This window comes from Elephas maximus, chromosome 6 (assembly GCF_024166365.1).
Source record: "Elephas maximus indicus isolate mEleMax1 chromosome 6, mEleMax1 primary haplotype, whole genome shotgun sequence".
Classification (NCBI taxonomy): domain Eukaryota; kingdom Metazoa; phylum Chordata; class Mammalia; order Proboscidea; family Elephantidae; genus Elephas; species Elephas maximus.
In genome coordinates, this window is record NC_064824.1 from 123,237,373 (window position 1) to 123,309,461 (window position 72,089).

The following is a 72,089-nucleotide window of genomic DNA, read 5'->3' on the forward strand; positions in this document are numbered from 1 at the left end:
CACACAGGCTACACACCCTCTGGAATCTCAGATAAAACAGTCCTCACCAAACAAGATAGGTGATTTTGTCTATTTTACCATGATACTCTCCTATCTATCTGATCCCTCCCTCCCTGCCGCAGGCGGCTTCATTAACATTGGAATTCCCTGGGCCAGAGAGTGAAGTGCTCTGAGGGGATTTTTTTTTTTTTCCTCTAACCCATTCTCCTGGCCTGGGAAAAGCAGCAATTAACAATCAGGAGAAAAATCCTTTCCTGACTTCTCTAAACTGGAATAACAGTACACAGCCAGCTCCATCCAGGCATAAGAGATCCACAGTCTTTCGCCTTCACCCTTACATGAAACCAGGTGGCTATTATAATGCAAAGGCAATTCTTTTAGAGATCTGACTGTAATTGTTGTAGCTGAGCAGTGGAAAGGTAAGTTCTGGAGGTCTGATGCTGCTCTACCTATTAAACAGAGCCCTCACTGATCCACAGCAGGGAACTGAGGGCTGAGGCTCCATCCACACCACCTAGCTACCTGCTATTTTTTTTTCACTGATCCACAGCAGGGAACTGAGGGCTGAGGCTCCATCCACACCACCTAGCTACCTGCTAAAGGGGTCTGAGGATAGTGACGCCTACCAATCTTTAGAGGTACAAGCGTTGGGTACCTAAGGTACCACTACAGACCCCACCCACCAGAGTGCTCTAGAGAACATAGACACTCCTTCCTCACTGGCACTTGGGGGAAGGCTGTCAGCACCCGGCCCTCCTCGGAGTGTGACCCCCTGTTGCTACTAGAAACCAGTGCGTACAACCATCACCACTACTCCTCTAAGATAGTAGGTGAGAGCCTACACCACACAGTGGGTGACCCACTATCAGGAAACCTGAACTGATCCTATTCAAGAGTAGTGAATGGACTCATAGGCTCATATACCAGGTAACAGCCCAAACCAACTTGTAACAGGACATAAATGATTCAAAGACTCCAACAATCAAGTTAGCTCACTCTAGTAGCCCATCTGGGTGTATTGAAACAAAATGAAACAAGAAGGCTCAGTGAGCAAATATAAAATAAATCATTACAATAACTTATAGATGGCTCAGAGACAGCAGTCGATATTAAATCACATAAAGAAGCAGACCATGATTGCTTCTACAAACCCCCAAATCAGAGAATCAAAACCTTTCCCAGATGAAGATACGTTCCTGGAATTGCCAGATGTAGAATACAAAAAACTAATATACAAAATGCTTCAAGACATCAGGGATACCTCAGAAATGAAATAAGGCAATCTACAGAAAAAGCCAAGGAACACACAGATAAAGCAATTGAAGAAATCAAAAGATAATTCAAGAACTTAATGAAAAATTTAATAAGCTGCCAGAATCCATAGAGAGATAGCATTCAGAAAATCAAAAGATTAACAATAAAATTACAGAATTAGACAACTCAATAGGAAGTCAGAGGAGCAGAACTGAGGAATTGGAATGCAGAATTGGGCAGATGGAGGATAAGGCAATTGGCACCAATATATTTGAAGAAACATCAGATAAAAGAATTTAAAAAAATGAAGAAACCCTAAGAATCATGTGGGGCTCTATCAAGAAGAATAACTTGCATGTGATTGGAGTTCTGAAATAAGAAGGGACAACAGAAAATACAGAGGGAATAGTTGAAGATCTGTTGGCAGAAAACTTCCCTGGCATCATGAAAGATGAAAGGATATCTACCCAAGATGCTCATTGAACCCCATACAAGATAGATCCCAAAAGAAAATCGCCAAGACATGTTATCATCAAACTTGCCAAAACCAAAGATAAAGAGAAAATTTTAAAAGCAACCAGGGATAAACGAAAAGTCACCTATAAAAGAAAATCAATAAGAATAAGTTCGGACTAATAGGCAGAAACCATGCAGGAAAGAAGGCAATGGGATGACATATATAGAACACTGAAGGTAAAAACTGCCAGCCAAGAATCATATATCCAGCAAAACTCTCTCTCAAATATGAAGGTGAAATTAAGTCATTTACAGATAAACACAAGCTTAGAGAATTTTCTGAAACCAAACCAAAGCTACAGGAATTACTAAAGGGAATTTTCTGGTTAGGGAATCAATAATATCAGGTATCAACACAACACAAGGTCACAGGACAGAACATCCTGATAGCATTCCAGGCAGGAAAATCAAAAAAACAAAATAAGATTAATTTTAAAAAATGCTCAAAACAGGGACTCAATGATGTCATTATGTAAAAGATTACAATAATCAATAAAGAGGGACTAAATACAGGAGGCATAAATCTTCCATATGGAGAGGAAACCTTGGCAATATGGGGTGATACAAGTTAGGTTTTTACTTAGAAAAATAGGGGTAAATATTAAGGTAACCACAAAGAGGTCTAACAATTCCATACTTCAAAATAAAAACCAAAATAAACATAACAACTCAGAAAAAATAAATTCAACTACAATGAAAATGAGGAACACAAAATCTGCAAAGAAAAACTCAGCACAAAAAGTAAGTTGAAAAATGAAATTGTCAACAACACACAAAAAAAGGCATCAAAATGACAGCACTAAACTCATACTTATCTGTAATTATGCTGAATGTAAATGGACTAAATGCACCAATAAAGAGACAGAGAGTTGCAGATAGGGAAAAAAAACATAATCCAGCTATTTGCTGCCTACAAGAGTCGCACCTTAGAAATAGAGACACAAACAAACTAAAACTCAAAGGATGGAAAAAATATATCAAGCAAACAACAATCTAAAAGAGCAGGAGTGGCAATATTAATTTCTGACAAAATAGACTTTAAAGTTAAATCCACCACAAAGGATAAAGAAGGACAGTACATAATGATTAAAGAGACAATTTACCAGGAAGATATTACCGTATTAAATATTTATGCACCCAATGACAAGGCTACAAGATACATAAAACAAACTCTAACATCACTGAAAAGCGAGATAGACACCTCTACAATTATATTAGGAGACTTCAACACACCACTTTTGGTGAAGGACAGGACGTCCAGGAAGAAGCTCAATAAAGACTCAGAAGATCTAATTGTTGCAATCAACCTACTTGACCTCATAGACTTATACAGAACACTCCACCTAACAGATGCAAAGTATCTTTCTTTTGTAGTGCACAGGGAACATTATCTTCAATAGACCACATTAGGTCATAAAGCAAGCCTTAGCAGAATCCAAAACATCAAATATTACAAAACATCTTCTCAGACCATAAGGCCATAAAAGTAGAAATTAATGACAGAAAAATCAGGGAAAAGAAATCAAATACTTGGAAACTGAACAATACCCTTCTCAAAAAAGACTGTATTACAGAAAACACTAAGGAGGGAATAAAGAAATTCATAGAATCCACCGAGAATGAAAATACTTCCTATCAGAACCTTTGGATGCAGCGAAAGCAGTGCTCAGAGGTCAATTTAATCAATAAATGCATACGTACAAAAAGAACAAAGAACCAAAATCAAAGAACTGTCCCTACAGCTTGAACAAATAGAAAGAGAGCAACAAACGAAACCATCAGGCACCAGAAGAAAACAAATAAAAAAAATTAGAGCAGAATTAAATGAATTAGAGAACAGAAAAACAATTGAAAGTTTTAACAACACTGAAGCTGGTTCTTTGAGAAAATTAACAAAATTGATAAACCATTGGCCAGACTGATTAAAGAAATACAGGAAAGGAAACAAATAACCCGAATAAGAAATGAGATGGGCCATATCACAACAGACCCAACTGAAATTAAAAGAATCATATCAGATTACTATGAACAACTGTACTCTGACACATTTGAAAACCTAGAAGAAGGATGAATTCCTAGAAACACACTACCTACCTAAACTAACACAAACAGAAGTAGAACAACTAAAAAGACCCGTAGCAAAAAAAAGAGATTGAAAAGGTAATCAAAAAACTCCCAACAATAAAAAGCCCTGGCCCTGAAGGCTTCAGTGCAGCGTTCTACCAAACTTTCAGAGAAGAGTTAACACCACTACTACTGAAGGTTATTTCAAAGCATAGAAAAGGATGGAATAATCCCTAACTCATTATATGAAGCCAGCCTATCCCTGATACTAAAACCAGGTAAAGACAGCACAAAAAAAGAAAATTACAGACCTATATCCCTCATGAACATAGATGCAAAAACAATCAACAAAATTCTAGGCAACAGAATTAAAAAACATGTCAAAAAACAATTCACCACATCCAAGTGGGATTTAAAGCAGGTGTACAAGGATGGTTCAATATTAGAAAAACAATTAATGCATATAAATAAAAAAAAAAGACAAGAACTGCATGATTTTATCAACTGATGCAGAAAAGGCATTTGACAAAGTCCAACACCATTCTTGATAAAAACTCTCAGCAAAATAGGAATAGAAGGAAAATTCCCCAACATAATAAAGGGCATCTATACAAAACCAACAGCCAACATCATCCTTAATGGAGAGATTCTGAAAGGATTCCCCTTGAGAATGGGAACCAGACAAGTATGCCTCTTAACACCACTCTTATTCAACATTGTGTTGGAGGTCCTAGCCAGAGCAATTAGGCTAGATAAAGAAATAAAGGGCATCCAGATTGGTATGGAAGAAGTAAAAATATCTCTATTTGGAGATGGCATGATCTTATACACAGAAAACCCTAAGGAACCCTCAAAAAACTACTGAAACTAATAGAAGAGTTCGGCAGAGTATCGGGTTACAAGATAAACATACAAAAATCAGTTGGATTCCTCTACACCAACAGAAAGATCATCGAAGAGGAAGTTACCAAATCAATACCATTCACAGTAGCCCCCAAGAAGATAAAATACCTAAGAATAAATCTAACCAGAGACGTAAAAGATCTATAAAAAGAACATTACAAGTCACTACTGTAAGAAACCAAAAGAGACCTACATAAGTGGAAAAACATACCTTGCTCATGGATAGGAAGACTTAACATTGTAAAAATGGCTATTCTACCAAAACCCATCTATGTATACAATGCAATTTCAATCCAAATTCCAATGACATTTTTTAATGAGATGGAGAAACAAATCACCAGTTTCATATTGAACGGAAAGAAGCCCCGGATAAGTAAAGAATTACTGAAAAAGAAGAACAAAGTGGGAGACCTCACTCTACCTAATTTTTGAACCTATTTTACCAACACAGTAGTCAAACAGCCTGGTACTGGTACAACTACTGACACATAGACCAATGGAACAGAATTCAGAATCCAGACATAAATCCATCCATGTATGAGCAGCTGCTATTTGACAAAGGCCTAGTGTCAGTTAATTGGAGAAAAGATAGTCTTTTTAACAAATGGTGCTGGCATAACTGGATATCCATTTGCAAAAAAATGAAACAGGACCCATACCTCACACCATGCACAAAAACTAACTCTAAATAGATCAAAGATCTAAACATAAAGTCTAAAACGATAAAAATCGTGAAAAAAAAAAGGGAGAACATTAGGAATCCTAATACATGGCATAAAAAGAAACCAGATAACTGGGAGCTCCTAAAAATCAAACACCTATGCTCATTCAAAAATTTCACCAAATTGGTAAAATGGCTACCTACAGACTGGAAAAAAGTTTTCAGCTGTGACATCTCCGACCAGCGCCTGATCTCTAAAATCGACATGATTCTGCTGAAACTCAACCACAAAAAGACAAATAACCCAATTAAAAAGTGGACAAAGGATATGAACAGGCACTTCACTAAAGAAGACATTCAGGCTGCCCACAGATAAATGAGAAAATGTTCTCAATCATTAGCCATTAAAAAAAAAGCCATTAGAGAAATGCAAATCAAAACTACAATGAGGGAGGCGGGGCCAAGATGGCGGACTAGGTGTACGCTACCGCGGATCCCTCTTGCAACAAAGACTCGGAAAAACAAGTGAATCGATCAGATACATAACAATCTACGAACTCTGAACAACAAACACAGATTTAGAGACGGAGAACGAACAAATACGGGGAGACAGCAATTGTTTTCAGAGCCAGGAGCCAGCGTACCAGTCAGGTGACCTTCCGAGCCCGGTTTGGGGCAGAGCCCAGGGGGGCAGACGGCACAGACAAGGGGCCCAGCCCTAGTCCCCGAACTCATCCCGGGAGGGAGCCCAGCTGGTTGGCGTGGGCAGCGTGGCGGCGCAGCAGGTGGGAGAAGTCCCCGGGAGGCAGTGACTGGTCTTGGAGCGGGGAGAGCAGCGTCCCAGCCGGGGAGCTGTCCCGCCGGGATTTTGGCGGGCGCGGACGCGGCGTGATCGCGAGGTGCAGCTCCATCCCCCTGAATTGACCCCGGGGCGGTCCCATCCGGTTCGCGCCGGCGGCGTGGTGGCGCAACTGGTGGGAGAAGTCCCCGGGAGGCAGTGGCTGGTCTTGGAGCGGGGAGAGTGACGTCCCAGTCGGGACGCGCAGTCGCGGCGTAGGCGCGGGGAGCTGCTCCGCTCTCCTGAGCTGACCCCGGGGGGGGGACCCCACACAGTTCGCGGGGGCGGCGCATGACACGGCTGGCGGGACGGGGAGTCCCCGGGAGGCAGCGACTGATTTTGGAGTCGGGAGTGCACCATCCCAGTAGGGGAGCCTTAACCTTGGGGGTGGGGCTGACAGCGGAGGATCTGACCGTGACGCCAGCGGGCCAGACCCCCCGGGGGCAATCTCCACACAGCCAGTACATATAGGCGACGCGCCCCGTGGAAATCTCAGATATAATAGTCATTCCAAGTAAGACAAGCAACTCTGGCTATATTCTGAGGTGCTACTCTCCTAGCTCTCTGATCCCTCCCCCACCCTCCCCAGGTGGCTCCATTAACATCCGAATAGCCTGAGCCAGAGGAAGAACTCTGATAGGGACCTGACTGCATTTTTTTTTTTAGCGGATTTTCTGGAAAAACTAGTTTCCCAGTGATGGCTCGGAGACAGCAGTCCATATCAAACCACATAAAGAAGCAGACCATGACAGCTTCTCCAACCCCCCAAACAAAAGAATCAAAATCTTTCCCAAATGAAGATACAATCCTGGAATTAACAGATACAGAATATAAAAAACTAATTTACAGAATGCTTAAAGACATCACAAATGAAATAAGGCAAACTGCAGAAAAAGCCAAGGAACACACTGATAAAACTGTTGAAGAACTCAAAAAGATTATTCAAGAACATACTGGAAAAATTAATAAGTTGCAAGAATCCATAGAGAGACAGCATGTAGAAATCCAAAAGATCAACAATAAAATTACAGAATTAGACAACACAATAGGAAGACAGAGGAGCAGACTTGAGCAATTAGAATGTAGACTGGGACATCTGGAGGACCAGGGAATCAACACCAACATAGCTGAAAAAAAATCAGATAAAAGAATTTAAAAAAATGAAGAAACCCTAAGAATCATGTGGCACTCTATCAAGAAGGATAATTTGCGAGTGATTGGAGTCCCAGAACAGGGAGGGGGGACAGAAAACACAGAGAAAATAGCTGAAGAACTCCTGACACAAAACTTCTCTGACATCATGAAAGACGAAAGGATAACTATCCAAGATGCTGATCGAACCCCACTTAAGATTGATCCAAAAAGAAAAACACCAAGACATATTATCATCAAGCTTGCCAAAACCAAAGATAAACAGAAAATTTTAAAAGTAGCCAGGGAGAAAAGAAAGGTTTCCTTCAAGGGAGAATCAATAAGAATAAGTTCAGACTACTCAGCAGAAACCATGCAGCCAAGAAGGGAATGGGACGACATATACAGAGCACTGAAGGAGAAAAACTGCCAACCAAGGATCATATATCCAGCAAAACTCTCTCTGAAATATGAAGGCGAAATTAAGATATTTACAGATAAACACAAGTTTAGAGAATTTGCAAAAACTAAACCAAGGCTACAAGAAATGCTAAAGGAGATTGTTTGGTCAGATGACCAATAATATCAGGTACCAGCACAATACAAAGTCACAGAACAGAACGTCCTGATATCAACTCAAATAGGGAAATCACAAAAACAAACAAATTAAGATTAATTCTAAAAAATAAATAAATAAATAAAATAATACACATAACAGGGAATCATGGAAGTCAATAGGTAAAAGATCACAATAATCAAAAAGAGGGACTAAATACAGGAGGCATTGAACTGCCAGATGGAGAGTGATACAAGGCAATATAGAACGATACAAATTAGGTTTTTACTTAGAAAAATAGGGGTAAATAATAAGGTAACCACAAAAAGGACTATCAACTCCATAACTCAAGAAAAAAGCCAAGAAAAATGTAACGACTCAACTAACATAAAGTTAAACATTATGAAAATGAGGATCTCACAATTTACTAAGAAAAACGTCTCAGCACAAAAAAGTATGTGGAAAAATGAAATGGCCAACAACACACATGAAAAGGCATCAAAATGACAGCACTAAAAACTTATTTATCTATAATTACACTGAATGTAAATAGACTAAATGCACCAATAAAGAGACAGAGAGTCATGGACTGGATAAAGAAACACGATCCATCTATATGCTGCCTACAAGAGACACACCTTACACTTAGAGACACAAACAAACTAAACTCAAAGGATGGAAAAAAATATATCAAGCAAACAATAAGCAAAAAAGAAGAGGAGTAGCAATATTAATTTCTGACAAAATAGACTTTAGACTTAAATCCACCACAAAGGATAAAGAAGGACACTATATAATGATAAAAGGGACAATTGATCAGGAAGACATAACCATATTAAATATTTATGCACCCAATGACAGGGCTGCAAGATACATAAATCAAATTTTAACAGAATTGAAAAGTGAGATAGACACCTCCACAATTATAGTAGGAGACTTCAACACACCACTTTCGGAGAAGGACAGGACATCCAGTAAGAAGCTCAATAGAGACACGGAAGACCTACTTACAACAATCAACCAACTTGACCTCATCGACTTATACAGAACTCTACACCCAACTGCTGCAAAATATACTTTTTTTTCTAGTGCACATGGAACATTCTCTAGAATAGACCACATATTAGGTCATAAAACAAACCTTTGCAGAGTCCAAAACATCGAAATGTTACAAAGCATCTTCTCAGACCACAAGGCAATGAAACTAGAAATCAATAACAGAAAAACTAGGGAAAAGAAATCAAATACTTGGAAAATGAACAATACCCTCCTGAAAAAAGACTGGGTTATAGAAGACATCAAGGAGGGAATAAGGAAATTCATAGAATGCAACGAGAATGAAAATACTTCCTATCAAAACCTCTGGGACACAGCAAAAGCAGTGCTCAGAGGCCAATTTATATCGATAAATGCACACATACAAAAAGAAGAAAGAGCCAAAATCAGAGAACAGTCCCGACAACTTGAACAAATAGAAAGTGAGCAACAAAAGAACCCATCAGGCACCAGAAGAAAACAAATAATAAAAATTAGAGCTGAACTAAATGAATTAGAGAACAGAAAAACAATTGAAAGAATTAACAAAGCCAAAAGCTGGTTCTTTGAAAAAATTAACAAAATTGATAAACCATTGGCTAGACTGACTAAAGAAATACAGGAAAGGAAACAAATAACCCGAATAAGAAACGAGAAGGACCACATCACAACAGAACCAAATGAAATTAAAAGAATCATTTCAGATTACTATGAAAAATTGTACTCTAACAAATTTGAAAACCTAGAAGAAATGGATGAATTCTTGGAAAAACACTACCTACCTAAACTAACACATTCAGAAGTAGAACAACTAAATAGACCCATAACAAAAAAAAGAGATTGAAATGGTAATTAAAAAACTTCCACCAAAAAAAAGTCCTGGCCCGGACAGCTTCACTGCAGAGTTCTACCAAACCTTCAGAGAAGACTTAACACCACTACTACTGAAGGTATTTCAAAGCATAGAAAAAGACGGAATACTACCCAACTCATTCTATGAAGCTGCCATCTCCCTGATACCAAAACCAGGTAAAGACATTACAAAAAAAGAAAATTATAGACCTATATCCCTCATGAACATAGATGCAAAAATCCTCAACAAAATTCTAGCCAATAGAATCCAACAACACATCAAAAAAATAATTCACCCTGATCAAGTGGGATTTATACCAGGTAAGCAAGGCTGGTTTAATATCAGAAAAACCATTAATGTAATCCATCACATAAATAAATCAAAAGATAAAAACCACATGATCTTATCAATTGATGCAGAAAAGGCATTTGACAAAGTTCAACACCCATTTATGATAAAAACTCCTACCAAAATAGGAATTGAAGGAAAATTCCTCAACATAATAAAGGGCATCTATGCAAAGCCAACAGCCAATATCACTCTAAATGGAGAGAACCTGAAAGCATTTCCCTTGAGAACGGGAACCAGACAAGGCCAACAGCCAATATCACTCTAAATGGAGAGAACCTGAAAGCATTTCCCTTGAGAACGGGAACCAGACAAGGATGCCCTTTATCACTGCTCTTATTCAACATCGTACTTGAAGTCCTAGCCAGGGCAATTAGGCTAGACAAAGAAATAAAGGGTATCTGGATTGGCAAGGAGGAAGTAAAGCTGTCACTATTTGTAGATGACATGATTGTATACACAGAAGACCCTAAGGAATCCTCCAGAAAACTACTGAAACTAATAGAAGAGTTTGGCAGAGTCTCAGGTTATAAAATAAACATACAAAAATCACTTGGATTCCTCTACATCAACAAAAAGAACACCGAAGAGGAAATAACCAAATCAATACCATTCACAGTAGCCCCCTAGAAGATAAAATACTTAGGAATAAATCTTACCAAGGATGTAAAAGACCTATACAAAGAAAACTACAAAGCTCTACTACAAGAAATTCAAAAGGACATACTTAAGTGGAAAAACATACCTTGCTCATGGATAGGAAGACTTAACATAGTAAAAATGTCTATTCTACCAAAAGCCGTCTATACATATAATGCACTTCCGATCCAAATTTCAATGTCATATTTTAAGGGGATAGAGAAACAAATCACCAATTTCATATGGAAGGGAAAGAAGCCTCGGATAAGCAAAGCATTACTGAAAAAGAAGAAGAAAGTGGGAGGCCTCACTCTACCTGATTTCAGAAGCTCTTATACAGCCACAGTAGTCAAAACAGCCTGGTACTGGTACAACAACAGACACATAGACCAGTGGAACAGAATTGAGAACCCAGATATAAATCCATCCACATATGAGCAGCTGATATTTGACAAAGGACCAGTGTCAGTTAATTGGGGAAAAGATAGTCTTTTTAACAAATGGTGCTGGCATAACTGGATATCCATTTGCAAAAAAATGAAACAGGACCCATACCTCACACCATGCACAAAAACTAACTCCAAGTGAATCAAAGACCTAAACATAAAGACTAAAACGATAAAGATCATGGAAGAAAAAATAGGGACAACCCTAGGAGCCCTAATACAGGGCATAAACAGAATACAAAACATTACTAAAAATGATGAAGAGAAATCAGATAACTGGGAGCTCCTAAAAATCAAACACCTATGCTCATCTAAAGACTTCACCAAAAGAGTAAAAACACCACCTACAGACTGGGAAAGAATTTTCAGCTATGACATCTCAGACCAGTGCCTGATCTCTAAAATCTACATGATTCTGTCAAAATTCAACCACAAAAAGACAAACAACCCAATCAAGAAGTGGGCAAAGGATATGAACACACATTTCACTAAAGAAGATATTCAGGCAGCCAACAGATACATGAGAAAATGCTCCCGATCATTAGCCATCAGAGAAATGCAAATTAAAACTACGATGAGATTCTATCTCACTCCAACAAGGCTGGCATTAATCCAAAAAACACAAAATAATAAATGTTGGAGAGGCTGCAGAGAGATTGGAACTCTCATACACTGCTGGTGGGAATGTAAAATGGTACAACCACTTTGGAAATCTATCTGGCGTTATCTTAAACAGTTAGAAATAGAACTACCGTACAACCCAGAAATCCCACTCCTCGGAATATACCCTAGAGAAACAAGAGCCTTCACACAAACAGATATATGCACACCCATGTTTATTGCAGCTCTGTTTACAATAGCAAAAAGCTGGAAGCAACTAAGGTGTCCGTCAACGGATGAATGGCTAAATAAATTGTGGTATATTCACGCAATGGAATACTACGCATCGATAAAGAACAGTGACGAATCTCTGAAACATTGCATAACATGGAGGAATCTGGAAGGCATTATGCTGAGCGAAATAAGTCAGAGGCAAAAGGACAAATATTGTATAAGACCACTATTATAAGATCTTGAGAAATAGTAAAAACTGAGAAGAACACATACTTTTCTGGTTACGAAGGGAGGAGGGAGGGAGGGAGGGAGGGAGAGGGTTTTTTATTGATCAATCAGTACATAAGAACTGCTTTGGGTGAAGGGAAAGACAACACTCAATACATGGAAGGTCAGCCCAATTGGACTGGACTAAAAGCAAAGAGGTTTCCGGGATATAATGAATGCTTCAAAGGTCAGCAGAGCAGGGGTGGGGGTCTGGGGAACATGGTTTGAGGGGACTTCTAAGTCAATTGGGAAAATAATTCTATTATGAAAACATTCTGCATCCCACTTTGAAATGTGGCATCTGGGGTCTTAAATGCTAACAAGCGGCCATCTAAGATGCATCAATTGGTCTCAACCCACCTGGAGCAAAGGAAAATGAAGAACACCAAGGTCCCACGACAACTAAGAACCCAAGAGACAGAAAGGGCCACATGAACCAGAGACCTACATCATCCTGAGACCAGAAGAACCAGTTGGTGCCCGGCCACAATCGATGTCTGCCCTGTCAGGGAGCACAGCGGAGAACTCCTGAGGGAGCAGGAGATCAGTGGGATGCAGACCCCAAATTCTCATAAAAAGACCATACTTAGGACTGTGACTAGAGGAATCCCGGCGGCAATGCTCCCCAGACCTTCTGTTGGCACAGGACAGGAACCATCCCCGAAGACAACTCATCAGACATGAAAGGGACTGGTCAGCGGGGGGGAGAGAGATGCTGATGAAGAGTGAGCTAATTAAATCAGGTGGACACTTGAGAGTGTGTTGGCAACTCTTGACTGGAGGGGGGATGGGAAGATAGAGAGAGAGGGAAGCTGGCAAAATTGTCACGAAAGGTGAGACTGAAAGGGCTGACTCAATAGGGGGAGAGCAAGTAGGAGAAGGGAGTAAGATGTATGTAAACTTACATGTGACAGACTGATTGGATTTGTAAATGTTCACTTGAAGCTTAATAAAAGTTAATTAAAAAAAAAAAACTACAATGAGATTCCATCTCCAACAAGGCTGGCATTAATCAAAAAAACACAAAATAATCAATGTTGGAGAGGTTGTGGAGAGATTGGAACACTTACACACTGCTGGTGGGAATGTAAAATGGTACAACCACTTTGGAAATCGATTTGGCGCTTCCTTAAAAAACTAGAAATAGAATTACCACACGATCCAGCAATCCCACTCCTTGGAACATATCGTAGAGAAATAAGAGCCTTTACATGAACAGATATATGCACACCCATGTTCATGGCAGCACTGTTTACAGTAACAAAAAGTTGGAAGCAACCAAGGTGCCCATCAACGGATGAATGGGTAAATAAACTATGGTATAGTCACACAATGGAATACTACGCATAGATTAAGAACAATGTTGAATCCATGAAACATTTCATAACATGGAACAATTTGGCAGACATTATGCTGAGGGAAATCAGTCAATTGCAAAAGGACAAATTTTGTAGGAGACCACTATTATAAGCACTGCAGAAACAGTTTAAGCAGGAAAGAAAATACTCTTTGATGGTTAGGAGACAGGGGAGGGTGGGAGGGAGGGAGAGGGGTATTCACTAATTAGTAGATAAGTTGCATTTCAGGTGAAGGGAAAGATGATACACAATACAGGAGAATTCAACACAAATGGACTAAACCAAAAACAAAGAAGTATCCTTAAAAACCTGAACACTTCAAAGGCCAGCATAGCAGGGATGGGGATTTGAGGACCATGGTTTCAGGGAACATCTAAATCAATTGGCATAATAAAATCTATTAAGAAAACATTCTGCAACCCACTTTGGAGAGTGGCATCTGTAGTCTTAAGTGCTAACAAGCAGCCATCTAAGATGCATCAATGGGTCTCAACCCACCTGAAACAAGGAAGAATGAAGAACAGCACAGGCACAAAATAATTATGAGCATAAGAGACAAGAAGGACCTCATAAACCAGACACTACAACAGCCTGAGACCAATAGAGCTAGATGGTACCTGGCCACAAACGATGACTGCCCTGACAGGGAACTCAACAGAGAAACCCTGAGGGAGCAGGAGAGCAGTGGGATGCAGACCCCAAATTCTTGTAAAAAGACCATACTTAATGGTAGGACTGGGACTGGAGGTTCCCCGAAGGCCATGGGCCCCAGACTTTCTGTTACCCCAGGGCAGGAACCATTCCCAACGCCAACTCTTCAGACAGGGATTGGACTGGAATAGGGGATGGAAAATGAGAGTGGTGAAGAACAAGCTTCTTGGATCAAGTCGACACATGAGACTATGTTGGCATCTCCTGTCTGGAGGGGAAATGAGAGGGCAGAGGTGACCAGAAGCTACCCGAATGTACACAAGGAGAGAGAGTAGAGGGAAGTACTGTGCTACCTCATCAGAGGAAGAGCAATTAGGAGTGTATAGCAAGGTGTATGTAAATTTTTGTATGAGACTGACCTGATTTGTAAACTTTCACTTAAAGCACAATAAAAATTAATTTAAAAACAAACAAAAAAAGCCATTGCAGCAGTGCATCAACAAAGAACAGAATTTCAACCTGAATTTTGAAAAGAAAGTGAAACAAGGGATGTCATTGCTAGTGTCACATGGATCATGGATGAAAGTTGAGAATACCAGAAAGATGTTTACTTGTGTTTTATTGGGTATGCAAAGGTATTCAACTATGTGGACCATAAAAAATTATGGATGACATTCTGAAGAACGAAAATTGTAGAGCACTTAATTTTGCTCAGGAGGAATCTGTAAAAAGATCAAGAGGCAGTAGTTTAAACAGAACAAAGAGGTATTCTGTGGTTTAAAAACAGAAAAGGTGTGTGTCAAGGTTGTATCATTTTACCATACTTCCTCAATCTATATGTTAAGCAAATAATCAGAGAAGCTGGACTATATTAAGAAGAATGGAGTATCAGGATTGGAGGAAGGCTCATTAACACTCTGCCATATGCAGATGACACAACCTTGAAGGACTTGAAGCACTTAGTGATGAGGATCAAAGACCACAGCCTTCAGTATAGATTACACCTCCACATAAAGAAAACAAAAATCCTCACAATTGGACAAATAAGCAGCGTCATGATAAACAGAGAAAATATTGAAGTTGTGAAGAATTTCATTTTACTTAGATCCGCAATCAACACACATGAAAGCAGCAATCGAGAAATCAAATGACACATTGTATTGAGCAAATCTGTTGCAAAAGACCTCTTTAAAATTTAAAAAGTGAAGATGTCACTATATGGACTAAGGTACACCTGACCCAAGCCATGGTGTTTTCAGTCATATCATATGCATTAAAAAAACTGGACAATGAATAAGGAAGACCAGAGAAGAAATAACGTCTTTGAATTACGGTGTTGGTGAAGAACATTGAATATACCATGGGCTGCCAAAAAAGGGAGCAAATCTGTCTTGGAAGAAGCACAACCAGAATGCTTCTTAGAAGAAAGGATGGCATGATTATATCTCACATACTTTGGACATGTTATCAGGAGGGATCAGTCCCTGGAGAAGTAGACGGTCAGCAAAAGAGTAGAGGACCGTCAACGAGATGGATTGATAGTGTGGTTGCAACAATGGGCTCAAGCATCACAACGACTGTGAGGATGGTGCAGGTCCAGGTAGTGTTTCCTGTTGTTGTATATAGGGTCTCCATAAGTCGAAACAGGCTTGATGGCATCTAACAATAATGACAGCCAGAAGAAGGAACAAATCTGTCTTGGAAGAAGTACAGCCAGAATGATCCTTAGAAACAAGGATGGCAAAATTTTGTTTCATGTATTTTGGACATGTTATCAGAAGAGACCAGTCCCCAGAGAAAGACATCATGCTTGGTAAAGTAGAGGGTCAGTGAAAAAGAGGAAGACCCTGAATAAAGTGGATTGACACAGTAGCTGCAAAAATAAGCTCAAACAAAGTAACGATTGTGTGGATGGCACAAGACCCAGGAGTATTTTGCTCTCGTGTACATAAATAAGGTCGCTATGAGTTGGAACCAACTCGACAGCATTTACTAACAACATGAGTTGGAACTGACTTGACAACATGCAACAAAAACAAGAATTTTATTTTATCTTTTTACTAATTCACTCATGTTGCACCTGTTCTTAATTTTTCTTAACAAAAACAAGAAGTCATTATTTGGCAAAGCATTTTTCCTATTTATTTATTAATGCATACATAATCAAAACCCATTTATATTCATGTTTTATAAATGGCACTTATTGAAAAGAATAAGAGTTCATGAAATAGACAATGTTCTGGAAAACTGGGATGTAAAGCTTCTGTCCCCATATCAACAAACTATCGGGTTGCACTTTATCCTCCAGGGTAATTAATTTCTTGTGATTGGGGATAGTCTGCTCCTTCTCAAGGCCAGCAAGGAATGTAGAACAAGGCTACCTTCCGTGAAAACAAAACATGCTTAAATCTTATATAGAAGAATTACACTTTTGAGTCTGCTCTAATTTCACCCTTTCACGTGGTTTTACATTTGAGCAATGAAATGTGAGGCCAGATTTTGTATTCTGTTGCATTGATATTTCAGAGAGATTTATTTCCTCAGCCATTTTTTTAGGGTCTGAAAGATCTTTTCTCGTGCTTGCTTTAGCTCAGCTGAATCAGTATCCTGTGGTTCTGCCATATCTTCACAGAATGCTTCACCTAAAAAGAGAAAAGGGAAATGTCAAAGTATTTACACACCAAGTATCCAAAGACCAGATGTGCTTAACCACTGGCTGCACATTAGAACCACCTGAAACACTGCTCAAACAAAGTAATATCTGAGCCCCATTTGCAGAGATTCTGATTCAGTTCATCTAGAGTAGGACTGGGTATATGTAATTTTCAAAAGCTGGAAAAAAGGTGATTAAAATATGCAGCCATAATTAGTGTGAGAATTAGTTTCCTAATACATTGGGCTTTGAATCAAATAAGCACACTTCTTTGTATATTGAATTTGGGTAAACAAGATATTTATTAAAACGAGTTATTGTTTGCTCCTTAGCAATCCTTCTGTGCTACAGACTAATGGACATTTCAAAGAAAGACCAAGCTGGTAGATTTAGGGAATAATGTTTTTAGTTTCCTTTTTACTCAACCCAAGTGTGAGGTTACTTGTTTCATCAGAGGAGGTTACAATATCTGAATCTCAGTGAGTCCATTTTAGAAAGCTTTCCCAGTGGTCTACTTGGGTCTCACTGTAATATCTTCAAAAGCTGACCATTCAATTTTCAGAAATTCTGCAAGCTGGCTGTTGAACTGTGAGCTGAAATTTGCCTTGATTGGAGTATTTACATCGTGGATACCAGCAGATACTATAAATAATGACTTTTTTTTCCTTATGGAGAGTGAATTGATAAACATATAACATGAGAATAAGATCAAATGAATGAAATTTGATGAGGACTTAAATATTTGTCAACCCCTTAACTTTACAGATGTGGAACTGATCCCCAAAGAGTTTAAATGACTTATTAAGAAATTTGCTGGTTGAGATTGAGTCAATTCTGATTCATAGCTACACTTTAGGACAGAGTAGAATTGCCCCATAGGGTTTCCAAAGCTATAATCTTTGCAGAAGCAGACTGCCACATCTTTGTTCATAGAGTTCTTGGTGGGTTTGAATATTGACCTTTAGGTTACCAGCCAAGCACTTAACCATTGGACCACCAGGGCTCCTTATTTGCTGTTAAGAAGCTAAAATTATGTAATGACTATGGCACATCCAGACAATGGAGTGCTATTAACCCATTAAAAAAAAATGAAAAGGACTTCAATGTATTGAAATGGAAAGATTTCTAGTGTTTACTGGAAGAGGAACAAGAAAAGTGTAGGACAATGTACATAATATGCTACCTTTTGTTTGCAAAGAAAGAAATAAGAATATACAAGATCGTATTTGCAAAAAAGAAATACTGAAAAAATGACCAAGAAAGTAATAAAGATAGCTCCCTAAAAGGCTAAGAAGGAACAAGAGTAGGAAGGGTAAGATTTCCCTCTGTGAGAAAGACCTTGACAACTAACAGCTGGTAACAAACCACAGCGTTCCCTATAAACATAAACAGTTTCACAGAATTTCAACTTCAGATGAGGTCACACTATGACTGTGATGAGACCAGGCACAAATAAGCCCACCTGTAATCATATCTGAACATAGAAAAAAAAAAAAGTACACCCTTCAACCGCAAGGAGTCACTAGGTGATGCAAACCATTAAGTGCTCAGCTACTAACCAAAAGGCTGGTGGTTGGAATCTATCCAGAGATGCCTTGGAAGAAGGACTTGATGACCTACTTCCAGAAGATCACAGAAACTGAAAACCATAGGGAGCACAACTGTACTCTGAAACACATGGGGTCTCCATTAATCAGAATAGAACTTGTCATTATTATGCAACCACAAACATATTAAAATATTCTTCTCTCCTGGCTAAGGTGAGTAACTGCTGCTTTTCAACCATGACAACTCCAGGCCTACTTTGTTCCTCCCACCTCCTAAATAAAAACTATTAAGATTCTTAATCACTGAATTGTCCCCACTTTCTCACAGCATTTAATTTTGGCCAATGGCCAAATCTGAACATGCCACAGTGTAAAATGATAGTTCTGAGACATACTGAAATTATAAATATTAAAGAATACAAAATGAAATTCATAAAAGAAAAAGCAGGTATTATACCAGCTTGATTTTATTACTATGTAATACAATGAGTTATAAAACTGTATTTTCAATGGGCACAAAAAACTAATTGAATGCAAGACCAATTAGATATGGGATAAGAAAGAGATGTGCAAATAGAGGCTAAGTAGAAAAGGCATATTTATTTACAAAATTTAATTCAGGGCTTGAAATTATTCTCTAGTTAGAGATGACTGGTCTTTTTTTCAGTCAATATGAACAATCTGAAGATATGACTTTGACCTCTTCACCAGGTTCTATTAACTTCATATTTATAATGAGATGAGTCACATTTTTCTTTAGCACATAGTCTCTGAACATCAACCATGTACTAGGCACTGCGGATTCAAAGATGAATATGATCCTGGCCCAGCTACTAAGGAGTTTGCTTCCTGGAGGATGAATACTAAACTTTTCCTTCTCTTTCTCAATTCTGTTTAGACATCTCTGATCCAGGAAAGCTTTCTGTGCAGTTATTTGATGAATGTCTGTCTCCCAGGTATGACTAGCAGCTCCTGGGGGGAGGGGTTACACGCGCCCTTACAGCCCTAGTATCCGGCATAACATCTGACATAGGTAGACTTTCCATAAATATTTTTAACGGAATGAATTTGAGCACTCCTTCTCTCTAATTCCCATGAAAAAGAAGGATTTGCAAAGGTTTTCTCAGGTTTTGAAGGTCTTTTTGAAAACGTAAGAACTTATATCTCCATATAACTTGGGAGGCATGTGGAACACTGGTTAAGGACCATGACTTCCAGTGAGACTCCTTAGCCTTGTGTTCTGGTTCTATTACTTATTACCCTGTGAGTCTTAGGCCAGTTGACTTAAACTCTGTATGAGTCCCTGGGTGGTACAAATGGTTAACACACTCAGCTGCCATTTGAAAGGCTGGCGGTTTCAGTCCACCAAAAGGCACCTAAGAAGAAACACCTGACAATCTACTTAAGAAAAAATAAATTAGCCATGAAAACTCTATGGAGCATAGTTGTACTCTGACATGCATGCGGTCACGATGAGTTGGAGCAACTCGATGGCAACTGGTTTACTGGTTTTATGTTTAATTTCCTCATTTGTAACAGGAGAAATGTGATAGCAACTTCCCTCTATTGTTGAGTATTTAATGAGATTGTACGTATAAAGAGTGAAGCTAGACTAGTCAAAATGGTAGCCACCAGGAGCACCATTAAGCACTTGAAATGTGGTTTGTCCAAACTGAGGTGCATTTAAAGTATAAAACACAGTGGATTTTGAATACTTAGTAAAAAAAAAAAAAAAAGAATGTAAACATCACATTAACCAGCTTCTTTTATTAATTACATGTTGAAATGAGGGTATTTTGAACTTAATGAGTCATATGAAATATATTCTTAAAGTTAACTTCATTTGAGTGTATATGTACTAGAAAATTTCAGTTTATATATGTGATTCAAATATACAGCTCCCATTATGCTTATATTTGGTAATAATGGAATGAATTGTACCTAGGCACAAATAAAATCACATCCATTTATGAAAATTAGAATCACTGTAAAATTTAGTGTTAGACACTCAGAAGTAGGATATAAAAGATTGGTGTTTGAGTAACAAAATAATTTTATGCATAATAAATGTTGCATAGTGTTCTTAGTCCACTATGGATTCCTATCCCAAGTCATTTGACTCTTCTTCCTCTGGGTTACCATTCAGTGAACAACTGCTATGTGTCAGGCCCTAGGCTAGCTATTTTACACTTACCATCTAATTGAATAATTTAATCCTATGAGTTGGATTCAACTCACCAGTAACACTTTTTTAAAAAATAGTTTGTGAATCTACTACTTGTCTGTCAGCTTGTTATACTGAAGTGGCTTCCAGGTTGCTCTGATTCTGGAAGCAATGACAGCAATATATCAAACAACCACAGGGTCACCCCTGTTGGACAGGTTTCAATGGAGCTTCCAGTCTAAGACTAGGAAAAAAGGACTGGTGATCTACTTCTAAAAAGTAGGCAATGAAAACCCAATGGATCAAAACAGAATATACTCTGATATAGTGCTGGAAGATGAGCTTCCTAGAATGGAAGGCAAAAATAGGCTCAAGCATGCCAGCGAGCATGAGCATGACATGGGACTCAGCAGCCTTTTGTTCTGTTTTACATGGGGTTGCCATGACTTGGAGCCTTCTGGATGGTAACTAGCAACAGCATAGATGAACATTATCTGATCCATCATGGTGGGAAAATGACAAGAATCCCTTCTCTAAGCGTGATATTTCCTGGAAGCACCACTGACCCTTGAAATAACTTACTTAAATCATATTTCTTTTGTTTGTTAACATGTTGAATAAATATCCCCATCAAGTCCTTTGACATTTCAATTAAGTTAATCCCTGAAAAAATTGTAATTTTCCATCAAGAGATGACCTAATCCTTTACATCTACACAGAGGCAAGACAAGGGGAAGGACAAAGTGTTAGTATTGTTTCTGTTGGGATCACATTTTATGTGACGAGGCACGAGGTTGTCTTGGCACTGAATTTGTAGTCAGAGCAAAAGAGGTCAAAACCATTATGGTCTTTGGATAAGACATTACCCTTCCTCATCACAAATTTATGTTAGGGCCTCACTTCTGGAAGATACCATAGTGATAGTGCCTTCTTCCGTTTTCATTACAAAACCAAAATGACCTCTTTTCCTTCTTGTAAGATAGGCCTTGGGGAACAAATTGATTTCTATTATCACATACACTCTCACGTATACACACACTCGTATACAATAAAACTGAGATAACTTAGTAGGTTAGCTTGAGTGAGAGTGGATGAGGGATACTTGTTAGTCGTCTTTTGAATTAATCCAGGAGAAGATACAGAAAAAAATTAAGGGCTAGGTACCAGGAATTTGAACGTGTTCTTGATGTGGGTTGGAAATTGGAAAAATATATTTCCAACCCCAGGAACTTTCTCAAACTCCTGCCAACAAGACTGTAAACCTTCTGTGTTTTCCCTCATGTTTAACTTTGCTCCTTTTACAGTGGAGCCACCTGTGAAGTCCAGCCTTCCATGTACCAGCTGGACATTTTCCCTTCCTGCCTTCCTTAAATAGTGGGGCTCTCACCTTAACCCTTTTCCCTTCTCTAGCAGCTGTTCTTTTTCTCTTCTACTCCTCACACTTAAGGTGTCTATGCTTGCTGTTTCTGTTTCTTCATCTCCTCTATCTCAGTGTACTTTATCCTTACTTATCCTGAGTCAGCCAGAATCACATTCGGTGAGAGAGGCCCTCATCACAAAATCAAATGGCTGTTTTGCTATTCCTTACATGACTTGAAATCTCAGTAATATTCCCCCAACTGACTCCCACCATCTTGAACTATTCTCTTCCCTGTTGACGCGATGCTCTTTTATATCTCCAGCAACATCCCTGCTCACTTCAGTCCCTCTTGGTGGACTTTTAATGTTGGAATAACTCAAGCCTCAGTCTTAGACCCCACTGTTTTCTTCTTTGATAGTATTTTACAAGGTTATCTCACTAGTCCAGTGCCTGTCTGTCAGTTTGGAATATCATGGTGTCTGGTGTGTTTCTATGATGCTGGAAACTATGCCAGTTATGATTTAAGCAAGCTTATATTTCATATCTGCAGGGAAGGGAACTTTAATGTTTAAGAAGTCAGTGGTGCTTCCGGTAAATGTTAGCTGTCCAAGTATGTGCCTCAAATTTTTCCATAGATCAGATCTCTCTTCTACATCTAAACAAGTGGTATATCTAAATGCCTACTAAGCTTTCCCACATTCAACCAACCTGTTGCCATCGAGTTGATTCCAACTCAGAGCGACCCTATATTAAGTAAGTTAATTTGAACTAATGTTATCATAGCAGGACAGGGGGAGTAGAGCTAGCAGAATAGGGACTGAAAAAGAATTAAACACAGTCAATAGAAGTAAAGGTTGAAGTGCTAAAACAACTTTGCAACTATGGTTATCTTCCTGAGAAGTACAAATATAGATACTTAATTAAACATGTTTCCATACAAGTAGAGCAGAGTTCCTCAATTTTTTTTTACTATTGTCGCCTTAAGGAGCCATGTTAGATATTTTTCCTACTTACTCCGCCCCATGAAATTTTAATAGCCAGGATACACTTTATATCTGTGTATTGTTTGTATACACTGTATTACTGCACACTCATCTGTGAGTTACACATAAAAAATAGAATCTTTCATAACCAAGAACCAATGATTGACCTCTTGGTGATGGCACTGTCCCTGTTAAGAATGTATGAACTAGAGTGATTCTTTTAAGAAAACAATGCATAATGAACAAGTTAATAAACACCTAAAAAATAAGTGTAATAGGACTGAGAGATACAGATCATGTTTGCGCTACCTTCCCAATTCTATAGAGTTGATTCTTAACTGGTCCAATACAGAGAGCAAATTATTTCTAGGTATGGTAACCCCACTGCTCCATATGGGCATAATGGTACAAATATTGCTGCCTTCAGGGATGGAAGTGTATTTTGTTCTGAACCAATTGCTCTATATTTGTCGGTGTTTTTAGTTGCTGTCAAGTCTGACTTGCGGCAACCACACGTTTGACAGAATGAAATGTTACATGATCTGCACTGTTCTCACAATCATCACCATGTTTGTTTCCATTGTTTTGAGTATTGTGCCAATCATCTAAGCTGAGGGTTTCACACACTCTCATTGGCCCTATGCTTCACCAGACATGATGTCCTCATCCAGCAACTGATCCCTTCTGGTAATGTATCCAAATCAAGCAAGTCAGAAAATGTAGTGGTGGGATCCATAGGGTTTTCACTGGCTAATTCTTGGGAGTAGATGACCAGGCTTTTTTTCCTATTCTGTCTTAATCTGGAAGCTCTGCTGAAACCTGTCCCCCATGAGTGACTGCTGGTATTTGAACTTCTGGTGGCATACTTCCACTCTGCAGCATTACAAGCCAGCACAATAAGACAAACTGACCATGGGTGGTGCAACCGCTGTATCAGAATCTCTGACTTACTGTCAAAAAAATTTTTTTAGACAGCCTGAAATATTATAAAAAAAATTTAACAAAAGCAACCTTGAGGATGTAATACATAATTTTGCAAAGGAAAGAATTTTGGGGTAGAAAACAGAAAAGTTTTGCTCAATTTAATGTTGGTTATTATAAAATGTAAAACTATGGAGAAAATATGAAGTAGAATATTTTTAAGCAAATATAGTTTTCTTTATAAAAGAACCTAGCTAAACATTTAGAATTCGACCACAGTTATCAATTGAATGTCTCTCTGCATTCAATACACTTGCTACATTTCCACTGTTAAGAAAGCTGCTCCTTGTGCCTTTTTCTATTATTTAATGAAGTTTTTAAAATACTAAGAACTGAATATTTAAGATTCTGACTTTTTAATGACCAATTCTTAAGACTTCTAGAGGCTTTGAGCTGGAAACCATGGTGACAGCTTTTATAAATATGCCATTATCATACTAAGCAGTAGGTTTTTATTTTGCCGTGGGGATACACATTTTATGCAGTACTAAAAATTGATTCCTGAGATTATTGTGCAAATAATTTCAGTAACTGCAACACGAAAAATGAATCACGTGGAAAGATCATGTATTCTAATTGAGATTACTGTCATTGTGCTGTTGGGCACTCATTTATGTAATATTCAGAGCCCTTAGAGAAAAATAACTTATTTTTAATGGGAAATTACATTAACAAAATGGCCTCATCTCACTTGATTATCTGAAACCACATAAACTTATTATTAAGAAAAAAACAAAAATGACAAGAAACAAATGGGAACGAATCACCACCACCACCACCAACAACAAAAAACACAATAAGGACAACACTAGAGAAACGGTTCATTTTATATGCACCTATCTTGTTTTTGATGATTAGTGCTTTTTAAACCAAAAAAACCTGTTGATATTGAGCCAATTCTGACTCATAATGACCTTATTGTTGTTAGGTGCTGCCGAGTGGGCTCAGACTCATAACGACCCTATGCACAAGAGAATGAAACACTGCCCTGCGTTTTGCCATCCTCACAATCCTTGTCATACTTGAGCCTGTTGTTGCAGCCACCGTATCAGTCCATCTCGCTGAGGGTCTTCCTTTTTTTCGCTGACCCTCTACTTTATAAAACATGATCTCCTTTTCCAGGGACTGATCACTGCTGATATGTCCAAAGTATATGAGTCATAGTCTTGCCATTCTTGCTTCTAAGAAACATTCTTATTGTACTTCTTCCAAGGCAAATTTGCTTGTTCCTTTAGCAATCCATGGTATATTCAATATTCTTCCCCAATACAACGATTCAAAGGCATCAATTCTTCTTTTGTCTTCCTTATTCATCCATCCAACTTTCCATGCATCTGAGGCGATTGAAAACACCATGGCTTGGTTCAGGTGCACCTTAGCCTTCAAGGTGACATCTTTGCTTTTTATCACATTAATGAGGTCTTTTGCAGCATATTTGCTCAACGCAATGAGCTCTTTGATTTCTTGACTGCTGCTTCTTTGGGTGTTGATTGTGGACCCCAGTAAAATGAAATCCTTGACAAATTCAATTTTTTTCTCCGTTTATCATGATGTTGCTTATTGGTCCAGTTGTGAGGATTTTTGTTTCCTTTATGTTGAGGTATAATCCATAATGAAGGCTGTGGTCTTTGATCTTCATCAATAAGTTCTTCAAGTCTTCTTCATTTTCACCAAACAAGGTTGTGTCATCAGCACAACACACATTGGTAATGAGTCTTCCTCCAATCTTGATGCCCCATTCTTATCCATAGAGTCCAGCTTCTGGGATTATTTGCTCAGCATACAGATTGAATATGTATGGTCAAAAGATACATCCATTCCTGACTTTAAACCATGCAGTATTCCCTTATTCTGTTCCAACGACTGCCTCTTGATCTATGTAGAAGTTCCTCATGAGCACAAATAAGTGTTTTGAATTCCCATTCTTCTCAATGTTATCCATAATTTGTTATGATCCACAGAGTTGATTGCCTTTGCACGATCAATAAAACACAAGTAAACATCTTTCTAGTATTCTCTGCTTTGATCCAAGGTCCATCTGACATCAGCAATGATATCCTTGGTTCCATGTAATCTTCTGAAACCAGCTTGAATTTCTGGCAGTTCTCTGTTGATACGCCGCTGCAGCTGCTTTTGAATGATCTTCAGCAAAATTTTACTTGCCTGTGATATTAATGATATTGTTTGATAATTTCCACATTCAGTTGGATCACTTTCTTTAGGATCTCTTCCAGTCAGTTGGCCAGGTAGCTGTCTTCCAAATTTCTAGGCATAGATAAGTGAGCACTTCCAGTGCTGCATCTCTTTGTTGAAATGTCTCAGTTGGCATTCCATCAATGCCCAGTGCCTTGTTTTTTGCCAATACCTTCAGTGCAGCTTAGACTTCTTGCTTCAGTACCATCGGTTCCTGATCATATGCTACCTCCTGAAATGGTTGACTGTCAGCCAATTCTTTTTGGTATAGTGACTTTGTGTATTTCTTTCATCTTCTTTTGACGCTTCCTGCATCGTTTAATATTTTCCCTGTAGAATCCTTCCATATTGCAACTCAAGGCTTGAATTTTTTCTTCAGTTCTTTCAAGCTTGAGAAATGCCGAGCATATTCTTCCCTTTTGGTTTTCTATCTTCAGCTCTTTGCACATGTCATTATGATAATTTACTTTTCATTTTTCAGCCACCCTTTGAAATCTTCTGTTCAGATCTTTTACTTCATCGTTTCTTCCTTTTGCTTTAGCTACTGGGAGTTTAAGAGCAAGACTCAGAGTTTCTTCCAATATCAAGTCTGGTTTTTTCTTTCTTCCCTGTCTTTTTAATGACCTGTTGCTTTTTTCATATATAACAACCTTGACGTCAATCCACAACTCATTTGGTCTTCAGACATTAGCGTTTAATGCCTCAAATCTATTCTTGAGATGGTTTATAAATTCAGGTGAAATATACAGAATCGATACTTTGGCTCTCATTGACTTGTTCTAATTTTCTTCAGTTTCAACTTGAACTTGCATGTGATTGATGGTCTGATCCCTGGCCTGTTGTGACTGATGATATTGAGCTTTTCTATCATCTCTTTCCACAGATGTAGTAGATTTGATTACTGTTATTCCATCTGGCAAGGTCCATGTGTACCGTCCCGGTTTATGTTGTTGAAAAAAGGTATTTGCAATGAAGAAGTTGTTGGTCTTACAGAATTCAATCATGTGAGTTCTGGTATCATTTCTTTCACCAAACACATAAAGATTCATATTCTAGGCATTAATGAACTGAAATGGACTGGCATTGGTCATTTTGAATCAGACAGTTATATGGTCTACCATGCCAGGAATGACAACTTGAAGAGGAATGGTGTCACATTCACTGTCAAAAAGAATATTTCAAGATCTATCCTGAAGTACAGTGCTGTCAGTGGAAGGACAATATCCATACACCTACAAGGAAGATCAGTTAATATGACCATTATTAAAATTGATGTGCCAACAGTTAAGGCCAAAGAAGCTGAAGATTTTTGTCAACTTCTGCAGCCTGAAATTGACCAAACATGCAATCAGGATGCACTTGATAATTAATGTTGATTGGAACACAAAAGTTGGAAGCAAAGAAGAAGGATCTGTAGTTGGAAAACATGGTCTTCCTTGTAGGCGTAGGGATATTATCCTATCACTGACAGTGTTGTACTTCAGGATAGGTCTTGAAATGTTCTTTTTGATAATAAATGCAATGCCACTCCTCTTCAAATTGTCATTCTTGGCACAGTACATCATATGATTGTCTGATTTAAAATGGCCAATACTAATCCATTTCAGCTCATTAATTCCCAGGACGATTGATATTTATGCACTCCTTTTCCTTTCTGATGATTTCCAATTTTCCTAGGTTCATACTTCATGCATTCCATATTTTGATTCTTAATGGATCTTTGCAGCTGTATCTTCTCATTTTGAGTTGTGCCACTTCAGCAAATGAAGGTTCCGAAAGCTTAACTCCATCCACGTCATTAAGTGCAACTGTACTTTGAGGAGGGAGCTTTTCCCCAGTCATCTTTTGGGTCCTTTCAACCTGGGAAGCTCATCTTCTGGCACTATATCAGACAACGTTCCGCTGTTATTCATAACGTTTTCACTGGCTAATTCTTTTCAGAAGTAGATCATTGGGTCCTTCTTGCTATTCTGTCTTAGTCTGGAAGCTCTGCTGAAACCTGTCTGCCATAGCTTCTAGCATCACAGCAACATGCAAGCCCCCACAGTACAAGAAACTGACAGACATGTGGGGCAATGACCTTATACAGCAGAATAAAACTTCTCCATGGAGTTTCCAAGGAGCAGATGATAGATTCAAACTGCCGGCATTTTCGTTAGCAGCTAAGCTCTTACCCACTGCACCACCAGGGCTCCACTTTTTAAAGGTGCTCTATTTTAGATGCCAGAGAGATGAAATACTAGGGAAAACTAAATAATCTACCTATCACCTGCTTAGAAGTATTTTGTATTTCTTGTCAATAATAATATCAAAAGCAATTTTTTAACTGTCAAATTAGCCTCCAACTCATGGCGTTCCCAGGCACAACAAAAGTAAATGCTGCCTTGTTCTGTCCTATCCACATGATTGCTTGCAAACTGGACTATTAAGATCCACAGGGTTTTCAATGACCGATTTCTGGAAATAGATCACCACATCTTTATACCTAGTTCTTCTTAGTCTGGAAGCTCCACTGAGACCTGTTTAGTATCATAGACACACAACAGCCTCCACTGACATGGAGTGGTAGATGCACCCGAGGTGCATTGACTGGTAATCGAACCAGGGTCTCCTTCATGTAAGGCAAGAATTCAAGCATGTAAGGCAAGAATTCAAGCACTCAATCAACATTGTCCCCTTAATTCATTGTTATATGCTGATATACTTCATCCTACTTGTGGGTCTTTGACCATTCACAACTAAGTTACCTTTAATGAAGACAGCTGGCAAATCTGCACTGATATCCTTTGTGATTCCCAAACGGTGCCAAGGATCATTGGAACCATTGGAAAAGATGATTTTGCTTCCCCTCACATTCAAGCCACCATAGTACTTGTTGGTGGACATAACACCCTGAAACACTGAATGGTTATTGAACTTAGGGCCAAAGACGTCTGAACACCTCTTAACAAAATACCTGCAAAGAAAATGAGACAAAATTGTAGGTGCCAGATGGTTGTCTTGAGGAACTGTTGCGAAGGCAATGGGTTTGATTTAGGTTTTCTCTATCTAATAGCCACCTACTTACTTCTCCTATGATCTCCTCTAGGGGTCTTTTAGTAGTTAAGCATGGAAGAATGTGGCCACCAAAGTATTTATCTATTTGGACCCTTGGTCAATACATGTAGGGTCTCAGTGAGGAGACTGTAGACCTCACAGGCTTATATTTCCTGGATGCCACCTAGGGCTTAAGAACAAGAAAAGTAGAAAAATCCATTCTTTGCCTTACCACTGAATCCGCACTTTTAACTAGACTAGTAACTACTGTGGGAAGAAAAAAGCTCAATGCATATACTGCCTGCCTGTTGAGGAAGAGAGCACAGAGACAGTAAGAGCCAGAGTGGGACTTCAATTTAACCTTCTCTCTAAATATGGAGGAAAAAATCCTGGTTATCATGGTTTCTACTTACAAACAGAAGTTAAGTCAGAGCCTTTATTTACCTGGTAGGCAATCCACTGAACGAGGAGTTCTTTAAATCTGGGGTATAAAACCAGCCAAATTCACTGCAAGTTTGATATAACCATTGCCTGCCTGGAAAGCAAAACATCAATTAACTTAACCAGAAATGATATTTTTGTTGACGACTAAATAAAAAGCTTTAAAAATTTTAAGTACTCTAAATTACATGCTTCTCATGACCTTCTAAAAGGAATTCGATCTTATTATTATTAATGCTATTTTTATTTATGCCCAACATCACCACACCAAGAATGGAATCTATGTGCAATGATCAGGAGATGCTGGTGAAGACCCCACATGCTCCTGAAGTAACCTTTTCTCATTCTCTCCAGGGCCATCTCTATGAGCACCACAGGGCTGTCCCACTATCTGTCCTTTATTCCCAGCCTCTGCTGGGAAGACGCTCCATTGTCTCTATATCCCCCTCTATTTATCTTCTCCTTTTTTCTTTAAGGATCTCCCAAGCCCTTCTCCATGAAGCTTTTTGAAAGAGGGATGCACACTTCATGCTTTTGTCCCTCACCATCTCTGCACCCTCACTCACACTGTGCCTGCAACTTCTCCCCCAGGTCAACAATATTGGTTGCTGTTGTTGTTCTTGTTTGGTGCCGTCGAGTCGGTTCCGACTCATAGTAACCCTATGCACAACAGAATGAAACACTGCTCAGTCCTACGCCGTCCTTACAATCATTGTTATGCTTGAGCTCATTATTGCAGCCACTGTATCAATCCACCTTGTTGAGGGTCTCCCTCTTTTCCACTGACCCTGTACTCTGCGAAGCATGATCTCCTTCTCCAGGGACTGATCCCTCCTGACAACATGTACAAAGTATGTAAGACACAGTCTCGCCATCCTTGCCTCTAAGGAGCATTCTGGCCACAATTCTTCCAAGACAGATTCTTTTGTTCTTTTGGCAGTCCATGGTATATTCAATATTCTTCACCAGCACCACAATTCAAAGGTGTCAACTCTTCTTCAGTCTTCCTTATTCATTGTCCAGCTTTCACATGCATATTGGCTTGGGTCAGGCACACCTTGGTCTTCAGGGTGAAATCTTTGCTCTTCAACACTTTGAAGAGGTCCTTTGCAGCAGATTTACCCAATGCAATGCATCTTTTGATTTCTTGATGGCTGTTGATTGTGGATCCAAGGAAAATGAAATCCTTGACGAGTTCCATCTTTTCTCCGTTTATCACGATGTTGCTTATTGGTCCAGTTGTGAGGATTTTTGTTTTCTTTATGTTGAGGTGTAATCCATACTGAAGGCTGTGGTCTTTGATCTTCATTAGTAAGTGCTTCAGGCCCTCTTCACTTTCAGCAAGCAAGGTTGTGTCATCTGCATAACACAGGTAATGAGTCTTCCTCCAATCCTGATGACCCATTCTTCTTCATATAGCCCAGCTTCTCGTATTATTTGTTCAGCATACTGATTAAATAGGTATGGTGAAAGAATACAACCCTGACGCACACCTTTCCTGACTTGAAACCAATCAGTATCCTCTTGTTCTGTCCGAACAATTGCCTCTTGAACTATGTAAAGGTTCCTCATGAGCACAATTAAGTGTTCTGGAATTCCCATTCTTCACAGTGTTATCCATAGTTTGTTCTGATCCACACAGTCGAATGCCTTTGCATAGTCAATAAAACACAGGTAAACATCCTTCTGGTATTCTCTGCTTTCAGCCAGGATCCTTCTGACATCAGCAGTGATATCCCCGGTTCCATGTCCTCTTCTGAAACCAGCCTGGATCTCTGGCAATTCCCTGTCGATATACTGCTGCAGTTGTTTTTGAATGATCTTCAGCAAAATTTTGCTTGCGTGTGATATTAATGATATTGTTCTATAATTTCCACATTTGGTTGGATCACCTTTGTTGGAAATAGGCATAAATATGGATCTCCTCCAGTCAGCTGGCCAGGAAGCTGTCTTCCATATTTCTTGGCATAGACCAGTGAGCACTTACAGCTCTGCATCTGTTTGTTGAAACATCTCAACTGATATTCCATCAATTCCTGGAGTCTTGTTTTTCGCCAATGCCTTCAGAGCAGTGCGGACTTCTTCCTTCAGTATCTTCAGTTCCTGATCATATGCCACCTCTTGAAATGGTTGAGCATTGACTAATTCTTTTTGGTATAATGACTCTGTGTATTCCTTCCATCTCCTTTTGATGCTTCGTGCATCGTTTAATATTTTCCCCATGGAATCCTTCGCTATTGCAACTCAAGGCTTGAATTTTTTCTTCAGTTCTTTCAGCTTGAGAAATGCCATGCATGTTCTTCCCAATATTGGTAGGATGAGCAAATCAAAGCATCAAATTGTGGATAATAACTTAGAAGTTTGGTTCATTGAAATTTTAGCAGCTATGTAAGGATTCACACGTCTTTTAGCAATTTAGTTAAGGTTTTTAAGAACTATTCATACTAAAAATATATTGAGCTGTATTTATGTTGTATTTTAAACAGACTAGTGAATGGCACTAGAAAGTGAAAGAAAGAAGGTTCCTAAGTTGTACAAACAGTTTGTGGTTAATTTGAACCCACCCCGCAGATCCACAGAAGGGAGGACTGGAGATCTCTTCTACAAAGATTAGAGCCAAGAAAACTTTATGTTGCACTTCTGCTGTGTAACATATGGGATTTCCATGAGTCAAAATTGACTCATCAGCAACAAGTTAGGTCATTCTACAGTGAAACCAGGTTTCAGAACTGCTCTATATAGAATTTGAAGTGGGACAAGATATTTTCTTGGCATCAGTGACACTTAAAAAGTACTAAGAGACATTTTTCTTTATTCTGATTCTTGCAATTCTGAGAATTTGATATTTCTGCCTCTCTTATTAAGTGATTTAATCTGTGTTATGTCCAGCTCCTGGACTCATTCTTTCTCTTTTCCTGTCCTTGAGTAAAACTCTTAGATCTGGGTCTTTTGTAATTCATCATGAAGGCTAACACAGCCTCACAACTTGCAGAGTGTTTAATGCATGTTGTTGTGCTCATATTTCTTAATCCCAAAGGAATATTTCAGTTTCACCAGTTAACACCTTACCTCTTCTGTACTTATTCCTTTCCATGGAAGTGTTAGAGTACTCTTCCACAAATTGCTTGTAACTTGCAGGATAACAACGGTAGCGTCTGTTACTGATCATTGTATTGATAATCCTTGCATATCTATGATACGGTGAACCCAGTGAAGTATTAGTCATTGTCTCACAAAATTCATCAATGCTCATCTCACCCATCTCTCCCTACAAAAAACAGGATTCCAATTATGATTAAAATAATATGCATGGAATAGATTTCAGCTAAAAATGGAATTCAGCTCCAAAAATAATATTAAATGCTTTAAATGATTGCTTTTAATTCAAATAAGGGGCCAACATTCTTTGGTGAATTTGGCCTGGATACCAACCCTGAAAAATATCAACTCACCTGAGTAGATTGCAGAGTCTACTAGAAGTGAGTCACATCCCTTTTTTAAGACACATAGCTTACAAAATCAGTTGCTTTAACAAGGGTTTTTGGTACTCAGGTTGGTATTTGGTTTGTAAGAGTTTACAAATAAAGAACCTTTGATTGACCATCTGATATTTTTCCAGAGTACAGCTAGAAAGTTTGGGAGCTGTAAAAGATGAGAACCAACCCTCTGGAAGAATCCAAAGAAGAGAAGATACATACAGTATGAAAACATTAACGAGCTTCTCTGGAGATTCTCATAGAGGTCAGTGACTGGAATCTTGAGAAAAAACTTCTTGAGGATGTAGGAATTGAGGTGGGTGGGGAAGATTGTGTAAGATTTAAATAAACAGAGATAAATAGAATACAATTTTATGTTTTTACTAGTATGAAGTATCCGGAATACAGAAACAGACAGAAAATAAAGTTTAATAGTGATTACCAGGGGAAATAGAGACAGAGAAAGGGGGGGAATCATTGTTTAGGTAACAGAGATTTTTGTTTGTGGGTATGAAAAATTTGACAATGGGTACTGGTGATGGTTGTACAACATGATTTACATAATTGGTTTGATTGAATTGTACATGTGAAAAATGTTGGGTTGGCAAATGATATGTTCTTTATATTTTCACAACAATAAAAATAAAAAAAGTAATATAGAAGGGTACGTTTTAAGCAAGGGGACCAACAGGTCTGAAGAAGTAGTTGCAGGGAGGTTCAGTGTCTAAGAGGATGATCAAAAAGGCCTGGATTTTGACCTTGAGTTAGTTACCCATTTCAGCCTCAGTTTGCTCATGTGTTCAATGGGGACAATAAAAATAAGAATATCAGTATAACTCATAAGGTTGCTGTGAGGATTAAATGAAAGCAGCCCTTAGGATAGTGCCTACAACAAAGGTCATTCAATAAAATTAGCATTGTTATTATAATGAATATTATATTTCTTCTTTTTACATTTCCTTTTATTGTGTTTAATATGTAGGTAACAAAACATTTATCATTACTACAATCTTCACATGGACAGTTCAGTGACATTAATTATGATCATCATGTTGTTCAACCATCTCCATATTATTATTCCTACTTAGTCAAGAGAGGTATTCCAAAAGAAAAAAGTGGAAATAAGTATTGACTGTAAAATGTGGTTAGATATGAAACTCTTTAACCTAGAAAAGATAGAATAATAAGGACTCATTCAAAGTTTTGAACAGGTTGGTCATTTTCTGAAAAAGACACTCAAAGAGAATCAGTCCAGAGGGAGGGGCTGTGTTGTATTTATGGGAGGTTAAGACTTTTTTTAAGACATGTCCTAACATTCTATTACTGGCAAAGTCATTGGCTTCAAGATATCCTTTCATGTAGGAATATCCATCTGAAATGCCAGTCTACCAGTAAAGAAATTTGGGCAGAAATGCATGACTTTTTTCACCACAGTTGTCAAACATCACAAAATTCCATTCTCAGCTTTTCTTTGAAAGAAAAATGTTTTGTTAATAATATACTATGGAACTGGGAGCGTCGCTTCTACACACCCATTGTAGCAAGGATATTATGTTATTATGACAGGCTAATATATCTATTTCAGGAGTTTTGAGAGAGGGTTTGCTCTGTTTTGGTTTTGGTTTGGGGAAATAGAAAGGAAAGGACTTGACTGTAGCATACTCCAACTTAACAGGCCATACAGTTCGAATTAGGAAGAAGGGTAATGTCTACACAGCTAAGCAGTACCTCAGGGCTTTGTCGGGTTGGCAGAAGCTGACAACTGAAGCTCAGCTTCCCTAAGTTCAGAAGAATTCAGTAACTGATCCTCACATTAACTGCAGACTCTGGCTTGACCACCCTACTTCAACTAGCAAATGCCAAAAAATAGAGTTAGATCCTGTGAAGGCTGGGAAAGGCTTTGTATTACCTTATGGCTGATAATTCTCTCTACACTCATCATTTGGATTCATCCAGCATGAAAGCACTTCGGTAAACAATTATCTCCAGTGGAAACAGACTCAGAAATTACAAAGTGCCCCAAATCATTTTCATATACTTTTGTATAAGAAAAACAAACAATAAAAGTACCCTGGACAGAGGAATGCACAGGAAGTGCCTGCCCAATTGAGTCGATGTAGTATTTAAACTGAAGCCACTTTGGCAAGACAAACATGGACACATACACTCACGTGTGCCCGTGCGCACACACACACATACACACAGAGTCCTCAACTTTTTCTCTCTAATCTGAATGCTTAAGTTTACATTTTATTGATTATCTATATCAGAGGAATAAAGGCCCTGAGTATGAAAGTTTTTTAAAGGAACCATAAAACAATATTTCAAGTTTGCTAACTTTTAAAACTATAAAAATTTATTCTTGATGAAGTTCATATCTTTTGGTGTAATTTATTTTTTGGATTACACTTTTTGAATTGTGTATGGATTTAGGAATCCCTAGAGCCACATTTAGAGTCCCTGGGTAGTGCAAACAGTTAATGCGCTCGGCTGTTAACCAAAAGGTTAGAAGTTCAAGTCCACCCAGAGGTGTCTCAGAAGAAAGGTCTAACAATCTGCTTTCCAAAATCATCTATTGAAAACCCTATGGAGCACAGTTCTACTGTAATAAGCACGGAGCGGCCACGGGTCAGACTGACTTGATGGCAACTAGTTGGTCCAACGCTACATTTGTACAGAAAATCTGCAGCCGGGTACTGTTACAGGAAGGGCTGCTACAGGAACTGAATGTAATGAAAGAAAATGCAATTAGCCTTTATTAACTCCTTTTTTTTTTTTTTTAAAGTGCTTATAGGACTTTTCTGTTTTGGGATTATGGGGAGGGGTAAAGATAGACATGAATAATTTGTGTAGTAGATAGTCTTAAATTCCACAAGAATCACCTGAGGAACTGACTCATGGTTCCCACTCTAGAGGCTTGGAGGTGAGTCCAAGGGATCTACGTTGTTAACGTACACTCCAGGTAACTATGCTGCAAATTGTTCCTCATGACAATTTAACAAATTCTGGTAGAGCCAAGCCCTCTTTACGCTGACATTAAAAGTCAAAACCACCTCCCACCCTGTGGCCTATATAGTGGCTTTTCAGGGGATTTGGTTTGATTTGTTATAGCTGAAGATTACTTGTAACATGATATAGATTTGCAGTGTTTGCTTGAGCAAGGGAAAAAGCCTTCAAAAACCCCTAGTTTGTTGAGCATCACCTATGTACATGGCCTCACGTTATCAAAGAGATAACACAATTTATTCATTTCTATCAGGCTCTTCAAAAGGAAAACATCCAAGTTCATATTAGAGTTGTATATTAGTTCAGGAAAAAGAAAACCATAGGAATTTCAAGCCACTCACCTCCCCTTGTGACCCAAAAAAACCCCAAACCTGCTGCCTTTGATTTGATTCTGACTCACAGTGGCACCATAGGGTTTTCAGGGTTGTAAATCACTACTGAAGCAGACTGCCACATCTTTCTCCCTCAGAGCCACTGGTGGTTTCGAAAGGCTGAACTTTTTGGTTTATAGGCAATTGCTCTGTCGAGTGTGTCAACAGGGCTCTTCACTTCCCCTTATAGCACATAACCAAAAACCAAAACCAAACCCACTGCTGTCGAGTCAATTTGACTCATAGCGACCCTATATGACAGAGTAGAAGTGCCCCGTAGAGTTTCCAAGGAGCGCCTGGTGGATTCGAATTGCCGACCTTTTGATTACCAGGGTTTCCTTATAGCACATAACTATCCTCCAAGTCTAACTTTGGTCTATTCTCAGAATAAAAGCTACATTTTTTTTTGTAAGAAAATTCCATTCTGCAAAGATTTTATTTTGAGTTTTTTTTTTAATCCACATATGGGTCGGAATCGACTGGATGGCAGTGGGTTGGGTTTTATCCACTTAGAGGGTCGCTATTACTCGGAATCGACTCGGTGGCACTGGGTTTGGTTTGGTTTTGGTACCCACATATTTCTAAGAGTGCTCTGAGATTTTCATCATGAAGCAAATGTAGAATAAAACCCCTTATAAATATCGATAATCTAGAAAAGGGAAAAAAAGTTAAGCATCAAAGAAAAATGTTTATCCTTGACTAAGGCTTTCCCAACACTTCCTAATTCTGAATCACACCTCAAGAAATTATTGCCTATGATTCATTAAATCACCCAGGCAACAAATGCTGAGGGAAAGAATCTGGTTGGTGAACATTAAGGTTTGAATTTTAATAACCCTTGGGCTTATATAAAGGTCCTCCCAGGAAAAACACTACTGTGCCAACATCTACAGAAGAGTCTTACATACTGGCTCTGCCTCATAATGGTGTGTGACACAGGTCAGTTACTTGGCCTTTTTAAGAATCAGTTTCGATATCTTTAAATGTGGCGATAACGATGACCAACTATGGTAGTGATTATTAAATTAAATGATGTAAAGTGGGTGTACCTGACCTGTAGAGTACTGAATCAAAATACCAGCTCGATAAACTTCATATTTTCTCATAATAGTGCAAACATTTAATTTAGGGAAGGAAAGGAAGGAAGGATAGAATGAATGAAGGAAGGAAGGGAGTGAAAGAAGGAAAAGAGGGATACAGGGAGAGATGAAAGAAAAGAAAGAGAAAAGCAAGTGAAGACCAACTAGTTTATTAATTTGGAGTCCTTTTTCTTAAAGAAGTTAAGAAAACGTAATGTATATTATCACAGTAGATAATGCACGGGTTTTAGTCAGAGAAAATCACTTTGAGAAACTCTAACTCAATCCCTTATCCTAGTGACTTTAGGCAAGTGATTTAAAGCTGTGAAGGCTGGACCCCTCATCTGTAAAACAGGACTAACACAGACATACTGTGAGAATTTCTGGGAGAAAAAATATAGTTAGTATAAGGTGTGGGGCAAGATAAGCTCTTGGTCTGTGGCCATTGTTATTAATACCATTATCTCATAATTACCGTTATTATTCATTAATAATATGGAAAGGGCAAAGCCATTGGATGTTCATTTCTAGGCAAACTTATTTTGATACAAGTTTTTTAAATTTGCAAAAGATCAAATTGCATGTACTTGGCCTTCTGAAAAATAAAAACATCTACAATCCTCAAAAAAACCCTTTAACTGTTTTCAGATCATTGGAGGTTAGCTATATAACATTTGGGATTGAAATCCTGCAGTGACTGTCATCTTTGCTGAGTTCCTGCCAGCCAAATTAGAGATCAGGGAGGGATACCTTTATAAGTTAAGGCAAATCTCCCAGTTCTTTTACTAAGAAGACGGGCACAAAATTAATTCTTACAAATTAAATCCCATGGAAATTCCTATAGTCTGTAGAGTTTGTTTAATTCTGGTGAAAGGTGTGCTTTACATCCTCTTAAAGAGATAAAAAATATGCATATAGACCCTACTCAATTATTTAGGGTAATAAAAGGCTTATGCATGATATTTAAATTAAATAACAGATTTGCAAATCACACATAACAAGTCAAGTCTTTCCTTGAATAATCCTTTAAAAACAATCAAGAATTGACTCCATTAACTACTTTCAAAGAGGATAGGGAGGAAAGTGTGTCCCCCATCTGTTCCATGTAACTAAAATATACTAATAAAGTCGGGAATGGGGCAGGGAAATGGTGTTCGGGGAGAGAAGGCATTGTGAGTTTCTGTTCTCCAGCCTGACCTTCTTATTCCCATATGTGTTGTTAACAGGGCAGTTCCTTTCTAAGAATGACTCCAGCTTTCAGAGGATTCTGAATCCAATACTGATCTTAAAAAAGATCTTAGGTTTCTTTAAAGTAGTCATTAATCCAGGAATGAATTGGAAGTCAGCCATATTTCAAAATATATTCTCCCTTTCTTGGAAAGATGATTTTCAAACAAGAATTTAAGGTTTAATTTTACAAATACTTCTTTGCTAGGCATTCCACATATATTATTCTATTGAACGTCTGTTATGGATTCGACGGTGTGTCTGCAAAATTTATGTTGAAGTCCTAACCACTGGTACCTGTGATGTGACCTTGTTTAAAACTAGGGTATTTGAAGATGTTATCAAATTCCATGTGATCAGGGTGAGGTGGGGGAATTCTAATCCAATATGAGTGGTGTTCCTATAAAAGAGAAGAGACACAGAGAGACAGACACTTCAAAACAGCTATGCTATGATGGAGTCATTATGCAGCTGCACGTCAAGGAACACCTAGGACTACTGGAATCTAAGAGAAACAAGAAAGAACCTCTCCTAGAGCCTTCAGGTAGAATGTGGTCCTGATGACACCCTGAATTAGGACTTCTACCTACAGAAATCTGAGAAGCTATGTTTCTGTTGTCTAACCCATGCACTTTGTAGTACTTTGTTCCAGCAGCATTGGGAGCATACTACAATGTCCTATGATGTAGATGTATTTGTCCCATGAGTCTTGGAGCTAGAAATACTTAACTTATGGGGTATCCTGTTGTCAGTCACATAGACAACAAGTGGCAGAAACACAGGGGGAGATCTATCTAGAGCGAAACCAATGTTCCTTCTCCAGATAATAAAGAAAAACTTAACGGGAGCCCAGCAGACTCTCTGTTCTAAGGGAGGTTATGATCTAGTAACAGGACTGTGCCTAAAAGTTATCAAATGCGTTTAAGAAAAGTGTATAAAATAAGATCACAAATAAAATACTGGGAGTGGGCAGCAGTGACTAAAGAAAGTAGAGGTGCATCTATCTGCTTGGAGCAATCAGGAGAAATGTCATGGGGGACACGGGTTTTGAAATGCGCTTAATGTATTTTGATAGAAACAAGCTTGGGGGCATTCCAGAAGGCTAGAGTTTGAAGGGAAGTGTGCAGGGGAGTATCAGAACTGCAATTGTAGAAGTTGGCTAGATTATAAATCATGAACACCAGAAGGATGAGACTTCTTGCAATGGCAGACAGAACATATGTTTTAATTGTTCACTCTGTTGATGAAGAAGGGTTTTCTAAGGGTTTCTTAGCAACATAAGTAATGAGATAAGAACTGTGCTTTAGGAAGATAAATCTAGAGCTTTGAACATTAAGGAGTGGATTGAGGGGCAACAGGAGGCTTGAAGACCAGTCAGAAGGCCTGATAAGGATCTGAATTAGAATAGGGGAGGGATGACAATGAAGGAAGGTATGGCCCAAACCGTGTTTATCAATCTTTCCCAAGCACATAGCACAGTGCCTGGCACTAAACTGGTGCTCAGTGTGAGAGGATGAATGAAAGGGAGGAAGAGAGAAACAGAAGGTAAGAAGAAAGGAGTGAAAGAAGGAAGAAAGAATTGAAAATATTAAAGGCGTTGCCTATTATGACTTTGGGAACATATATGAAATATTCTCAAATCATTATAATCAAGCCCCATCTTCCCTCCACACAAAAGAAAAAAAAAAAGAGTACATGTAAAAACTGTTGAGAAACAAGTAAGACTGTAGTCTAGTTAACCGTATTGCACCAATATCAATTGGTTTTGATACTGTACTATAGTTATATAATAATATTGGATAAAGCTGGATGAAAGGAACATAGGACTTCTTAGTATATTTTATGTAACTGCTTGTTATTCCGTAATTAGTTCAAAATAGAAAGTTTTAAAAAATGTCAATGCAAGTTGGAAAACACTTCCATTCCCTTGTTCTATCAGATGTCTGTTTTTACTCTCTTTTGCAGCTTACCAGGTTGGGATTGAACAGGGTAACCTCTGGGGTGAGGTTGGCCTGGTTAATTAAAGCTGTTTCAAAGGCATGTTTCTTAATTTTTGACATATTTCAAAAAAAACTTTATTTCCCTAATGTCCCAAAATGTTATTTTTTTCTAGATGTATCAAAATTCACAAGTTTTCCATTTCAAATCCTGTCTTATTTCATGACCCAGTGCGTCAAACAACCTAAAAAATCTTATCATCTTTATATTAAATTTATCTTTTAAATTTCCTGCATAAGAGAGTTATTCAAATCATTAAAATTCACTGTGACGAACTCTTCATTTCACAAAACATGATTCAATCCTTTTCTATTTTCTTATCATTGTTACTGTGAAATAGATCAAGTTTGGGAAACTCATACTTAATGGGACAGCTCTCAAAAATTTTTGAAATAAAAGATTATAATGACAGTTGAATTCTGACCTACAATGAATCCATTTGCTCTATTATTATGAAGAGGTTCTAAGTATACTTTGAAAAAACAATGAGTAAGAAGATGAAGTTGTTGAATTTTTAAGATAATTCTATAGCAGCCACATTTCATCATTTACTTTAGTACTAAGACTGGAGTCTTGTATGCATTTTTTAGTTTTTAAACAAACACCCACACCATGTGTATCTTTCTCTCCAACTAGTTGGCGACACCTAGACAACTTGTGAATGCCTACTTGAGCTTTTCTTTCTCCATATCTTCCCCCCTTTTTTTCTTCATTGTCTTACCACAGTATTGCTTTTCCTATTACTCAAAACAATAGTTGAACAAATTAACATCAATTTTTCTATTATATAAAGCTGGTCCATTTCTGATTTAATTGTAAGAGGTTCACAAAACCTGCAGAAAGAAAACAGGAAAAAACAAGTGAAGCTCCATTTCACTTGAATTACAATACCTAAATGTAGAAAACAGTCCAAAATGAATGAATACTAGATTTCTTCAGAACGCTTATACTGTGGAAGGAAAAATAATTTATGGTCACTACTCTTAAGTTTTCAAAATATACCTATAAAAGTAATTACATCCAGCATTTGTGTAACACTACTCTTATCAAAATGATTTCATTGAAATCAATCTACTGGATCACAAAAATTCCGTGGCCATTTTGAACAATGATTATCTTGAAAAATTAAGATTGCAGAAGACTCATTTTTCATGAAATATCTTTCTATAGTATATAATCAAGACAGATTAAAATAATGTTGGATGTTCTTCCCACTCATACTGGCCAACAATATACATATTATGACACAATTTCTATACCACCGTGTGTGTGCGTGTGAACACACACACTCCCACAAACACACACACAAAGGATATATCAACATGTCACTGACCCTGAAATAAATTTACAGAGGGAGGCTTACCTTATAGGGAAGAATCACAAAGATTATCCATTTTGCCTCTGACATTCTATTTCAGCTTAACCAAATTCATACATCTCAATCCCAATACCCCTTGATATTCTAGTCTTGGTCCTTTGACCTCTTCTTTGCCTACCTCAGAGTAATTGGTTTCATAGCACTGATGTTCATATCATCTCTAATCCAAAGAACTTGACATTTACAAGTAGTCTGTTGTGTTTTAACCTTGGCCTTTCCACATAGTCCTTAATATGGCACTGAGTTCTGCAGAAATTCTTCCCCTACCTCCAGTCTTGGGAAAGGAGTTCAATATCAGAGCCCATCTGTTCCACTGGTGACGGCAAGGAACATGGTGCCTAGCAGTGTGGGTAAATTATGAAGGAAAATGAAAGAGCTCAGTGTCAGAAAAGTAGTCTACACAAACTGAGGACTGAAAATGCTTCTTGTAAACAGAGGATGAATCATAGTTTAATGACATCATTTATGTCAAAGAAATATAGGACCCAAAGAATAAAGAGCAGGATAAGAAGGGAGGGAAGAGGGAATGTGCTGTCACATTACAGGGATTGCGACTAATGACACATAACAATATGTATATGAATTTTTGTGTAAGAAATTAACATGAGCTGTAAAGATTCAACTAAAGCATAATAATATTAAAAAATTTTAAAAAAATCACTTCCAAAGATATTCACAGAAATGTATCTGGATTGGGAAATCTTGTGAAATTAAAATAAAGGCATGAGGCATGACCATAAAATAATGTGTCTGATTTCAAAATAAACATACCAAGTGGGCATGGTGTCCTTCAAAGAAGTGCCTTTGGGGGATTTGATCCCTCTCATCTGAGACTTGCTGCCTCAGGTATAATAATTACAGGAAACTGATTTTTAAATTGCCTTTAGAGATATAGACTCATCATACCCTTAATGGTAATAAAAAGAGCACTGGTGACACAATGGTTAAGGACTTGACTGCTAAATGAAAAGTCACTGGTCTTCTGCCAGAGAAAAGAATTGGTGATTACAGACTAAGATACCTATTGGGAAATTCTAGTCTGTCCTACATGGTCTCTATGAGTAAGAATTGACTCAACAACACAACAGTGATGATAGGAGGCCTTGGTGACATAATGGTTAAGGGCTTGGCTGCTAAAGGAAAGGTTGGCAATTTGAACTTACCCAGTGGCTCCAAGAAGAAAGTCCTGGATACCCATTCCTGTAAAGGTGATGGCTAAAATAACCCTATGGAGTAGTTAGTTCTTTCCTGTCCTATAGCGTTGGTATGAGTCAGAAGCCACAACATTGAACAACAACAGTAACAATGGTGATAAAATTTGTCCTTTGAATGAGCTTTGCAAATAATAAGAAACATTTGCTTTGGTAAATACTGATAAAAGAAAAAAAAAATTCTAAGAAAAAAGAAATGGCACCAACAAAGAGAATGTTAAAAAAGAAATCACCAAATCAATACCATTTACGATAGCACCCAAGATGATAAAATACTTAGGAATAAATCTAACCAGAGCCATAAAAGACCTATATGAAGAAAACTACAAGACACTACTGCAAGAACCCAAAAGAGACCTACATAAGTTGTAAAACGTACCTTTTTGTTTTTTCTTGTGGGTTCTTATTACTGTTTGAGATCACTTAATTATGTCAAAAGAGAGGGAAAAGAGGATGAAATCCCTTATGCACAAACCTTTCTGTCTCTCTGGCAAGATAAAAACCTACAAAAACAGTGTAAGCTAATGGTCCAGGGGAGCAAAGTCCTACCTGGAGAGGTCTGGGCAAAACCAGGACAAGTAAAAGAGATGCCACATATACACGGGAAAACAAGGTATGGAGAAGAGAAGACAAATCTGAAGTGTTTTAAAAAGGTTATGTGTTTGATTTTAGATTACAGAGAGCATGTAACTCTGCCTTCAGCCAGTACTTAATTGGATATAGTAAAAGGGGAACTAGGATTTGCCTGAGAGAAACACAGGCCTTTTGTTTAGAGTGGGTGGTTAGGTCAAAAACCTGAGCCCCATTGAAATTTGCATTTATCTGTACCCCTTCCACCTGGAGGTGTAGGCCTGGTTCTCAGCCCTGCAGCCACTACCCCTGTGGAGGAACTCTCCACCACCCCTCTGGTGAATTGCTGACATGTCCCTTAGGAGTCAGAAACTCTAGGTCCTGCCTAGGGAATAGTCTCCACATAAAACACCTGTACTGGGGTACAGTTTGGCTAGGGATGGACTCAAGTATCCTCAGAACAATTTCCACTGAGACAAATGCCTGCCACTCTGGGTCACAACGGACACTCTAGAGGGTTTTTCGACTTCTGACCTGTATAATTGGAAAAATAGAAGTGACCCAAAATGCACAGAAGCTTTGTTGTGTCCGTCTTTGCCACACATCACCCTAACTGGGCTGAGATCTAAAGGAAAAGAAGATGGCCTTATAACAGGCACCCTAAGAGGCTGTCAAGTTGCATTACCTCAAACCTCAAAATGGTATTAGGGAGCCAAGATGGCAGAATAGACAGACGCTTCCCGCGAGCCCTCTTTACAACAAAGACCCAAAAAAACAAGTGAAACAAGTATATTTGTGACAAGCTGGGAGCCCTGAGCATCAAAGGCAAGCTTAGAAAATGAACTGAGGAGCAGGGGGAGGAAGAGACTGTTCAGAAGTGCAGAGGAGTTACTGGACCTGGGTCGCGGGGACCCCTCAGGCACCATTCCCAGAGCGGTGGCGGCGATGGGCTAGTACTAGCGTTCAGCCGCAGTTTCCTACTCACACCTCTGGAACCTGAAAAGAACGGTGCTCCCTGCAAAAGGTAAGTACTTCCTTATATTGCACTGAGCCCCCCCCCACCCCTAAGCCAGCTTCAGCAGCTGAAAAACCTGGGCCAGAAATAGGCCCTGTTGAGCACCTAGAACCATCCTCCAGGCCTTGGGAAATGAAAAATTTTCAATTGGTGGGAAAAGATAATTTGCTAGCTCCATTACCCGGGGGAGCTTAAGACAGAAGCAGCTCCTGTCCAGGCATAAACCGTCTGTGGACCCTGAGCACCTTTTCCTTCTGCATGGACCTGTGTGGGCCTATTTCGGGAGAATAGGTCCTTGTTGGCAAACTCCAACGGTTTCAGCTGTGCGGTGGAGAGGTGGGTGTTTGATGTTTGACATTGCTTTGCCAATTAAACAAGGCCCTCACCTACCAACATCAGGGACCTAAGGACTGATAGCTCCACTCAGGTCACCCAGCCACCCGTGACAGGGGTCCAAAGATAACTGGTACCCCCAATCCTTACAGCCAAAAACTTTGGGTGCCCATGATCTGTCTGCAAAACCCACCCCCCTGCATGCTCTAGGGCACAGGGACCCGTTTTCCTCAGACACACTCAGGGGTCCGTTCTCAGCCCCCTGCCTTGTTCAGAGAGTGACCCCCTGCTGCAAGCAGATACTGATATATATGCCAATCACCCCTGCCCCTCTAAGACTGTAGGACAGAGCCTGTACAACACACTTGATGATCAGCTACCTGGAAATCTTAGCTGAATTCATACAAGAAAAGCGAATGGACTCCTAGACTGACATACATGATAACAGCTCTAGCCTGCTGGGGACAGGACACCAGAGCTCCGAAGGTGACAATAATCAAGCTAGCTCACTCAAACAACCCATAGGTGTATACCAAAACAAAACAAAGCAAGAAGCTATGACACAGTAAAAAAAAAATTTTTTTTAACAGTAAGCAAGCATAAACTAATACAATAACTTATAGATGGCTCAGAGACAACAGTCAATATCAAGTCACATAAAGAAACACACCATCATCACCTCAACAGGCTCTCAGAACAAAGAATCCAGGGATCTTCTAGATGAAAGTGCATTCCTGGAATTACCAGATGTAGAATACAAAAGTTTAATATACAGAACCCTTCAAGGTGTTAGGAAGGAAATGAGGCAATACACAGAACAAGCCAAGGAACACACAGATAATGCAATTGAAGAAATTAGAAAGATTATTCAGGAACATAATGAAAAGTTTAGTAAGCTGGAAAAATCCATAGACAGGCAGCAATCAGAAATTCAGAAGATTGACAATAAAATTACAGAATTAGACAACTCAATTGAAAGTCAAAGGAGCAAAATTGAGCAAGTAGAAGCTAGAATTTCTGAACTCAAAGATAAATCAGTTGTCAATAATATATTTGAAGAAAAATCACATAAAAGAATTTAAAAAAATGAAGAAACATTAAGAATCGTGTGGGACTCTATTAAGAGAAATAACCTACGAGTGATTGGAGCACCAGAACAGGGAGGGATAACTGTAAATACGTAGAAAATTGTGGAGGATTTGTTGGCAGAAAACTTCCCTGATATTGTGAAAGATGAGAAGATATCTATCCAACGTGCTCATCGAACTCATCGAACTCCACATGAGGAAGATGTGAAAAGAAAGTCACGAAGACATATTCTAATCAAACTTGCCTAAACCAAAGATAAAGAATTATAAGAGCAGCGAGGGATAAACGAAAAGTCACCTACGAAGCAGAGCCAATAAGAATAAGCTCAGACTACTCTGCAGAAACCATGCAGGCAAGAAGGCAATGGGATGACATATTTAAAAAACTGAAGGAAAAAAATTGCCTGCCAAGAAGCGTATATCCAGCAAAACTGACTCTTAAATATGAAGGTGAAATTAAGACATTTCCAGATAAACACAAGTTTAGGGAATTCGTAAAAACCAAACCAAAACTACAAGAAATATTAAAGTGAGTTGTTTGGTTAGAAAATCAATAATATCAGGTGTCGACCCAAGGCTAGAACACTGGGCAGAGCAACCAGAAGTCAACCCAGACAGGAAAATCCAAAAAACAAACCAAGATTATAAAAAACAAAACAAAAGCACAAAACAGGGTAACAGCAATGTTATTATATAGAGAAGAGATTAAAATTATAAAGAGGGACTAAGAATTGTAATCATACACCTTACATATGAAGAGGAAGATACGGTGATACAAAGAAATAAAATTTAGTTTTAAATTTAGAAAAATAGGGGTAAATAATAAGGTAACCACAAAGGAGAAAAACTATCATACACATCAAAATAAAATACAAGGGAAAAATAGAGACTCAGCAGAAACAAAATCAACAACAACAAATATGAGGAAAGGACCATATATAAAGAAAATCCACTCAGCAAATTAAATTAAGTGGGAAAAAGAAACTGTCAACAACACACAAAGACAGCAAAATGATACCACTAAATTCATTAAAAAAAAAAAAAACCCAATACCTATCCATAATTACCCTGAATGTAAATGGACTAAAGGCACCAATAAAGAGACAGAGAGTGGCAGAATGGATTAAAAAACAAGATCTGTGTATATGCTGCCTACAAGAGACACACCTTAGACTTAGAGACACACACAAACTAAAACTCAAAGGATGGAAAAAAAATATATCAAGCAAACAACAATCAAAAAAGAGCACGAGTGGCAATATTAATTTCTGACACAATAGACTTCAAGGTTAAATCCATCATAAAGGATAAGGAAGGACACTATATAATGGTTAAAGGGACAATATGCCAAGAAGATATACCCATATTAAATATTTATGCACCCAATGACAGGGATGCAAGATACAGAAAACAAACTCTATCAGCATTGAAAAGTGAGATAGACAGCTCCACAATAATAGTAGGAGGCTTCAATACACCACTTTCAGTGAAGGACAGGACATCCAGAAAGAAGCTCAATGAAGACATGGAAGATCTAAATGTCACAATCAACCAACTTGACCTCGTAGACTTATACAGAACACTCCACCCAACAGTAACCAAGTATACTTTCTTTTCTAGTACACATGGAACTTTCTCTAGAATAGACCACATATTAGATCGTAAAGCAAGCCTTAGCAGAATCCAAAACATTGAAATATTACAAAGCATCTTCTCTGACCATAAGGCCATAAAAGTGGAAATCAATAACACGAAAAGCAGGGATAAGAAATCAAACACTTGGAAACTAAACAATACCGTGCTCCAAAAAGACTGGATTATAGAAGACATTAAGGATGGAATAAAGAAATTCAGAGAATCCAATGAGAATGAAAACACTTCTCATCAGAACCTTTGGGACACAGCAAAAGCAGTGCACAGAGGCCAATTTATATCAATAAATGCACACATCCAAAAAGAAGAAAGAGCCAAAATCAAAGAATTATCTCTACAGTGAACAAATAGAAAGAGAGCAACAAAAGAAACCCACAGGCACCAGAAGAAAACAAATCATAAAAATTAGAGCTGAACTAAATGAAATAGAAAACAGAAAAACAATTGAAAGAATTAACAAGACCAAAAGCTGGTTTTTTGAAAACATCAACAAAATTGGTAAACCACGGGCCAAAATGACAAAAGAAAAACAGGAGAGGAAGCAAATAACTCCAATAAGAAATGAGATGGGTGATATTACAACAGACCCAACTGAATTTAAAAGAATCATATCAGGTTACTATGAAAAACTGTACTGAAACAAATTTGAAAACCTAGAAGAAATGGATGAATTCCTAGAAACACACTACCTACCTAAACTAACGCAAACAGAGGTAAAACAACTAAATAGATCCGTAACAAAAGAAGAGATTGAAAACGTAATCAAAAAACAACAACGAAACAAAAGCCCTGGTCTGGCCGGCTTCACTACAGAGTTCTACCAAACTTTCAGAGAAGAGTTAACACCACTACCACTAAAGGTATTTCAGAGCATAGAAAAGGACGGAATACTACCAAACTCATTCTATGAAGGCAGCATATCCCTGATACCAAAACCAGGTAGAGACACCACAAGAAAAGAAAATTATAAACCTATGAGTCGCTGTAAGCCGGAATCAACTCAATGGCAGTGGGATCCCTAATGAACGTAGATGCAAAAATCCTCAACAAAATTCTAGCCAATAGAATTCAACAACATATCAAAAAAATAATTCACCATGACCAGGTAGGATTCATATCAGGTATGCAGGGATGGTTCAACATTACAAAAACAATTAATGTAATCCACCACATAAATAACACAAAAGACAAGAATCACATGATTTTATCAATTGATGCAGAAAAGGCATTTGGCAAAGTTTAACACTCATTCATGATAAAAACTCTCAGCAAAATAGGAATAGAAGAAAAATTCCTCAACATAATAAAGGGAATTTATACAAAGCCAACAGCCAACATCACCCTAAATGGAGAGAGCCTGAAAGCCTTCCCATTCGGATCGGGAACCAGACAAGAATGCCCTTTATCACCACTCTTATTGAACATTGTGTTGGAGGTCCTAGCCAGAGCAATTAGGCTAGATAAAGAAATAAAGGGCATCCAGATTGGCAAGGAAGAAGTAAAAGTATCTCTATTTGCAGATGACATGATCTTATACACAGAAAACCCTAAGGAATCCTCCAGAAAACTACTGAAACTAATAGAAGATTTCAGCAGAGTATTGGGATACAAGATAAACATAAAAAATCAGTTGGATTTCTCTACACTGACAAAAAAGAACATTGAAGAGGAAATCACCAAACCAATGTCATTTACAGTAGCCCCCAAGAAGATAAAATACTTAGGAATAAATCTTACCAGAGATGTAAAAGATTTATACAAATAAAACTACAGTACACTTCTGTAAGAAACCAAAAGAGACTTACATTAAGTAGAAGAACATACCTTGCTTGTGGATAGGAAAGCTTAACATTATAAAAATGTCTATTCTACCAAAAGCGATCTATACATTTAATGCAATTCCGATCAAAATCCCACTGACATTCTTTAATGAGACGGAGAAACAAATCATCAACTTCCTATGAAAGGGAAAGAGGCCCTGGATAAATAAGGCATTACTGAAAAAGAACAACAAAGTGGGAGGGCTTACTTTACCTGATTTTAGAACCTATTATACCGCCACAGTAGTCAAAACAGCCTGGTACTGGTACAACAACAGATATATGGACAAATGGAACAGAGTTGAGAATCCAGACATAAATCCATCCTCATATGAGCAGTTGATCTTTGACAAAGGCCCCAAAACAGTTAAATGGGGAAAAGACAGTCTTTTTAACAAATGCTGCTGGCATAACTGGATATCCATCTGCAAAAAAATGAAACAAGACCCATTCCTCACTCCATGCACAAAAACTAACTCAAAATGGATCAAAGACCTAAATATAAAACCTGAAACGATAAAGATCATGGAAGAAAAAATAGGGACAACGCTAGGAGCCCTAATATATGGCATAAACAGTATCCAAAACATTATTAAGAATGCAGAAGAAAAACTAGATAACTGGGAGCTCCTAAAAATCAAACACCTATGCTCATCCAAAGACTTCACCAAAAGAGTAAAAAGACCACCTACAGACTGGGAAAAAGTTTTTAGCTATGACATTTCTGATCAGCGCCTGATCTCTAAAATCTACACGATACTGCAAAAACTCAACTGCAAAAAGACAAATAACCCAATTAAAAAATGGGCAAAAGGTATGAACACGCACTTCACTAAAGAAGACATTCAGGTCACTAACAGATATATGAGGAGATGTTCATGACCATTAGCCATTAGAGAAATGCAGATCAAGACTACAATGAGATTTCATCTCACTCCAACAAGGCTGGCATTAATCCAAAAAACACACAGTAACAAATGTTGGAGAGGCTGTGGAGAGATTGGAACGATTCTACACTGCTGGTGGGAATGTCAAATGCTACAACCACTTTGGAAATTGATTTTGGCACTCCCTTAAAAAGCCAGAAATAGAACTACCATACAAACCAGCAACTCCACTCCTTGGAATATATCCTAGAGAAATAAGAGCCTTTACACGAACAGATATATGCACACCCATGTTTATTGCAGCACTGTTTACAATAGCAAAAAGATGGAAGCAACCAAGGCGCTCATCAATGGATGAATGGATAAATAAATTATGGTATATTCACACAATGAAATACTACACATTGAAAAAGAACAGTGAGGAATCTGTGAAACATTTCATAACATGGAGGAACCTGGAAGGCATTATGCTGAGTGAAATTAGTCAGTTGCAAAAGGACAAATATTGTATAAGACCACTATTATAAGAACTTGAGAAATAGTTTAAACAGAGAAGAAAACATTCCTTTGTGGTTATGAGAGAGGAGAGGGAGGCAGGGTGGGAGAGGGGCATTCATTAATTAGATGGTAAATAAGAACTACTTTAGGTGAAGGGAAAGACAGCACACAATACAGGGGAGGTCAGCACAACTGGACTAAACCAAAAGCAAAGAAGCTTCCTGAATAAACTGAATGCTTTGAAGGCCAGCGTAGCAGGGGCAGGGGTCTGGGGACCATGGTTTCAGCGGACATCTAAGTCAATTGGCATAATCAAATCTATTAAGAAAACATTCTGCATCCCACTTTGAAGAGTGTTGTCTGGGTCTTAAACGCTAGCAAGCAGCGATCTAAGATGCATCAATTGGTCTTAACCCTGTATCAAAGGAGAATGAAGAACACCAAGGACACAAGGCGATTACGAGCCCAAGAGACAGAAGGGGCCACATGAACCAGCAACTACATCATCCTGAGACCAGAAGAACTAGATGCTGCCTGGCTACAACCCATGACTGCCCTGAGAGGGAACACAACTGAGAACCCCTGAGGGAGCAGGAGAGCAGTGGGATGCAGACCCCAAATTCTCATAAGACCAGACTTAATGGTCTGACTGAGACTAGAAGGACCCTGGTGGTCATGGCCCCCAAACCTTCTGTTGGCCCAGGACAGGAAACATTCCCAAAGCCAACTCTTCAGACATGGATTGAACTGGACGATGGGTTGGAGAAGGATGCTGATGAGGAGTGATCTTCTTGGATCAGGTGGACACTTGAGACTATGTTGGGTTCTCCTGCCTGGAGGGGAGATGAGAGGGTGGAGGGGGTTAGAAGCTGACGAAATGGACACGAAAAGGGAGAGTGGAGGGAGTCAGCGGGCTGTCTCATTAAGGGGAGAGTAATTGGGAGTGTGTAGCAAGGTGTATACGGGTTTTTGAGAGAGAGACTGACTTGATTTGTAACCTTTCACTTAAAGCAATAAAAATTATGAAGAAAAAAAATGGTATTAGACTCCCAGCATCCCAGGCTGTACCTGCCACAGAGATCAGCTGGGGACTGGACAGCTAGAACATTATTAGAAACTGTTTGATAGTTTACAGGAAGGGACCTCAGAATAGAAGAGCCTTAGAAAAATTTAGGATGTACAGCAAGACCCCGAAGAAAACCTCTCCAGGTTCCTAGAACAGGTATACGAAGCATACTGGCAGTTTACTGATATAAATCCTGGAGACCCAGAGAATGCCGGGGTAATAAATATGCCCCTCATCAACCCACAACATCAGGCAGAAACTTTAAAAGTTAGAAGGAGGTCTAGGAATGAATATTTCACAACTTGTTGATATTGCCTTTAAGGTCTTTAATAATCGGGACCACGTACAAGGAAAAAGTCCACAGTCCTGGCAGCAGCTCTCAGAGGTAACCCCACATCCAGGCAGACCTCATGCAGTGTAAGTCCTCATGGGCCCTGAAAGGGCCGGGGGCTAACCCAAGGTCGCCTAAGCTAAGCCCTGTACAGTGTGCCTTCTGCAAACAAGAAGGCCACTAAAAATGAGAGTACCCCTCCTGGCCAGGCCAGTGTGAGCAGGAAACCCATAACACAGCTCTTGCAGCTGTCAGCCAATGTCCCATCTGATGGGGCCCAGGGTCTCCCCTGCAACCCAAAAGGAGCTTTGGGTTGTAATAACAGTGGGAGGACAACTTACTGACACAACAGACTAAAGAGATGGAGAACATGTTGTTCTAGGCACACAGGGGACCCTCTAGTCATCCCAGGCAGGGACAAGTCTATAGTCTCAGCCCTCATCACGCTTCATTGACAGGGTGGAAAGTAGCCAAACAGACAGAGACCGCACAAAAGATCAGGGTCACCATTCTTACCTCACCCCAAATGCTGGGAGGCCCGTGACAATTAAGAGCATCTCGGCTGGTGGAACTGGAGGAAAGAAAGCCTACTAGAGATGCCTTTTGTGAATAATGTATTATGGTCAGCAGAGGTGGCATCTGTACACTGATCCTGGCACGAGACCTAATCTTCAGCTACCAGAAAACCCCCAATGCACTGAATGTGATATAAACAGAGTTTATGAATGGGACATTGACCTTAATAACAGCAGAAGATGGGAAGTTGTACAATTCCCAAGGACAGGTGTTAATACCAGAACACCTGATGCACACAATAATAAAGGCAGCTCATCAGAGCACGCATTATGGTCGTGATGCTATGTTTTAGGGGCTAGCCTAAGTGATTAAATGGCCTATTCTACAAAAGACTATTCAGAAAGGAGTGAACAATCCAAAAACAGGCCCACCATCTCCTATGCCTAGGGTACAAGCCCATGGAACTGGACCCAGAGAAGACTGGCAAGTGGACTTTAAAAGCAATAAGGAAGGAGCTTTTGTATCCAAAGTTAGGACATTTAGGGATTTGATGGAAGCTACATGCTCCCTGGAGATCACAGTAACTGCTGCCTTGACTGTGTGTTTAAAAGATCTCATTAGAAACCTAAGATAGTGTGAGAAATGTGGGTGAATACTTGTATTCTAAGAGACCAGCCTGCCCTGGATCAAGCTGCTACATTACCCTCTTGAGTGTCTGAGTGGCCCCCAGAAGCAGGCTCCAATTGAGCCCTTACGAAATGCTGTATGGGAGACCATTCCTTAAGACAGCCTGGAGATGTAGTGCTTCAGATGATCCTTGAGTAGTCCAGGATCTTAGTATTTCCAGATATCTTAAATAAAGGTTCTATTTCAGTCTCTGGGGCTGGGAGTGAGGCTGACTTGCTTTTCAGTGGTTTTTGGCATGTGTTCTGCTTATACAAGGCAATTTCCTTTGCTTCTCCTAGCACCTAAGCAACTTTTATTGGCCTTTCTCTCTGCCCTCCTAAATCTTATGGGTGGAGCAGGGTGGCAGGAGCAGGTGAGTAGCACTGGTGCTCAGAAGTGGGAAGCCATCAGTGAGTGTACAGTGTTTATGTGGAGGTGTTTTTTTTTTTGTTTTTGGTTAATTGGATTGAAGGGAAAACCTCTGAGTGTATGAAAGGAGCTGGCAGCACGAGAAAGCCTATAAAGCTTCTGTTTTCAGTATAACAGAAGGGTCCTGGAGACCATCTGCCTGGGTTCAAATCTTGGTTCTCTTAGCCTTTGGTTTTTGGGTCAAGGGTCTTCAATTTCAGATGGCTCAGTCTCCTTATTTACAAAATCAGCAGTACACAACAGTGGTCACTTTATAGGGTGATGTGTCAATGAAGCTTCCATGACCTTGCCTTGGACAAGTTGTGCTGGATTCCCAAGTATTGTGTACCACTTATCTATTGTTTCTCATTTTGATTTATGGGCCCGTCTAATCTTTGGCTGAAGGATGAACCTTAGGAGTGACTTATATTTTTCTCCAGCTCTGTCTGGGACCCTCTATTGGGATCTCTGTCAGAGCAGCCAATGGTGGTAGCTGGGCGCCATCTAGCTGTGCTGCTCTCAGTCTGGTGGAGCCTGTGGTACTTGTGGTCAGTTAGTCCTTTGGACTAATCTTCCCTCATGTCCTTGGTTTTAAGTGTTCTTTACCTACTAACCCCAGGAGCTAATCATTCCTTGTCTGTTCCTAGGTCCCTAAAACTCAGCCCCATGTCAGCAGGCACTAGCCAAATGAGTCACTGACCCTTGTTTCTTAAGATTAAGGAATTGCTACAATTTAATGGAGAATTGTAACCTGACCCTACAAATATCAGTAAATTTTCATTAGTTCTTAAACTAGCCTAAGCTAGATTTGGCCCACTGCACAGGCTCAGAAGGGCCAGCTGTGACCACTAATTGACTTCAACGCAGACACAGTAACAGAATGAATCAGAAGGAAAATCAGCACCTGGACCCTATTCTGAAGTGAGAGGTCTAATAAGACCACGTCACCTCCTGTTTCCTGGCTGCCTTCTAGAATGCCCACTCCCTAGTACACCTGCACAGCTTGCTGCCCAAATCACACATAAGCCATGCTTCCTCATAGCTTGAAGAGCCTGATTTGAGGAACTTCCTCTGAGCTCCTTGCTCTGCAAATTTCAATAAAGTTACTTTCTTTCAAAGACCACTGTCCAGATAATTGGCAAGTCTTAGCATGCCAGACAAGGATCCACCTTGCAGGTAACAAACTTATGGTCACAGCCTTGAAATTCCTATGGTGCAGTTATACTCTGCAAGCAAGGGGTCAACACAAGTCAGAATCAACTCCCAGGCACCTAAAAGCAACAATAGCGAGTCTGAGGAACATGAATTTTTTTGTTTGACTGTTAACTCAAATGATCTTTACTATCCACAAAACAGAAATTTAAGGGGATAGCACCCCTGCTGGTGAATTTATTCATCATCAGAATTTAGTATCTGAGAGGCAAAAGGAGGTGAGTATGGTTATAAAAACCATATGGATCACAACTGTCCAATTTGCATTGATCATGGAGATGGCACAGGACCTATCAGCACTTTCTTTGATTGGACACAGGATCCACATAAATCAAAGGCAGCTAACGACAATAACAAGGTTAATATAAGAAATTCAAGTAAAATTGTGTTTCCTCCCAGCATATTCTCTGATGGTTCCAGAACTTCCCCTCACCCATTCCTCAATATCTGGCCTGGTATGATATTAATCTTTTATCTTTTTTTTATGATATTACTCTTTAGGCTTTCACTATCTCCTTTTTTCCCCTCTAACCTAAGTGCCATTATAAGTAAAACATGTGATGCTTTGGGATACCTGTCTCCCACTGCATATATTGTTCAATTCTTCTAGGTAAAGACAAATGTCATTGTTTATCCTTTATTTATACCTTATCTTGTTTTCCCAAAATCACTTTCCTGGGGACTCTACTACTTTCAAATAAGAACTTCCACTGCACCATGGAAATCTCTAGACCAGGTCTTAAACAACAAAGACTTCCTTATTCAACTTGGGGAAAAAAATCTAAATGTAAAAACACTTTTGTTCAGTTCCTGAAATGTTCCAATACCACATGATGTTTTAGTAATTCAAACACTGTGGAAAACTTCACCCTTCTTTGGTTCATGGAAATGGCAAGATTTGTCCTCAGGGCATCCCCTCCTCTTTGGTTGCCCCCTATTCTCTAGGGGTGAGTGTTTTATCCTGCCCCTTGACTGCCCTAGGACCCCAAAGGTGGGACCCACTCTTTCCTGCCATCTGATCTTCACTCTCACCAGACTTGAAACCATCCACAGAGGCCCCAGCCACACCTCTTATGTGATCTAGAAGTTGCTACTGTAAACAATAACCAAAAGGAACCATATTGTTCAAAATATCCCTTTCTTCCCAGGTAAGCAGCCTAAATGTAAGGAAATGACATTAATGGTGTCAATTAATACTACACTAGATTTAGACACAGACCCTCAAACACAAAAACCAATCCACTTACTTGTAATCCAATATAAGCCGACTGTGGTAACCTGGGAGTAACAGCATCGCTGCAACAAAACCGTAAGCTTGTTTCACTGCTTTCAGGCATTCCCTGTTATGAGTGGCTAAAGCTCTGTGAATTACTTCAAAATACTCTAAGAATATGAAAAAAAGACACTGTAATAAGTATAGCTTAATTGTAGTCATTTATAAAATATAATTATTTCAAGTTTTCTATTACCTCAGTTTTACAATATGACAGTTAAAGACTGTAAAATTAAAGATTTTGCCAGATTGCCAAGAAAAGTCAGTAGTAAAGAGAAACATAACCATGCTTTGAAAATCCAGATCTATTCATATGCTACAACCTGGTTTTAGTCTTTAAAAGAGGTAGGGAGAGACATGCCTCAGCTTTACAGCTTTCAGATTTATTGAGCCAGATAAGATTCTACCAAGGTTACAGAAACATGAAGTAGAATGATGACTAAATATTTGTTTACCTTTGAAAAGTTTAAATATTAAAGGAAAATTTGACCAGCATGTCAAATGCATATTCTTTCCTTTGGGGGAGGGAGATCATTTTTGTTTTTTCAAGAAAAACTTAAATTAGTAGAAATTTTATGCTTTACTCATTTTAGTGGGAACATGTATGGAGAGGCACAGGTAGTTGGAAGGAAAATTGAAAAACAACTTCAAAATAGGCAAGTTTTCTCCTACAAAAATCAGAGCTTTACTTTTGGAAGTAGCCAAATGATGAGGGTTTTTACTATCAAACCAAGGGCTAAGGATTACCATATCATTTCCATCCATTAAGAGGCTATCAAAAATCATATAGGTGCAAATATGGATACTAAACACCAACAGTGAATATCCTAAGAGTGTTTTTCATAGAGTTTTATCAGATGGGGAGGAAATAGGCTCAAGTCAAGTTGGGTGCCGCTATGTCATTGGCCCACTTTTTTAAGGTAATCACCAGCTTATAGACACTATTATCATTATAGATATATGTATAAATAATATAAGAAAAAAATGCCATTGGGTCAATTCTGACTCATAGAGACCACATAGGACAGAGTAGAACTGTCCCATAAGGTTTCCAAGGAGCAGCTGTTGGAACCCAATTGCCCATCTTTAGGTTTGCAGCCAAGTGCTTAACTACTGTACCACCAGGGCTCCATATACACGTATATACACCATAAAAACCAAACCAGCTGCCATCAAATCTATTTCAACGGATAGCACTTTAGGCCAGAGTAAAACTGCTCCATAGGGTGTCCAAGGAGCAGGTGGTGGATTCCAAATGCAGACGTTTTGGTTGGCACCAGCCTGAGTTCTTAACTTCACCAGCAGGGCTCCACATATAGATATACCCACCATAAAAATTAACTTTTGCTTGGACCATTGCACTGCTGGTCACTGCTGCAGCAAACAGGTTGGGGTGCTTTATTCTGGACCACACTGCCAGGGAGCCACCATAACTGCCACCAAATAAAACCCACTTATTTTCGGTAAGGTTCATTGACTGTGCAATAACAGTTCGGAATTCGGCAATGTCAGCCACGGCTTGCCTGCTGCTGAGGTAGCGGCGGAAGTTCTCAGTGCTCATATCTCTACAATTGAAGCATAAACACACTCTGTTTGTGACAACAATTGAAGCAGAAGATATGTTGTTTAACATCTGTTTGCCCATAAAGTAAAAAGCCATATTTTGAAAGCATGTGGAATGTTTGTAACAGATTCAACTTGAAAATGTAATTAGCATAAATTGAGTGATACCCCAACCAAAACCAAACCTGGTGCCATAAGTCGATTTTGACTCATACCGACCCTATAGGACAGAGTAGAACTGCTCCCATAGGGTTTCCAAGGAGCGCCTGGTGGATTACAACTACTGACCTTTTAGTTATAGAGGTAGCTCTTAACCACTATACCAAGGTTTCCAATTTGAGTAATAGTGACAGTAACTGTAGGAAGTAGCAATAATTGCGAGTATTTGTTTCATTTTAGTTACATCATTTCCTCCTCACCACCTTGAAGGAGTTTCATACGCCTTTCACCACCCATATAGTATCCTTTTTCCATACCCTGAAGTGAACCCCAACTTTCAAATTATCATCCTGAGTCAGAGAGGAGCCATTTTTGAATGGATTAAACTGTCATTGATTTATTTTTTTCTAAGGTATTAAGAAAACCCATAGATACTTGTACTGATGCTATTTTCCATTCTTCATTGTTTTCTGGTCCTATATCCAGACAAAGCCTTATTTGAATCAGTGGTAAGAAAAGTAAGAAGAAATTTATTCTTTAATTTTCAGTGGTGTTTCTTGCATAATAATGTTTCCTATGAATCTAGCATATTTTTAATCCTTATTACTAAAAATATAAAAATAAAGAAAATCTTCCTCCCCCTGCATGATATTAAAACAACCTGGCTGTGTATTTAACAGTAGACAAAGGACATAGAATATTCATAAAGAAGAAATACAAATGACCACCAAATATATAAAAACATTTAACATTCCATGTCTGAAGAGTTGGCTTCGGGAATGGTTCCTGTCCTGGGCCAACAGAAGGTCTGCGGACCATGACCACTAGGGTCCTTCCAGTTTCAGTCAGACCATTAAGTCTGGTCTTATGAGAATTTGGGGACAATGGGTTGGAGAGGGATGCTGGTGAGGAGTGAGCTTCTTGGATCAGGTGGTCACTTGAGACTATGTTGGCATCTCCTGCCTGGAGGGGAGATGAGAGGGCAGAGGGAATTAGAAGCTGGCGAATAGGACACGAAAAGAAAGAGTGGAGGGAGAGAGCAGGCTGTCTCATTAGGGGGAGAGTAACTGGGAGTGTAGCAAGATGTATATGGTTTTTGTGTGAGAGACTGACTTGATTTGTAAACTTTCACTTAAAGCACAATAAAAGTTATTAAAAACAAAATTTAACTTTTTCTATTATCGAAGCAGCTCATATACATTTGTTCCGTCCTATGAAACTGGCAAAGATTTATTTTTGTCTTCAGTGTTGACATTGATGTGATGAGGCCTACTCTCTCCTGCTCCCCTAGTGGAATTATCAAGTGGTAGAATCTTTCTGGAAGCAATTTGTCATCCTATACTAAGGACTTCAAGAAGCAAAATGGTGCCCTTGGCTCAGCAATTCTATGCTGAGAAGCTACAGCAAAGCCTGCTAATTCCTTCCTGATATTCACTCTCCCTTTCAGCTTTAGATTATTATAACCCTCTATTTTAACTGGACACATGACAGCCCAGAATAAGCACGCATTTCCCAGCAAAAATTTCAACCAGAGGCAGATTTCCTGATTAAGTTCAAACCATTGGGATGTAACTGGAAAATTGTAGGTAAGATTTAGTGAAATACATAATCTTAGAATTTCCCCTACCTTTTAATACCAAATTTTAGAGCAAATTCTCATATCCTTAGATTAGCCCCCAAATTGCTGAAAGACCTTACTCAATTGTAGGTTCTTTCTAAAACCCTCTTACTGGGATGCACCACATGAAGTTATTTGGATAACAAACAAGGTATTTGTTGTAATTATATGCAGTAATAAAAGTCATTTCATTCTTGAACAGCAGTTTAGTTCCTTAGATTAATAAAGAAAGCCCAGACATAAAACTATTTGTAGGTTATCATGGCATCATTAACACGCACACACACACAAATCACATTTTCTAATGAAGAAATGTAGAACTGATGGAATTACTGGAGTGTCACCTCACTACCAAAAGGTAAGTGACATTGAATTTAAAATCACTTTTCTGGAGTCACAGCTAGATTAGTGATTAATTAATGATTAAAAGTCATATAATTATTATTCTGTCATGACAAATGGTATCAAGAATTATGACTCATATAATAAAGGAGTCACTTCACTGACACTAATCACATTCACAGGGTTGTAAAAAGCAATCCTTACTTCTTGTTTTAGTGAGAATAAAAGACTTTAACATTAAATCGGATTTTTCACAACCTTCAGAGGCAATTTTTAAACTTCATTCTTTCTTGACTTCATATAATAAACTATTTATAATTTTAAGCAAACAAGCTAAAAAAAATATCTTTCCAATAGAGAGATGGAACTAAAATAGTAGGTGGCAGGAATAAGGTTTTGAGACAAAAATCTGTCTCCTGTTCTTGCTTCTTTCTCTGCTATGTAGCCTGAAATTTAATACGATATCCAGTTACCTTTGATGAGTTGTTTAGCAAAAGTATGACCCCTGTTTTAAAGGTGAGAGTAATTTTCATGGTTTAAAATACCTTTGGAGTAGGAAAAAAAAAAAGTAACAGGTATGCCATATTGCTTAAGCATATAAAAGAAACTACAATGTTTTAATATAAAATCTATAACATGAGGAATACATTTTATTGAAAAGAAATTTCATACGAATCTTTTTTATCAAAAAATTGCTCCTACCCCCAACCTCCATGTCAGTTTTTTGTTTTTTCCTTATTTATATTTTCAAATATTCAGCTTACTGAAAGTGGAAAATATATAGACTAAATGAAAAAGAGCGAGAAAATAGAAACGGCAATGAGAACAACCAGAAAGAGGCAAGGTTAGGCTTACCGTGTTGGTTGGCTATCTCCATAAAATCTATGTTCCAGGAGCAAACACAGGGCACCCAGTCTTTGAGCATATGTAATCCAGGTAAAATTTCTTCTTATCCATTCTATACTGGCAGGCTCATTCCCTTGGACCTTTAGAAATACTGGGCCACCAGGTTTGTAGAAGTCATAATTAATGTAATATTTCTGTGAAAGTAAAGATATTTTTGTAGGTCACTAACTCATCAGACCTTGTGATTTGTTTGTGGTTTCTGATAACTGAATGGAAGCACTTTTTCATGTGTCCGAATTGGATTATATTCCTGAGATCCCATCTAAATCAGTGACACTGCTCAAGCCACTCTGCCTACACACTGGAAAATACTGTTTCTTGCTTTTGATGCTAAAATAGACATAATATCAAACTGGCCATTTCAATCATTTTCAAGTGTACAATCCAGTAGCATAAATCACACTCATGATGTGCAACTATCATTACTATTTGTTTACTTTTCATATTAATATTTCAAATTCAAATTTAGGATGTGAGATTCTTCTTTGATTTTATATTTGTAGCTTTTTTTTAAACTCAGAAGGTTTGGGTTTCTAAGTACATTAATGTAATTATTTATTTGCTTTATACCAATAGTATGGAGCAATACACACATTAACATAATAATACCAGTGCTAAAAGGTGATCTGGTAGCGCAATTGTTAAGCACTTGGCTGCTAACTGAAACATCAGAGGTTCGAACCAACCAGAAGCTCCTTGGGAGAAAAGATCTGGTAGTATGCTCCAGTAAAGATTACAGTCTAGGAAACCCTACGAGACATTCGTACTCTGTCTCTGTGTGTTGAAATCAATTGGATGTCACACAAAAACAACAACAATATTAAAACTGAGAGTATGATATTGAAAACGTTCATTTATTTACAATTGCATGTGTGTGTCCTTAGGATTTATCACACGAGAAACACAAAACAGTGAGTTTTCCATTCACTTAAAATAATTCCCTCTGGTTAAGTCACAGATTTAATAGACAATAAGCTTCATTTCTTTCATTTTATTTTCAATTTTTAATTGTTTTATTGAAAACATTTATGAGGAGGCGGAGCCAAGATGGCAGAATAGACAGACGCTTCTGGTGAGCCCTCTTTACAACAAAGACTGAAAAAAACAAGTGAAACGAGTGTATTTGTGACAAGCTGGGAGTCATGAGCATCAAAGGTAAGGTTAGACAACGAACTGAGGGGCAGGGGGAGGAAGAGACCATTTAGAAGTGGGGAGGAGTTATCGGACCTGAATCGCAGGGAGCCCTCAGGCACCTTTCCTGGAGCGGCGGCAGCAGTGGGCTGGTGCTAGTGTTCAGTCACAGTTTCCTCAAGGCTAAGCAGCCAGCCGCACAGCCCACTCACACCTCCGGAACTGAGAACAGTGCTCTCAGCAAAAGTTAAGTACTTGTGTATATTTTACCACACTCAACCACCCCAAGCTGGCTTCAGCGGCTGAATCCCTGGGCCCAAGATAGGTCCTGTTGAGCACCTAGAGCCATCATCCTGGCCTTGGAGAAGGAAAAAAATTGCAGTTGGGGGGAAAAGATAATTTGCTAGCTCCATTACCTGGGGGAGCTTAAGACAGAAGCAGCTCCTGTCCAGGCATAAACCATCCATGGACCTTGAGCCCCTTTCCCTTCGGCATGGACCTGTGTGGGCCTATTTCGGTAGAATAAGCCCTTGTTGGCAAACTCCAGCCATTTCAGCTGTACAGTGGAGAGGTGGGTGTTTGACATTTGACATTGCTTTGCCTGTTAAACAAGGTCTTCATTTACCCACATCAGGGACCTAAAGACTGGTAGCTCCACTCAGGTCACCCAGGAACCAGTGACAGGGGTCCAAAGATAACTGGTACCTTCCAGTCCTTACAGCCAAAAACCATGGGGACCCATAGACCATCTGCAGAACCCACCCACCTGCACGCTGTAGGAAAAAGGGACATGTTGTCCTCAGAGACACTCCGGGGCAGTTCACAGCCCCCTGCCTTGTTCAGAGTGTGACCCCCTGCTGCAATCAGATACCGGTATATACATATGCTAATCACCCGTGCCATTCTAAGACTGTAGGACAGAGCCTGTACAACACTTTGATGATCAGCTACCTGGAAATCTGAGGTGAATTCATACGAGAAAACTGAATAGACTCCTAGACTGATATACCTGATAACAGCTCCATCCAGCTGGGGACAGGACACCAGAGCTCCAAAGGCAAAAGTAATCAAGCTAGCTCACTCAAGCAACCCATAGGGGTATACCAAAATTAAACAAAGCTAGCAGCTATGACACAGGAAGCAAGCATAGACCAATACAATAACTTACAGATGGCTCAGAGACAACAGTCAATATCAAGTCACATAAAGAAACACACCATCATCACCTTAACAGGCTCTCAAAAAAAGGAATCCAGGGATCTTCTAGATGAAAATGGATTCCTGGAATTACCAGATGCAGAATACTAAATTTTAATATACAGAATCCTTCAAGACATCAGGAAGGAAATGAGGCAATACGCAGAACAAGCCAAGGAACACACAGATAAAGCAATTGAAGAAATTAGAAAGATTATTCAGGAACATAATGAAAAGTTCAATAAGCTAGAAAAATCCATAAATAGACAGCAATCAGAAATTCAGAAGATTAACAATAAAATTACAGAATTAGACAACTCAGTAGAAAGTCAGAGGAGCAGAATTGAGCAAGTAGAAGCTAGAATTTCTGAACTTGAAGATAAGTCACTTGGCACTAATATATATGAAGAAAAATCACATAAAAGAATTTAGAAAGATGAAGAAAACTTAAGAATCGTGTGGGACTGTATCAAGAGAAATAACCTACGATTGATTGGAGTACCAGAACAGGGAGGGATAATGGAAAATACAGAGAAAATTGTTGAAGATTTGTTGGCAGAAAACTTCCCTGATGTTGTAAAAGATGAGAAGATATCTATCCAAGATGCTCATCGAACTCCACATAAGGTAGACGTTAAAAAAAAGTCACCAAGACATATTATAATCAAACTTGCCAAAACCAAAGATAAAGAGAGAATTACAAGAGCAGTGAGGTATAAATGAAAAGTCACGTACAAAGGAGAGCCAATAAGAATAAGCTCTGACTCCTCTGCAGAAACCATGCAGGCAAGAAGGCAATGGGATAACATATTTAAAAAATTGAAGGAAAAAAATTGCCTGCCAGGTATCATGTATCCACCAAAACCGTCTCTTAAGTACGAAGGTGAAATTAGGACATTTCCAGATAAACATAAGTTTAGGGATTGGAAAAAAACAAACCAAAACTACAAGATATACTAAAGGGCATTGTTTGGTTAGAAAATCAATAATATCAGGTATCAACCCAAGACGAGAACACTGGGCAGAGCAACCAGAAGTCAACCCAGACAGGGAAATCCAAAAAAAAACAAAGCAAGATTATAAAAAACAAAACAAAACAAAAAGCGTAAAACAGGGTAACAGCAATGTTATTATATAAAAGAAGGCAACAATAAAATAATAAAGAGGAACTAAGAATTGTAAGCATACACCTTCCATATGGAGAGGAAGATAAAGCAATACAAAGAAATAAAAGTTAGGTTTAAATTTAGAAAAATAGGGGTAAATAATAAGGTAACCACAAACTATCCTACACATCAAAATAAAATACAAGAAAAAAATAGAGACTCAGCAGAAACAAAATCAACTACAACAAATATGAGGAAAGGACAATATATAATCTACTCAGCACATTAAATTAAGTGGGAAAAAGAAACTGACAACAGACAAAAAAAGACATCAAGATGATAGCACTAAATTCATACCTATCCATAATTACCCCGAATGTAAATGGACTAAAGGCACCAGTAGAGAGACAGAAAGTGGCAGAATGGATTAAAAAGCAAAATCCATCTATACGCTGCCTAGAGAGACACGCCTTAGACTTAGAGACACAAACAAACTAAAACTCAAAGGAGGGGAAAAAATATATCAAGCAAACAACAATCAAAAAGAGCACAAGTGGCAATATTAATTTCTGACAAAATAGACTTTAAAGTTAAATCCATCATAAAGGATAAGGAAGCACACTATATAATGATTAAAGGGACGATAAACCAAGAAGATATAACTATATTAAATATTTATGCACCCAATGACAGGGATGCAAGATACAGAAAACAAACTCTATCAGCATTGAAAAGTGAGATAGACAGCTCCACAATAATAGTAGGAAGCTTCAACACACCACTTTCAGTGAAGGACAGGACCTCGAGAAAGAAGCTCAATAAAGACACAGAAGACCTAAATGCCACGATCAACCAACTTGACCTCATAGACATATACAGAACACTCCACCCAGCAGCAGCCAAGTATACTTTCTTTTCTAGTGCACATGGAACATTCTCTAGAATAGACCACATATTAAGTCATAAAGCAAGCCTTAGCAGAATCCAAAACATTGAAATATTACAAAGCATCTTCTCTGACCATAAGGCCATAAAAGTGGAAATCAATAACATGAAAAGCAGGGAAAAGAAATCAAACACTTGGAAACTGAAGAATATCCTGCTCGAAAAAGACTGGATTATAGAAGACATTAGGGATGGAATAAAGAAATTCAGAGCATCCAATCAGAATGAATGAAACACTTCCTATCACAACAATTGGGACACAGCAAAAGTGGTGCTCAGAGACCAATTTATATCAATACATGCACACATCCAAAAAGAAGAAAGAGCCAAAATCAAAGAATTATCCCTACAACTTGAACAAATAGAAAGAGAGCAACAAAAGAAACCCACAGGCACCAGAAGAAAACAAATCATAAAAATTAGAGCTGAACTAAATGAAATAGAAAACAGAAAAACAATTGAAAGAATTAACAAGACCAAAAGCTGGTATCTTGAAAACATCAACAAAATTGATAAACCAATGGCCAAAGGAGAGGAGAGGAAGCAAATAACCCCAATAAAAAATGAGATGGGTGATATTACAACAGACCCAACTGAATTTAAAAGAATCATATCAGATTACTATGAAAAACTGTACTGAAACAAATTTGAAAACCTAGAAGAAATGGATGAATTCCCAGAAACACAGTACCTACCTAAACTAACACAAACAGAGGTAAACTAACACAAACAAAGGTAGAACAACTAAATAGACCCATAACAAAAGAAGAGACTGAAAAGGTAATCAAAAAACTCCCAACAAAAAAAAAAAAAAAACCCTGGTCCGGATGGCTTCACTGCAGAGTTCTACCAAACTTTCAGAGAAGAGTTAACACCACTACTACTAAAGGTATTTCAGAGCATAGAAAAAGGCAGAATACTACCAAACTAACTCTATGAAGCTACCACATCCCTGCTACCAAAACCAGGTAAAGACACCATAAGAAAATTACAGACGTATATTCTCCATGAACATAGATGCAAAAAACCTCAACAAAATTCTAGCCAATAGAATTCAATAACATATCAAAAAAATAATTCACTATGACCAAGTGGGATTCATACCAGGTATGCAGGGATGGTTCAACATTAGAAAAACAATTAATGTAATCCACCACATAAATAACACAAAAGACAAGAATCACATGATTTTATCAATTGATGCAGAAAAGGCATTTGGCAAAGTTCAACACTCATTCATGATAAAAACTCTCAGCAAAATAGGAATAGAAGGAAAATTCCTCAACATAATAAAGGGAATTTATACAAAGCCAACAGCCAACATCACTCTAAATGGAGAGAGCCTGAAAGCCTTCCCATTGAGATCGAGTACCAGACAAGAATGCCCTTTATCACCACTCTTATTAACATTGTGTTGGAGGTCCTAGCCAGAGCAATTAGGCTAGATAAAGAAATAAAGGGCATCCAGATTGGCAAGGAAGAAGTAAAAGTATTTCTATTTGCAGATGACATGATCTCATACACAGAAAACCCTAAGGAATCCTCCAGAAAACTACTGAAACTAATAGAAGAGTTCAGCAGAGTATCGGGATACAGATAAACATAAAAAAATCAGTTGGATTCCTCTACACTGACAAAAAGGAACATCAAAGAGGCAATCACCAAACCAATGCCATTTACAGTAGCCCCCAAGAAGATAAAATACTTAGGAATAAATCTTACCAGAGATGTAAAAGACTTATACAAAGAAAACTACTGTACACTTCTGTAAGAAACCAAAAAAGACTTACATAAGTGGAAGAACATACCTTACTCATGGATAGGAAGACTTAACATTATAAAAATGTCTATTCTACCAAAAGCGATCTATGCATTTAATGCAATTCCGATCCAAATCCCAATGACATTCTTTAATGAGACGGAGAAACAAATCACCAACTTCATATTGAAGGGAAAGGGGCCCTGGATAAATAAGACATTACTGAAAAAGAAGAACAAAGTAGAAGGCCTTACTTTACCTGATTTTAGAACCTATTATACTGCCACAGTAGTCAAAACAGCCTGGTACTGGTACAACTACAGATACATGGACCAATGGAATAAAATTGAGAATCCAGACATAAATTCATACACATATGAGCAGTTGATATTTGACAAATGCCCCAAAACAGTTAAATGGGGAAAAGGCAGTCTTTTCAACAAATGGTGCTGGCATAACTGGATACCCATCTGCAAAAAAATGAAACAAGACCTATACCTCACTCCATGCACAAAAATTAACTCAAAATGTATCAAAGGCCTAAATATAAAATCTAAAATGATTAAGATCATGGAAGAAAAAATAGTGACATCAGGAGCCCTAATATATGGCATAAACAGTATACAAAACATTATTAAGAATGCAGAAGAAAAACTAGATAACTGGGAGATTCTAAAAATCAAACACCTATGCTCATCCAAAGACTTCACCAAAAGAGTAAAAAGACCACCTACAGACAGGGAAAAAGTTTTTAGCTATAACATTTCTGATCAGCGCCTGATCTCTAAAATCTACACGATACTGCAAAAACTCAACTGCAAAAAGACAAATAACCCAATTAAAAAATGGGCAAAAGATATGAATAGACACTTCACTAAAGAAGACATTCAGGTAGCTAACAGGTACATGAGGAAATGTTCATGACCATTAGCCATTAGAGAAATGCAGATCAAGACTACAATGAGATTTCATCTCACTCCAACAAGGCTGGCATTAATCCAAAAAACACAAAGTAACAAATGTTGGAGAGGCTCTGGAGAGATTGGAACGATTCTACACTGCTGGTGGGAATGTCAAATGCTACAACCACTTTGGAAATTGATTTTGGCACTCCCTTAAAAAGCTAGAAATAGAACTACCATACAAACCAGCAACTCCACTCCTTGGAATATATCCTAGAGAAATAAGAGCCTTTACACGAACAGATATATGCACACCCATGTTTATTGCCTCACTGTTTACACCAGCAAAAAGATGGAAGCAAACAAGGTGCCCATCAATGGATGAATGGATAAATAAATTATGGTATATTCACACAATGGAATACTACGCATCGATAAAGAATGGTGAGGAATCTGTGAAACATTTCATAACATGGAGGAACTTGGAAGGCATTATGCTGAGTAAAATTAGTCAGTTGCAAAAGGACAAATATTGTATAAGACCGCTATTATAAGAACTTGAGAAATAGTTTAAACTGAGAAGCAAACATTCTTTCGTGGTTACGAGAGCGGGGAGGGAGTGAGGGTGGGAGAGGGGCATTTACTAATTAGATAATAGATAGGAACTACTTTAGGTGAAGGGAAAGACAGCACACAATATAGGAGAGGTCAGCACAACCAGACTAAGCCAAAAGCAAAGCAGTTTCCTGAATAAACTGAATGCTTCGAAGGCCAGCATAGCAGGGGAAGGGTTCTGGGGTCCATGGTTTCAGGGGACATCTAAGTCACTTGTCAAAATCAAATCTATTAAGAAAACATTCTGCATCCCACTTTGAAGAGTGATGTATGGGGTCTTAAAGGCTAGCAAGCAGCTATCTAAGATGCATCAATTGGTCTCAACCCACCTGGATCAAAGGAGAATGAGGAACACCAAGGACACAAGGCGCTTACGAGCCCAAGAGACAGAAAGCGCCACATGAACCAGAGACTACCTCATCCTGAGACCAGAAGAATTAGATGGTCCCCGGCTACAACTGATGACTGCCCTGACAGGGAACACAACAGAGAACCCCTGAGAGAGTGGGAGAGCAGTGGGAAAAAAAAAAGTGGGATGCAGACCCCAAATTCTCATAAGACCAGACTTAATGGTCTGACTGAGACTATAAAGACCCCGGTGGTCATGGTCCCCAGGCCTTCTGTTGGCCCAGAACAGGAACCATTCCCAAAGCCAACTCTTCAGACATGGATTGGACTGGACAATGGATTGGAGAAGGATGCTGGTGAGGAGTGAGCTTCTTGGATCAGGTGGACACTTAAGACTATGTTGGGTTCTCCTGCCTGGAGGGGAGATGAGAGGGTAGAGGGGGTTAGAAGCTGGTGAAATGGACACGAAAAGAGAGAGTGGAGGGAGAGAGCGGATAGTCTCATTAGGTGGAGAGTAATTGGGAGTGTGTAGCAAGGTGTAGGAAACCCTGGTGGCATAGTGGTTAAGTGCTACAGCTGCTAACCAAAGGGTTGGCAGTTCAAATCCACCATGCGCTCCTTGGAAACTCTATGGGGCAGTTCTACTCTGGCCTATAGGGTCACTATGAGTCGGAATCGACTCGGCGGCATTTTTTTTTTTTTTTTAGCAAGGCATATAAGGGTTTTTTTGTGAGAGACTGACTTGATTTGTAAACTTTCACTTAAAGCACAATAAAAATTATTAAAAAAAAAACCAGATACAAAAAAAGAAAACATTTACATGGTTTTAAATCTAAATATGCAAAACAAAGTACATTTAGAAAACACTAAAATCATTTCTATTTCATAAGCCATTCAACTTCCTTTCATTATACGTAACCATTTTACTCATTTTTATTTATTCTTTCATTAGTTTTTTTTTGTATATATGGAAGCCCTTGTGGCACAGTCGTTAAGAGTTCAGCTGTTAACCAAAAACCTCAGCAGTTCTAACCCACCAACCAGACTTGAAAACTCTATGGGACAGTTCTACCCTGTACTATAGGGTCACTACGAGTCAGAATCAACTTGAATGCATATATATTCTGACTTTCCTTAGATGAGGGCCAGTCTGCTATTTTCACATAATATCATATCTTGGAGATAGAAATGATGATATCAACTCATCAACACTAAGACGTGACTCAGGAAATTATATTTACCTCAAAGAAGAAGGAAGGATTCTTCAGGCATTGAGGCAAAAAGTTCCACATAAGGAGGTATGTGCTTGGTTGAATTCAATCTGCTACATTGAAACATGCAGTGCTAGGTGATAGTTTAGCAATGCACATGAACTCAGGGAAGAAAGCTGACAGACAGAATTATATACCTAGCCATTCAGACATCACACAAGTATTAACATTCACAGGATCTAATTCTTATAAATTCTTCTTTAAGAAGTTATTGTCACTAAGTGACTGGGCGTGAAAGTTAATCTATTTGAATATAACACTAGGCCTAAAACAACCTGGAGATATGGCTATTGAAGAGAATGAAATGTTACAAAATATGAAAATTAGAAACATGTACTGATCAAAGGGGGAAAATGTAGAACAGAATTTCAAAATCTCATGGAATCCAGATTTTATGAAGTCACGGAAGCTGGAAGAACTCATGAAACTATTACCCTTTGATAATCCTTAAACCTTAAACCAAAAAATTCTGTGCTTGGACAGAATGGAAAGAACATTGGATTAAGAGTCAAATGACTGAGATTCTAAACTCAGTTCTTCCAGTTATTTGCTATAAACCCACCATGGGCAACACTTTTAGCTTCTTTGTAATCTCATTTTCCTCCCTGGCACAGCAATACTTGACCTCCTTATTATGGGGTTGTCTTCAGAGATGTGATGGACTGAATTGTGTCCCCCCTCCCCCGCCAAAATATGCATTGAAATCCTAAGCTAAAAAAAAAAAAAAAAAAGCTAGTAACTTGTCAATATGGTCCTGTTTGGAAAGAGGGGCTTTCATTTGTTATGCTAACAAGGTTGCCCTATAGGAGGGTAGTTCCTTATACCTAATCACTTCTGAGTAATAGAAATAGTAGAATAGACATGGAGAAACACACTCAGGGTAAAGATAGATGCCAAGGAATGCGAAAGAAAGCCAAGGAATGCCAAGGATTGCTGGCAGACACCAGAAACTAAGAGGAAGTGAATATACATGGCTGAACCCTGATTTGGACTTTCAGCCTAAACAACAACAGGGCTTTGAACCACTTCATTCTGGTATGAACCACTGCTGATAATCTGCATTTCTAACAAGTGCCCCAAGGTGCTAACACTGCAGGTTAGGGACCAATTCTGAGAACCAGCAGTAGAGTAGTGGTTCTCAAAATTTATTACACGTAAGGATCACCTGGGGTCTTGTTAAAACGTAAAATCTGATTCAGTACATTTAGGGTGTTAATGGAAAAAACAGGAAAAAAAAAAAGACCTGCAGAACTTTGAGAAAATAAATATCATTTCTTCCAAGCCAAAAATAAAATGAAATAAGGTAAATAAAATAAGAAACACATCATAATTGATCTTTGTAGCAGCCCTCTCTGGGTGTCAGCTTGCTTGCTCACCTGACAGTGTTTGGGCTTTGACCAGGTGCTTGCGAGCAACCCCTTCAAGGCCTGCAT

The 72,089-nt window shown here is 38.6% G+C and overlaps 1 protein-coding gene across 1 annotated transcript; it reads right to left on the reverse strand.

The window, feature by feature from the left end:
* Nucleotides 1-16,886: 16,886 nt before the first annotated feature.
* Nucleotides 16,887-58,355, reverse strand: LOC126078356 (thymus-specific serine protease-like). The gene is made up of 8 exons (XM_049888844.1): nucleotides 58,124-58,355; nucleotides 56,769-56,904; nucleotides 41,591-41,702; nucleotides 40,842-40,916; nucleotides 32,782-32,980; nucleotides 29,716-29,806; nucleotides 28,983-29,191; nucleotides 16,887-16,996 (listed from the first exon to the last, which is right to left on the reverse strand). The coding sequence occupies exons 1-8, from the start codon at nucleotides 58,353-58,355 to the stop codon at nucleotides 16,887-16,889; spliced, it is 1,164 nt and encodes a 387-aa protein (XP_049744801.1).
* Between the last annotated feature and the right edge of the window lie 13,734 nt (nucleotides 58,356-72,089).

Coding starts and splice junctions, on each gene's coding strand:
- LOC126078356 (XM_049888844.1), bottom strand. CDS start 58,355: ATGAGCACTGAGAACTTCCGCCGCTACCTCAGCAGCAGGCAAGCCGTG. Junction 56,905..58,123: donor AGCAAAAGTTAATTTTTATG/GTGGGTATATCT, acceptor TCATATTCTTAG/AGTATTTTGAAGTAATTCAC. Junction 32,981..40,841: donor CCCTGTTCAATCCCAACCTG/GTAAGCTGCAAA, acceptor TGTTTTTTGTAG/GGAGAGATGGGTGAGATGAG.